Source organism: Lampetra planeri, chromosome 2, assembly GCF_965212315.1.
Source record: "Lampetra planeri chromosome 2, kcLamPlan1.2.h2, whole genome shotgun sequence".
Taxonomy (NCBI): Eukaryota; Metazoa; Chordata; class Hyperoartia; order Petromyzontiformes; family Petromyzontidae; genus Lampetra; species Lampetra planeri.
This window is the reverse complement of record NC_136108.1, coordinates 6,638,168-6,699,115: the sequence shown is the minus strand read 5'-3', so window position 1 is coordinate 6,699,115 and position 60,948 is coordinate 6,638,168. Positions and strand designations below refer to the sequence as shown.

At 43.2% G+C, this 60,948-nt stretch overlaps 2 protein-coding genes across 4 annotated transcripts in view; both read left to right on the top strand.

Moving 5' to 3' along the window:
* The first annotated feature begins 1,758 nt into the window (after positions 1 to 1,758).
* LOC144725983 (uncharacterized) lies at positions 1,759 to 50,696 on the top strand. The gene is made up of 54 exons (XM_078604681.1): positions 1,759 to 2,099; positions 5,304 to 5,516; positions 7,836 to 7,852; positions 9,048 to 9,080; positions 9,452 to 9,484; positions 9,603 to 9,656; positions 13,581 to 13,682; positions 14,161 to 14,241; positions 14,431 to 14,475; positions 14,584 to 14,637; positions 14,918 to 14,971; positions 15,091 to 15,144; positions 15,393 to 15,446; positions 15,572 to 15,625; positions 15,741 to 15,785; positions 15,933 to 15,986; positions 16,103 to 16,147; positions 17,853 to 17,906; positions 24,043 to 24,141; positions 24,470 to 24,514; positions 25,020 to 25,118; positions 25,279 to 25,332; positions 25,609 to 25,716; positions 26,990 to 27,043; positions 28,990 to 29,088; positions 29,857 to 29,910; positions 30,362 to 30,460; positions 31,689 to 31,742; positions 31,866 to 31,919; positions 32,395 to 32,448; positions 32,804 to 32,857; positions 33,638 to 33,682; positions 33,823 to 33,921; positions 34,371 to 34,478; positions 35,358 to 35,411; positions 35,754 to 35,807; positions 36,526 to 36,579; positions 36,939 to 36,992; positions 38,440 to 38,547; positions 38,922 to 38,975; positions 39,561 to 39,614; positions 40,492 to 40,653; positions 41,638 to 41,745; positions 42,089 to 42,196; positions 42,322 to 42,375; positions 43,730 to 43,837; positions 44,643 to 44,696; positions 44,843 to 44,950; positions 45,500 to 45,553; positions 45,844 to 45,951; positions 46,492 to 46,780; positions 47,670 to 47,857; positions 48,414 to 48,656; positions 49,143 to 50,696. The coding sequence occupies exons 1-54, from the start codon at positions 2,012 to 2,014 to the stop codon at positions 49,287 to 49,289; spliced, it is 4,476 nt and encodes a 1,491-aa protein (XP_078460807.1). The 5' UTR covers positions 1,759 to 2,011; the 3' UTR covers positions 49,290 to 50,696.
* Positions 50,697 to 54,993: 4,297 nt separating this feature from the next.
* The window catches only part of CASD1 (CAS1 domain sialic acid O acetyltransferase 1), a 14,637-nt gene continuing 8,682 nt past the window's right edge, over positions 54,994 to 60,948 (top strand). For 2 of the 3 annotated variants that reach the window (XM_078604678.1, XM_078604680.1), the window contains exons 1-5: positions 54,994 to 55,176; positions 57,458 to 57,554; positions 58,562 to 58,682; positions 59,299 to 59,343; positions 60,913 to 60,948. The exon at positions 60,913 to 60,948 is cut by the window's right edge and continues 27 nt beyond it. In XM_078604678.1, coding sequence (XP_078460804.1) covers positions 55,032 to 55,176; positions 57,458 to 57,554; positions 58,562 to 58,682; positions 59,299 to 59,343; positions 60,913 to 60,948 — 444 coding nt within the window. In that variant the 5' untranslated portion in view covers positions 54,994 to 55,031. Of the gene's footprint in view, positions 55,177 to 57,457; positions 57,555 to 58,559; positions 58,683 to 59,298; positions 59,344 to 60,912 lie in introns of those variants that run through there. The other variant, XM_078604679.1, reaches the window with a different exon arrangement.

Sequence of the window (60,948 nt, the reverse complement as noted above, 5' to 3'; positions counted from 1 at the left end):
GACTGTAAGCGGGAGATCAACACCACCACAATGCTCGTATCAGCAAATCAATCACTGACTTTTGGGTGGCAACATGGGCCTACGGCTAACATGCATTGCACATTATTTGCAGTGCATACACATGTTGAGTACGTATCAAACACGTGTATTACACTATAGATGTTCATACGCGTATGCACAGTCAGGTAAAAGGGTGTCTCCATGCTCAAGCGAGGACCAGGGGTATTGCTTGTCTCCATAAATGGCCATGAGTGGTGGAAATTCCACATTTCCATCGTGGGAGCCTTATGACAACCAATGTCGACTTCTGACAATGTAATACTCTTTTGTTTAACCTCAGAAGGATGATTTCTGAATGCTATATATTTTTTTATTTACAACATTCCTTTAAAAAAAACAGTTTTTGCTCCCATCGACTAGTAGACAAATCCCTGATTTGTGGACGTTTTAATGATCTACGTGGCAAGTCAAATATCCCACATTCTACACGTTAACCGTGATGGAGTTTCAGAGGTCCGCCACACTTTGATGGAGGTCCACAGCATGTGGCTCCCACATGAACAGCAGCACAGGGTTAACTCCATTTCCCACAGCCACACGAGTGCCCTCTCTTGCTTGACTGTCTTACAATGGCCAGGGAAACATGTGGTTTTGGGTGGAATCTGCCATTTGTCCCAGACGCTGAATAACCAGTGTTTCGTGGGTGTTGCGCTGTGTTTGGGGAAATGTAGTCTTACCACAAGAACTGGGCACATGCGAAAGCAGGCATGTCGTGAAAATATATCAGACATCTGTTAAAGGTTTAGCTGAGACTTGTGGTATTTCCTCTTGTGTCTCTCTTAAAGGCACATATTGAGCAGAAGCCTTATAGCGGTGGAAATACTATCATGAACATTTAGAAATATAAACTTTATCTTTTGTGTTATGAATGTTGCTTGCCCTCGACAGTATGCATACGAGTATCATACACGCTGGATACGTATTTTATTTCGAGCTGCTTATAAAATTACTTATATATCTCATTGTTTGGATATAGTATGTGAGAAATGAAGGGACGCATAAACCAGCTGTACAAACAAGGAGAGGCGAGCCATCTGCAAACATTTCGATGAACACTGTGCATGTATACGTGCTGGGCCAACCCCATCTTCCTCAAGGGAAAATCATATTCTCCGTTGTGGACTGCAGAAAAGCCACAATTGAAACTTTAAATATGTCGATGTTGTTTAAAAGCTAAAACGCATAATTACTCCACCTCCACCAGCGCTATACAAACTTCATGCTTTTAATATGGCTTAAGTAAATCAGAATTTATTTGGAAGATCAGATTCTTGTTGCTGCTATCTTCAGGAACATTACTACCTATATCTACGTTGTTACAAGTTAGCGGTGCATTCGAAGGGTGTACCGCGGTTGGTGTTGCATAGGTCAGAATATGTCGCGGGCATTGCGTCGAAACTCATCCCGTACCTGTGCTCGGCAGGGAGCATTGGGGCCCCGTGGTTGATCATCAAAAAAGAGCTCTCTGCGTTCTCGACGCTAGAGGTACACCCCCCCGCCCCCTACTGCGCACGCTTCGTGCACTCTCTCAGACGAGGCAGCATGAATCAATTTTCTTTAAAAAGAATTCTCCGGGCCGGGGTAGTGGGTGGGTGGGTGGGGAGGGGAACGCTGCTCTTGGTGGAGGGGAGGGGAAATAACGGGTGGGGAAGGCGGGACGGAAGGGAGCAGAGGGCCCAGGAGCGAGTGGCCGGTGGATGGCTCGAGTTTCAGCCTCGCAGGGGGGGTGGGATGGTCAAATGCCATTTACTCACCGCCCATATAGACGGACGGCCCCATCGTTTAGCCACATAAAGGCTGTACCTGGCCCTTAGGAGGCGGTAGTTGAGTTTCTGCTGGGGCCTGGTACTTGGGGGAGACGAAAAGAAACGGTTTTGCTCGCTGCATGTCCGGAGTGTAAAACAAGGATTTCACCAGTTAGACACAAAGTCTACATGTCTAATATTTAGACATGTTCAGCTTTGTGCACTCAAGGACTCTCTTGCTGCTTGTGGCAACGCAGGCGATAATAACGGTGGTCAGAAGTCAAGATGATTATGGTAAGGATCATGTTTTTGTGTGCGTGTGTGTGTCTGTGTTGCATGTTGTCACACCCGACGTTGGGGATTGTTGTAAAATGCTTTGAACGCTTCTGGGCGTTGGGGCACGATGCCTGCGGTTCGTGCGAACGAATGTAGCACTCTTGTTTGTATTGTAAGGATGTTCTGGTGTCACGTATGGGTAACGTGCTTCTGCAGGAAAGCAGCTGAAAAACAGACCCGACAGCTTCATTGCAAATAGTACGAGTGATGCATTTGCATCAAACTTTTAAAGAGGTGGGGGCGGAATGCGTAAGCATATCTTGCTCGAGAATCGACAAGTGCAAAAAAAAACCCCAGTTATTTTCTGCGCCACTGGCCTGGGAATGCATTCTACTTACGCGTCGACCGTTTGCGGAAAGAAAAATGCACTGGAATGTGAGATGGGCAGCTCCTTCCGACCGCTGAGTTCAGTCGGAGGGAGTTGTGGATGCGTGCCTCTTTCCTCGCTCGCTCCCTCCCTCTCCACAGCGGGTCTGCGTGGGCACGCCTCCACTTCCCCCCCCCCGCCGTCCCCTAGCAGGAATGCCCCCAGTGATTAAGAATCTGTCACAAGGCTCTGGCAGGCAACGCTGTGCATCCGCTATACAAAGGGCGATAGAGATACACAACTAGCAGCCAGCCAGCTTCTTCACGTCCGTAATTAAGAGTGCCATGCCTGATGAAGGCATGGCTGTGCGTGTGTTTGTTCTTTTGGTTGGGTTTCTGCAAATTGTAGTTCCTGTGCGTACATGGGGTGCAGACTGTAGCCCAAAGTGGCTTGCTTTCAAGATTTAGATAATATGTTTCAGAAAACATGTGTTGGCCTCATGGACAAAAAGCAATTTCCATGTGGGATAATATCTGCGAACTGTTCACATAATTCTTTGTAGACGTATATTTTGGTCTTCAAGAAAAGTGGTGTGGTCACATTCTTTAATGTCCCAACAAGTTTAGTTTCCATGACTCCTCTGCCAGTATACTTTTGTTTGCAGGAACTCTCCGCAGTTTTAGCAGCTTTTGATCTTGTTCATTGAAGGCCTGTTTTAGAGTTGTGGCACGTTGTAGTCTGGAGTTCCGAACAACTTTTGAGTACAGCTTTCAGTGGAATTATTTTTGGCACAATATAAGACAGAATGTTTTGCATTTGTTTCGTATGAATAATTATTTTTCATCATTAAATAAGTGTATGTGTTAGGGTTTTCACTGTTTTATACTGCGAACAGTAATGCATCTTTTAAACCCATGCACAAAGGGAACCTGGAACAACTCACGGACAGGCAAATATTAATTTAAAATAAAACGTTTGTGTTTTCCCTTCGTGAGCCGTCTGCCCAACGCATTTAATGGTAACACTTTATTGGTAATACTGGTGCTTTAAATACTGACATCTTGCCAAGCGCACATTGCTGGAAGGATGTTGGTCATCTTGGCACCTTGCTGTGACCTGTGGCAGCGTCAGATCTCTTGGGATTTGCAAGTGCTTGGCACGCTACCTCTTGGAATGTCTTGTCATGTTTTGTTGGCTTGGTGACTACGAGCAAGTTAGAGACTCGAGCAAAAAGCAAGCGTACCGCTCTCTAAACTGGAAAAGCTTAGCTGCCCCGGTTTTCAGAGGATGTCTGCAAGGAGGAATTTATCCTGCAACAAAACATCTTTCGTTAACTATCTTTGTAGAGGCTCAATACAGCATGGGTTGGCAGGGATCATCTGACATTTTTACCGAGGCCAGACGGGGTTCCAGTGGGCCCTTTTATAGAGGGCCGTACCCTCTTTAATGCAACAACATCTGTGTTTTTTATGCAAGCGGAGAACACTCAATGTTAACAGCCGTCTGTAAAACAGAAACACAGCGTGTTTTCTGAGGCGATTCAGAAGGAATGTCTGAAATGGTTTCAACACCTGCGAGGAAATGAATGACTTGCCTCGTTTCTCAAATAATGCGTTTGCAATGTGTCTCATGCCAGAACCTGGCATCATTATACCATGCGCACTTACAGTGCATCATAAGTACACTCCTCTGCAGATTTCACCTTCATACTACAACATTTTGTAGATGGATGGAAATTGTGTCTTGCAGGGCTGGTTGAGTGTTTAGAGCCAAAATAACATGTTCATATCCTCCGCTATATTTAATCGAATAGCCAATATATGGTAAAAATCATATAAGTGAAATACTAATTTAGTATCAGTGATTTTATGATGCAATACTAAAACCCAGTGGAAATTTATTTACCTTTATGATTACAAGTTGAGTTTGCATGTACCTCATGATTTAAATATCTTTAATTAAAATAATTACGTCTTTAAATTAAAAACTTGACACTTCTTTAACTAAATGTTCTTCTTTGCATATGGATATGCGATCAAACACATTCCGCTGTTAATAGAAAGCAAAATCTTAATGGTTTGCATATTAAATTATAGTAAGACGTTATAATGCTGCACAGTACCTATTGTGCAATGTACTATATGCACACCGTTTAAATTACTCTTCCACGGGAAATTCATTGTGTGCATTTCATGTATTGTTTTGTGATAATAAGGTGTTAGCTTTCTGTATGTCGCATAATTGTAAAAAGCACTTCAATCCACTGCTTGATGAAGACATCCCCATGCCCTGTCCGTCACGAGAGTCGTTTCACCATATTTCACCACGTTGGTCAGTGCAGGCTGCTGAAAGGCGCGATCCAGGACCGGTTCTGACATTTATTGCCGCCACTGATGTTGGCCGTGACCAGGAATCGAACTCGGGTTGCTGAGTACATAGCGCAGCATGCTAACCACTGTGCCACCGCTGCATTATAGCATATTTGACATCATTTAGCAAGTGGATTTCAAGTTTTGCAGTTGTTTCCCTTGCATTTTTAACAATTTATTTTGGACCCAGGTCTCCCTTGGAAAAGTGACTCTGCGTATCATCTGGCCCCCAACATAAAGAATAATGTTTTTAACAAGTTTAATCCCATTTTACAGTGGAACTATATATATTATATTGTGTAGTATTTCTAATTTAGACATGCCCTCTCATATGCTTCTTTATATGGAAAGGTGACAGGTCAAAATAAAACTGTAATAGCTCTCTGAGGCAGGATATTGAATGATAGAGTGCTTTTTATCACAATTGCTGTCGAACCGTTATGTTTTTATTGTTTCATCATTCCCCCTCGCATTCTGCCATTTCAGATGAAGACGTAGGAAGCTGTACACAGGATGGACAAAAGTATAGTGACAAGGACGTCTGGAAGCCTGAGCCGTGTCGTATCTGCGTCTGCGACAATGGGAACATCCTCTGCGATGACATCATCTGCGAGCCGCTGAAGAACTGCCCCAACCCAGAGATCCCCTTCGGGGAGTGCTGCCCCGCCTGCCCGACGTCCGAGTCCAACGGCAACGGCAGTAAGAGGCCCCCCTGCATCACGCTTTCGAAACAAACCCACGCTGATCCAGCAACTGCCACAGTTTTTCGGGCAGCCACTGCCCATACTAAATTCCATCATCAAATAGTTACGGTGCAAAACTAAGATGCCATCTTCTCAGAGTAACCACAACATAGTGCCTTGATCAGGGCTGTGAGATTGGGAGATTTTGTGCACAATTGGCTGGGTTTTTTTAAGGCGTTGTGAGATATGATTAAGAATACCAATTATTCGAAATATGTGCTCTTTTTTAACTCCACTCTGGTAAATGGGGCACTACTGAGCTCTGCTGTCCAGAGGTTTTTATACTGTTTACCGAAAAACATGGAGACTGATCATTCCATCATTATTGCTATCAACCACATCCAATCAAATTTGCACAATCGAGTGAGGTATTCTAATCACTGTACACTAATATTTTCACACGAGTGAAACATTACGTATCGTCATTTCTTTCAGCAAATATGTTCAGTCATTGCTGTATTGTGTTGTGTTACTTTCTATGCGTGTTAGTATGTCACATGCTTAGGGGTTTTTGTAGTTTTTTGTACCTGTAACTATTACATTGACACACGTGTGCAAACTTAATGTTGTGCATGAGTTACAAGCTGTTAGGATGCATGCCTACAACTCAAACTGTTAGAGCTTTGCATGGCCGCTTGCAATGGCTTCATGCCAATCATGACATGATTTTATCTTCGGTCGCCCAAGAACGTTGCGAGATTAGGAATGGCTTCAATACTTATTATTTTTCAAAAGCATTGTTATTTTCACCACAGGTTAGTCTTTTTAATTGTATGTGCAATGAGCGGGTATAAACTCGAGTTCAATAGGAGAGCGGAAGCAATGTTTAAATGCACCACTGGGTGCTGCTGGGCTGCAGCCAGACCTCTTCTCCCAGAAGGCCGCATGGATTTCTTGGCTGGAAAACCCTGAGGCGGAACCCACTGCATACCTGACGTGGAGCCACGCCACATCCCTGTTACCATTTACAGAACACATTCAAGCAGACAGCGTGAATGACGTTGCTGCTGAGCCAAACACGCATTTGCATTTTATGATAATTCGTGTTCAATATCTTTTAACACGAATACAGATTCCATCTGTGTTGCACAAATACACGCCCAACTCTGCTGAAGTCATATTAATTAACTTGAAAATGTTTATGCTGTTCGTGAAATGTTTGGTCAGAAGCGATTGTGTCACGTGGCTGAGAGTAGTGCAGTCCTGTGATGGAAAGTAAAGGCCACAATCTGATTAAACCTGACTCAGGCTAGATGATGGGCCCATTCTCCAGCTCCGAGTCAACCCAATAGCATTCTCTCCACCGGTCTCAAGTTTGAAGACCTCTGACCCTCCGCTCTATATGGCCATGTTAGATTACTTCCAGTTACAATTTTTGGAATCTCACTTACCTAATACGTTCTTCTGTTTATGTCATGTTTATACTATACGTGCATACTTTATATATATTGTACTGCAGTACCGTTGTGTTTTATGCAATGCAGTACATATAACACTATAGCTTAACATTGTATACTGTATAATGTTTGCATATTACCTTCTCCAATGCAAGAGCTTGTGACACACACGTTGGTTAACACAAAGAGCATGCAACAGCACTCGCTTCGTGCTATAGGCCATGCTGGGCAAAGCTATAGGCGTTCTCCCCCTGTGCCTCTTAGCATGCGGACCAGTGCTGGAATGTAAAGGGCCCAGCTTTCGTCGTGAAACTGCTGAAAGAGAACTGCGTATTTTGTAAACCGTGTTAAATACTTAATGTCCTCTCGAGAACCCTTGACAGCAAATTATGGTTCAGCACATGCGCTCATCACCTCTTCGATGGTCTGTTGTGTTCATGTCAATATAAAAATGCTTTAGAATTTTTTTCTTCCAAAGTGCTGAGGTGTGTTTTATCATCCGTGGTTGTCACTGGGCCCGTCACTCTTTATGCCAGCATCAGAGCAGAACAAACAAGGGGTTGACCCAGTGCCATGTCATCTCAGCGCCCTTTAAATTTCCCACTCTCACAGAGGCTCTGCTTCTTTCTTACAAAAATATTTCCCCAAGGGTGGAATCATGCACCCTAAATCCGTTATCGCTTGAGGTGAAACATCTGCTGTAGCAACGCTGCTGCACACTCGGGTCCTAGTCGTGTTCATTAGGCTCTGATGGCAGCAAGGACAGGAGTGACAGCCTTGTGGCCTCATGCAAGGATAGGAGAAATGTCATCGATTGTCCTTGGCCCAGTTGTCACTCTTGGGGGTAACTGACAGCATGTGATGTTTTTGTTTTGCAGGACGTGTTGGAACCAGGGTAAATATGAATGAATTTCCCACTTACATTGTTATTATATTACTGTATTAGCACATTGTACAACTCGATGAACATCATTGTCTTCATGTCTTACGTATATTTACATTGCATTGTGAAACTCTATTTATAATGTATGCCTATCATGTATTTTCAATGTATTGTATTGTAATAGTGGACATAGAGTGATATGTATAATTTACTACGTGACTAAAATTAAGATTAGCATTCACTGCACTGCACAGACCACCACGAATGAAATACCGTGCTCGAAAGAATATATTCTATTACAACCGTTTATTGTACATGTATTACATTAATGTGTATCATCTGTAGCATAAAACAGCACTGCAATACTGCATAGAGATTGTGTGTAGCCCGAACTCAATATGCACACCCCTGCGATGGCCCAGCAGTTTGCAACTAGGGTACTACAACTGTGTTAAAACATTATTACCTAGATTTACATGCCAATACATTGTTTTCAAACCCACAGTTTCATGCAACTAATTTTTTAGTATTAAATGTGATTACTACACTCTAGACATGCCTGGTATTGGCTATGACCTTTTGAAGCTATTGTTAAGATGTTTTTTGCTAAGATCCTCAGTGAGATTGACATCCAATATTTACTCTTGTATCCGTGTAGGTCCATATGTAGAGTCGTGTGCGTTTCCACACCAACATTTGAGGAAAATACATTTGGGAATTAACTATGATATTTGTTTTAATTCCTTCTAATAAACAATGTTTCCTGGACTTAAAAAAACAAGCTTTGTAATACGATAAACAATTAGGATTATTAAAATGTGCGGTCTAACTTGGACATGTTTATTATATATTCGAGTTGTTGCTGCGTACTTTGTGTTTTGTGGTTTAAAAAAAGATGATGATGTGGCTTGGAAGCTAATAAAGCAAATACTTGCTCCACGCATTAACTTATCAACCTTTGGACAACACACACATAATAACCGGCCAATGCACACACACACTTTGCGGGTTAATAAAATATAATTGTCAGAATGCATGATTCCTTTGAAACACCTTGAGACATTCCTATTCGCTGAATTGTTTGTGTGGGTTATTTTTCCTCTTGAAGAATTATTTCTAAAATAAACGTATAAACTGAACATTTATGTTTAAATACAAAATATACAATTCCGGTGATAACAATGCACTTTGACCTCATAACCCACAGGGACAGAAGGGGGAGCCTGGAGACGTACCACAGGTGGGCAGCTTTCTGTTGTCACATTTAACTCGCTGAACGTTGTCCTGTACCATGCTTTTGCTGTAAACACTACACAACAGTCTCACAATAATATCTGCTTTCAGAATAATAATAAAAAAGATAGTTAAATGAGTCATGTGCCCACATTATTTTATTTGATCTGCTTCAATTTATATGGGTTCTGACTTTAACTGGGCAGTAATATCAATGCTACATAAACATTGAATTACGAATAATTTCTTAAAATATTTGTGCATTTGCAATCTGGCACAGCAAGGCACTGAAACAATTATATATGATTGCTGTTACGTGTGAGAAAGCCCAGTTGTCACGTAAACATTAACGAACAACTCTTTTCTCTCGGTTTCTAGACCAATGGCATCAGGGGTCCACCCGGAGCCCAGGTGAGGCAACGCACTTCTGCATTGGTGCGCCGCACACATTTGATATTGTCACAATAGGTGTTCACGCAGAGCGTGGCCGATTTAAACCTTTGCTGTGCCCCCCCCACCCCATGTCTAGGGTCCACCTGGCGAGCAGGGATCCAGGGGTGATCGTGGAGACAAGGGAGAGAAGGTATGCTCTACACTGGCACTTATTCTTATCCCGCGTCATTCTGCATATCCTGCATTTTAACCATTACGCTACACCCCGCACCTCCGATTAGCACGCTTGGCTACATAGGGTACTAAAGAAGTAAAAAATACATACACGAAATCTGTCCACTGGCACTCATTACATTCATGGGTCATGGTAGTTTTTTGCCACTATGTGTTACTGATAAAAATGTACCACAATTGTTGTTGTACAGTGCATGGGATTTTGGTCATGGTGTAACATATGACAGCATGTCACCTTGTACAAATATCGATGATTGCACGGGGTAAAATCAACATTAACGTCAGTAACTCCTTTTATAAAATGTGAGCAAATGGCTGGCCATTACAGTACTGCACACGTGGTGCAGACCTGTATTTGAGGTGCTAAGGCCTGGTAGTGCTATGCCATTGCTACTCCTCGTGAAGATGTGTGTCTGCTCGTCTCTTTATAATCACGCTTGTTCACAAACATTCTATTCATTCTTTTCTGACCACTTTAGGTTTCATCTTACATTGTTCATGTAGAAAAGGCACACTTTTGAAAGTCTTCTCTGTTCACAATATGACATCTAAAATTGATGTCATTCCCTTACTTTCTTTTCAAGAGCAGAGGTGCCATTGCATTCACGTAACTTAGTTGGAGAAACCTAGCATATCAGTTGTAACAATTTGAACATCAAAGTACTTAATCGAGCTTGACTGACTCACAGTTACAGGCGGCACTTTACACTGCGGTGGCCTGAGAAGACTGGAATATTTTGACGAATGAACAACTCCCAGTTTGAAGCCGCTGAACAAGCCGTTATTTATTAAATGTCAGCTTTGGTTATAGTGTGTACCATTTTCATGGCATCCCACAGCAAATACACTTTCCAACCATAGTTTTGTCAGTCAATCTCTCTGCCCTCAACTCCAAAGAAAGGCCATTGCCTAACATATCCGCCTGCTGCCACGGTGGTAATGGTCAGCACGCTGGACTTGCAATCCAGAGGTCCGTCAGTTCCATCTCCCGGCGGGGCAGCTCAAACAATGGACACGTTTAAAAAACAAAGTCCTCCTGCCTCTGTCCACCCAGCAGCATCAGTGGCTATTGCACAGTTTCTAAAGCTGCAGGCTGTGTGTGTGGCGGGGTCAAGTATGGGGTACGCCTACCTCTTTCAAGACATCCAGCCAGGGTGGAAGAGTAGGGCATATACCCGATACGGTGGTTTTATACAAGCTCTTGCTGGTACACAACTGGCAATGTAGTTTTGTTTGTTTAAAATGTATTACAAGGAGAGTTTGTATCGCAAAGTAGCTACTGTAGTTGATTATATTCATCTAGCTTTGGGCCATTGCGATTTGAACGCTTCACTCAAAACCTGAGAGTTCAGAGTTTAAATTCCACTGGAGGATGATCTCAGCCTCTCAGTTTTCTGGGGTTGGTAATATTAGTCAACACTCTGCAGTAAACAGTTCTCCTATGGGGAAACTGGCCCCTGTCATGAGAAAATGGAATTTCCATCACGAGCTAAAGGTCACCGTTGGTGATGAACACCTTTGTCTTTTAGTTGATGATACCCACAGTTAAATCATAAATGTATTACAACCACAATTTACCAAAACAATTTACACATTGCATTCGTGTTGCATAACAGTACTGCTATGCTCAAATCACTGCAGTATTTCATTCTGGTCCACTTTATTTACATGAACACTTTGTCGCGACACCAATATGGTGATTACACTTGGTCTATACAGGGGGCTTAATTTCTTCCTGAATATTTTGCTGGTCGCTGATAGACACGTGGACTAGTAGCTACATCATCGCAAGAGGCATACAAGATGGGGTGTTTTGGGTGCAGATATATTCTCCGGGTCGTTAACCAAGGGAGACCCAGCTAAAATTAATTCCCTGGGTCTATATTAACGCACACTCACTCACTCACTGTACAGCAGCTATATTCAACAACAGCAGAGGCCTAAATAGACTTGTCCACCCCTCCCAACCAAGAATGGAGGCCCTGTTTCCTTCTCCACTCAGTTAAATGCCCTACCTCAGCAGCCAGCCTTAAATACAGTACCTCATGGACTTATAACCCACCTCCCTAATGATTACCTACCTACCACCCACCCAATCAGACATTCATGACCCATGACAAGTCAATCCATTACAATAACACATTTCATATCCAGTACTGCAATAACACTGCAATAAAGTGCTGTTTCTCTGCAGTACTATAGAGTATATTATTTTGGGAGTGCAATATACTATATGATTAGGCCATATAAAACATTTCATGCTTGAAGTCTGCAAAGCCACTCTAATAATTATTTACATATTTTAAAAGTTAATGTTGAGATAGCTGCCATTGTTTTTACATCCAAATATATCTTCCCTCCCATACATTAATCCCACACAGCAATGAGTTGTTGTTGTTGTTTTCGCAAAGGAGATATGACATCCTCTGCTATTGCCTTTTACTTATGAACATTTCAGTAACATAGTATTCCTCGTCTTTTTGCATCCAACTGACCCCATCCCTTGACCTTAGGGCATCTTGCATTCCATGTTGTAGTGAGCGCTCAAACAGCTGTGCATATTGCCTATTCTAATACAATCTGAAGTGAAAAAAAACACATTCGGGTATTTTTTTCTAAATACAGCAAGGAACCTGGGCTATACACTTAGTCCTGTACTATATTTAATTGTTACTCTTAGATATTCAAGTTTCTATGTTTCCACATAATCTAGTCGTAAGCTTGGGCTCTCAATACAGATTCCTGTGTTATTGTTTTCTGTATATAGCTGTGACCATTTAGCCATGAGGTGACTCTTCCTGAAATTTTAAATGGTCAAATATACTTTAATCCTGCTGCTAATTTACATTTTCTTCATGAAATGTTTACTCACATCTAAACCCATTCTCATCAAGGTTTAAGTCAATAAATGGAGTGAATGTTACGTCAGTCTGCTGACTTTCTTGGACAAAGCCATGTTCTATTTAGCTGTGTAATATAAAGGCCTAGATACATGATACTATGCTCTTTTGGTACAATCAACGGGGAAATTGGATTACGCAGTATTGCACCCCACGAATTCCAAGCAATAAAATTGAGGGCACTATGCCACAGCGTGCAATGCATTCGAGTGCAATTCTGCCACAAAGGATGGTGTGAGTCACGAACATTAGAAACATACACACATATACAAACAATAATACTCACACACTAACACAAAGACACACATTCACCCACAAACACACCTTCCATACATATACACACACATATGCACTCAACAAACATGAACACATTCCGATACGTTCAATCTCACACGTGCATATGCATATAAAGATGCGTACACATGTGCACACACACAAATACTCATAATCTATGTGGCCACATGATTAAAACGCATTGACTGATTGGATGAATGCAGTCTTGTCTGATTGCAAATATTATAACACGGATGAAACATCATGTAACAACATCACAACTGATTGCGTGGTGCAATAATCACGAGCTGGTGTGTCAACGGCGATGCAATCATGAGCCCTCATTAGCGTCGCATCCCGTGAGCTGCACTGATATCGCACGGTGTATCTAGGCTTTTAAGTGTGTCAGTGGGATTTAAATGTATAGTTCTTATCGCTATATTGGAAGGTTCAGTCAATGTATCGCCTCATATAAATTATTTGTTGTTGTTTTTCAAAACCGAGAAACATGTACAGGAATTTGAAAACACCCTTGGCATAAAATGGCACTTTAATGAAATATTCTCATGTAGTATCCACTTCAGCAATACCAAATGTAATAATGGGCCTTTTAACGAAGCAGGTGCATTGGCTTGCTGCGTTTGTCTCTCGTTGCTTGCTCATATCATCGTCACCTGACCGGCTGTTGCTGACCCCTTGTTTGACAGGGAGGCCAAGGCCCTCGTGGAAGGGATGGCGAGCCTGGCACTCCTGGAAACCCTGGCATGTCCGGACCCCCAGGCCCTCCTGGGCCTCCTGGCCTTGGTGGAGTAAGTATCAGACATTTTCCCTTTGACCATTCCTACAACTCCACGAATTAGTCACTCTTCCTGCCGCCTGAGATTGTTGCCATGTCTGTGTCTGAGTTGAACGAGCAGTGAACTTCAATGGAACATTTTCATTATATCAGGGCGGGGGGGGGGTAAATATTTATAATGAACCGATTACGCTGATTTATTTTTACTTTAAAACGAAAGGGTAAATTATTTGTACAAATATGCAGTATATACAGTAATATAATTATTCTCAAATTATTTTTGCAAACAAGAATAACGTACATGTAATTGGAGTAGTTTTCTTTTCTCTAGAACAACTTTTTGTGTTTAGTTTGTTGTCCTTCCCCTGCACCTCCAATTAGCGCATTTGGCTACGTACGGTGCAAAATAAGTTCAACGTACATACACATACGTACAGAGGTGTTGATGTGTGACCACAAATATGTAATTTTGTTTAACTGCCGCCCAACAGAACTTTGCTGCCCAAATGGCCGGAGGCTTTGATGAGAAGTCTGGAGGTGGTGCTCAAATGGGAGCTCTTCAAGGACCAATGGTACGGGAGCATTCGTCATATGAAACAAGAGACAAGACATTGTTATATCCAAAGCAATTACTTTGACCAAGTTGACAAAAAACACATTCTACATATGCCCAACATATCCTTTTTCTCTATTGTACTTTAACTTTCAGGCTGTGAAGACACAATATAATTGGTTCTGTTCATGTGATTTTGTTCTTGTAGGGACCTATGGGACCAAGGGGACCTCCAGGGCCTTCAGGCTCACCTGTAAGTTTCAATATTGCACCCTTCAGCCCATAAACTTGCCATCGTTATACGTATTTCCCGTCAATTTGTTCCGACATGCCACTAAGTGTCATTGTGTGCTTTCTTCAGGGCCCACAAGGATTCCAGGGCTCCCCTGGAGAGCCCGGCGAGCCTGGACCTTCTGTAAGTATTTCTGCGCCGTTCCATTGAAGCCTCAATCCATGCGAAGTTACATAAGTGAATTCAATCATTTGAACCCTGCTGTGTTCATGAAGAAAGACTTATCCAGATTTATACATTTCTGTAAATACAACCAATTGCATTGTTTTGTTCACAAAAAACGAAATGAAGACATACCATATATATTGTATTTACGTGTTTGCAAGTAGCAAGCACTGAAATTAATGTTTGAATAACAAATGCAGAATACTGACTCTAAGCTTTGTTTGCCATGTCTTTTTAGGGAGGGCTTGGCCCACGAGGACCCCCAGGCCCAGCTGGAAAGCCCGGCGATGATGTCAGTAAAAAGCTCTTTCTGCTCGGTTGAATGCACTTTTTTACATGAAGGCAACACGTTTACAAGAAACACATTTCACAATATCTTAAAGTTATGACACTGTGCGTCTTCACTTCCAGGGCGAGGCTGGCAAGTCAGGAAAACCAGGTGAACGTGGGCCCGCAGGACCGCAGGTGAGGATCAATGATGCCACCTCTTCGCTTCACTAACATCTTTAGAAATGTTCTGCAATGTTATTTTATGTTGCATGCCCACACATAAATGCACATAACCACATAAGGTAACGTAATGCACGCTTCATATAATTAAGCGTGAAGCGTGTTTAAGGGATGCGCTATCTTGTAATAGGTCTTGTTTCAAAGTGTCAAAAAAACCAGAGTTCTCAACTGGATGTTCACATGTTCTCATTTTATTACTTTAGGGTGCTCGTGGTTTCCCAGGAACCCCTGGCCTTCCAGGCATTAAGGGACACCGGGTGAGTGTTTTTAAAATTGTATCCTTTATCATAAATATATATTTTTGCTGGCACTGTACATACGTACGTAACGAGAAAGTTACGTTATTGCATTGCATGTTTTAACGCGTCACTTGTCATTGCAGGGTTACCCTGGCCTAGATGGTTCTAAGGGTGACGCTGGGGCTGCTGGTGCCAAGGTATGTAATTGAAACCTCGAAGATTGAATAAAATCTAAAAAAGACAAAAATGTGTTTTATACAATAACATTGCATTTGCACTTCAACGACACAACGTGTATGCGTCTGGTTGCAGGGTGAATCTGGTGCTTCCGGTGAGAACGGAGCCCCTGGGCCCTTGGTATGTACCCGTACTCTCCGTATATTTTTTTCTCCATACCACCAAGTAATTACGTATAATGACTTGAATGCATCATCGCACCCACATGTGTGGCTCGCTAAGAAGTGGCCAACTCTTGCTTGCGTTTTGTGTTGTTGCGTCTGCTAGGGTCCACGTGGCCTGCCTGGTGAGAGAGGTCGCCCTGGTGCCTCTGGTCCTGCTGTGAGTAAAACCCCCTCCACTTGCTGACCTCCAAACAATGCACCACACGCCACCGGCACCGTCCTCCCGAGGCGTGTGGGTCGTGTGCACTGACCTCTGTGTGTGATCCCTCACAGGGAGCACGTGGCTCCGATGGCCTCCCTGGTCCTGCTGGCCCTCCCGTGAGTACAATGTTCATTTCACATTTATAGAGAACACGTTCAACACGTAGCAGGCTTTCGCGACCAATATTATTCATAATAAACGGTTTTTAGGGGTAGAACGCGTTGTTTATAAATGTGTCGTAACCCTCCACCAGATGCTTTATTGGACAGACGGGACGTAACATCGGCGTAAGACTAAAAGAACACCAAAGAAATATTCAATGATCTCAAACACAACTGTCGGCAGTGGCAGATCATGCTTGCCAACAAGGACACTCAATTGATTTTGATAACGTTGAAGTGTTGTGTTAAACCAATTATTACTGGCAAAGACTAATTAGAGAATCCATTGAAATTGAGAGAAATAGAAATAACTTCAATCGCTCTGACAGCTACAGGCTTATTGCGGCCTGGAAGCGTATTATTAAATAATGCATATTACAATTCCTTATAGGGGAAACACATACTAATTAACTGATCACTAACGTAGTATATAATTACAATAGCACACATTACAATTAATTACTAATCTACAACTTATTACTAATCATAATAATTAACTTATTACTAATCTATTATATAATTACAATACCCCCCCCTCCACCTCAAATCACTGCACCTGAATTAGTTAAATGATGACGCTGCTCTATTTAAGACCGAGAGCAAGTGAGGGCTTCACCATTCTGGCAAATTGCCCGATGATGCTAGATGTAATTACCAGCGAAACGTCGTACTAAAAAATTGTAAATGTTGTGGATTCACTCTTGGGCTAAAGCAGTGAACTATTTGTCTTTTGTCAACGTGACATTTTGTTGCTGATTGACCGTGTCGGGTGGTGGAGGGTTACGACACATTTATAAATAACGCAATCTAGCCCAAACAAATTAATTATCAATTCATATAACACCTTTTACGCTTACATATCCCCTTGCTTTGAAGTAGAACAAAAAAAGTATATTTAACGTGAGTGCATTTGGTGATGTAACCTAAGTATAAAAAATATATGTGAAACCTCTTTCAGGTGAATTTTATAATTGTTGCGTTTTAATAAAAAAAAGTTTGTTAATACATCGACATGCAATTGACTCTTACGGTAAAAAAATTTGCACTTTATGAAGATGTTAAATATCGCTGAAATTGCGAATGCATGCTTGCATGAGGAAATATTCCAGCTCACCTTTTCATGTTGATTAATCGTTTATTAGTTCTTCACATGAAGGCACTGTGGCGATGTGAACTTAGCAGCTATGGCAGTATAGGTCCTTCTGTAGGCAAGATGTTGCTGGAGGCACATTTTCTCAAAATCCCACACTGTCAGTTATGATACTGTAAAGGATGTGTTCAGCTTTTTATTTTCTCTACGAGGAAAGTTAACTGGAAATTGACTCTTTGTTTCAAATCATGTTGATCCAAATATGTACAATTTTTTTTGGTATAAAATGACCCTCACAACAAACCACGAACGATATGCATACATGGAAATCCAACACAATTAGGAAAAGGGCAGATGTAATGCAACACGCCCCAAAGTTAGGTTGTAACATAAAAAAGCATGGCTGACGTGCATGGAAGCTGTGTAATTTAAACTTACTGCGCATGTCGGGGACTGACCTGCATGACAAGGGTTGGGAGAGGCGGGGTGGTACGGGGTGGGAGGCAGGCTTACTATAAAATGTGCTGTTTTTTTTGTTCATGCTGAGTGCACACTCTCTCTCTCCTGCAGGGCCCCACTGGTCCATCTGGCTCCCCTGGTTTTCCTGGAGCCCCAGGTGCTAAGGTGAGCTAAATTCCTTGCGAGTATCTCGTGCGCTCCTGCGAAACAGCCAGGAGGTTTGTCTGTCTGCCTGCCTGTCTGTCTGTTCACTTTAGCCTTGGGGTACGTTATGATGAAATTGTCACATGTACACATGAATAAACTCCCCCCCCCCCCCCTTGTAACAAACACGTACACAGTGCACATGACCCTACGTCTGCTGGAGACAATCAGTCTGTCAACATCTCAGAACACTGCAGTCGGTGCTGTCAATCAATGGAAAACACGTCCCTTTAAATAAAGAAACAGGAAAAAGGTCAACATCTGTTATTGATGCTTCAGAAAGAAGAAGAAGAAAATAAAACTGTAGCCGCACAATGTTTCTCTCTCGCACGTTTGTGACTAATTATATATATGCACTAGTATTACTCGAGAAAATTGTCCCATAACAGTGCGATCCAATTGACCGATAATGATTTCATTAAATATAATCTCTCCGGGCAGTCTCCCTCTTAAACATATCGCGAAATATACGTACGAATCTAGCACATGTGGTGATGTGGTCATGTGAAAAGCTGTACATAAATTACTGTAGATTGCTTGAATATTTATACAGTGTGTAAAATACAGACATTTGTTATGTAGCCTTGATTGATGCGTTTTTTAAAGCTTGTTCCATGATCTAAAGTAGTAAACCGTAATAGGGTAATTACATATTACACAAAGGCCCAACATTCCGAATACTGTAGTTTTCATTTAAAAAAATGAAAAATAGCTACTCTGCGACAGTGATTTATGCCAGCCATAGGATCCCTTTCGGTCGACAGACGAACGTGGGGTGGAAAAGTGCAAAGCTTCCACGCCCACCTCAATCAATGCATCGAGCTGTCTCGCCAGCACCTGTGCCCGAAGCTACGACCACGTGGAAAACATTCGCAGACAAAGCTTTATGTTCTTTCACTTCACAAAGGGAGTCAATTGTGCTGGGGTGGATCGTTCAGTGGAGAAGCAGAGAGAATGCATGCACCAGGCAAGGAATGCACCCTTTTTCAGGAGGCCTCTAACTAAGTGAGAAGGGGGGCAGCACAATGCAGACAGCAGACATTTTTGGCAAAGCCTGGCATCGTCGACTTCACTCTGTCGTGCTACAGATGGAATTTGCTACAAAGTTATGCAAGCCAAAGCGAAACAAAATAGTCGTTACAAAATTACACTTGACTCGGTTTTGTTCAAAGATAAAAACAAGGTGAGTGCAATCTACGAACATTAGGAGTAAATCTGTGGCTTGCCATGGGGACATGGCTTTTGAGCTTTATCATTGTGAAGTGAGTAGAGAGGGATGGAGACAGAATCAGAATATTTATGCTGGAGGAATCCGATGAGCTATAAAGCTCTTTTTCACAGATGTCCAAACTGGAGACACTGTAACATTTTTACGTAATTATAATTAAATCATTAATTCATTATCATTGCATGGAACAGGCCTAGATGTCATACTGGAACTTGATGGGTTGGGTTTGTTTGAATGCTGAGGGTTGTTTTCCTCCTACATGTGAAAATGTACTGGGCAGTTGGATGCCATGGCATGGGAAATCATCTGAACAGAGCCAAACAAATAGAAATACATAATGTGGGTGGTAATGCATTTACGATAGTCATGTAAAAAGTGTACTCCAACTCTGACTACATCATCCAGCATAAATAAAAGCGTATAATTTAGTTTCAAGGCAGAGAGCCAGTGAAAGATGTTACTGCTTTAAAAAAACACATGAAGCTAATAATATTACGTTTGCCTCTGAGAAGTAAAACGTAAGTGTTAGTGGCATTAGATGCCGTTTACTGCGTACTTTTTAGTCCGTAAAAGTACATTGACAATATACTCCGGATTATTCGGTGCTCTGAAAAGTAAGAAGCACCCCAAACTTGTGCCCGATGTCAACAAAGCTAAAACAAATCGAGTCACACACACAGATCTTGCAGATCATAAAATGCACCCCCAACTTTTGCAGTGGGGAAAAAAATGCATCTTATAATCAATGCTCTATGATACTTCTTGTTGGCAATACGAATACCTCCCGGTGTACGCGTCACATAGCACGAAAGCTGCAGGAGTCCGAGATAAAGAACAGACAGTGCCACTTTGGTGCTGTCAATCGGGGTGCAATATTCAACTGCAGATTTCTTTCCCCATCGTTTCTTGGCAATGCCATGACTTCTTTACCCCCTTGCGGGAATTACTTCACCTCCAATGATGACTTCCAACACAGCACTCAGTAATTGCGTAACTTTGTTTAAGTTGCATCCAATCAGATTACGTTAATTAACCGAGCTTGAGGTGATGAGTTGCGTGATGTGTTTCCACGACTGAAATTCTTTCTTTGGTTCATGTAAATAGTTAAATGAAAATGTGTGGCAACACTGATACCAATAAGCAATTCTCAACAGTGTTCCCTTACTTCAGATGAAGTGCATATTAATGGGACATTACATCCTCTACTTTGCTGCCATTTCGTACACTAGTGTTACAAAGGTTGATGCAAATGTTATTTTATGGAATAACGTGTATTCTTATTAGCTTCCTACTTCTCCAAAATAATGTAGTTGTCATGATTGCATACATTTCGCTGGTGCTCGACAAGCCTTGAGGGCACTGACCACAACATGCAAAGTGTAACTGGACTGCGCCACTAGCAGATTTGCAAAATATGCGACCCATTTAGAGTTTATGTTACGTTGAAATTGTACTCATCGCAAGGTTCCCCAACTGAACATTAACCATAACGAGGTTCCCAGACCTCGCAATACCTTGGATGCGATAGTCGATTATTTGCATTTCAGGTTTCAGAGTGAGTGCTGCCAGAGATGCACGAGCTCCAGTTTGTTCATATATTTAAGTGACATGAAATACATTTTTCCTATGACATTTACAATTTCTATCAAGCATTACGATAAAACAATGAACACAAAGTCGCAACATTGTATCGCCAAAGACATACACATTATCCTAAAGTAAATTTAGTACACTGCAGTTTTGGTGTCGGAGAGGTATGTGATAGATCACCATGGCAACACTACATCATAACGTTAGGGACCAAATGGATTCCCACAGCGAGACTGGCTAAAACGAGAAATGTGGTGAATCATCATGGCAACCCTGCATCGTCATGTTACAAAGTTTCAAGTTGAATCACCATGGCAATGCTGCAGCATGTTAGAGGACATGACGAATCACCATAGCAACACTGTATCATGATGTTAGAGAGGGACATAATGTGTCCCAGTAGCAACACTCCACCATAATGTTAAACAGCGTTGTGATGGATCACCATAGCAACTCTGTATGATGGTGTTGGACACATACGTGATGAGTTACCATGGCATTGCTGCATCACAAGGAACTACTCTGAATTGTTCCCGATCTCCAATAATCACCACTAACATTTCTGAATCGATTTCTCGGCCATTAATTGCCCGTTTCCAAAAACTATTTTTTTTCACATTTTCATCATTTAATTGGAAGAGCAATGGAAATACCACTGAGCTGAAAACACTTGATATATGTTAAATGTATCCAATTGTCACAATCCATATACACCTTCCTTTATCCCTGGAAACACATGTAAGTAAAGCTGTCTGGAGTTACACAAGTTGTGGTGCCCAAACCATTATGTCTGGCACGACTGTGTTAATGTGTTAATGTCATGTCTGGCATAACAACTCCATAAAGCCCATTGCGGGTATTTGCTCTCTCCACCTAATCTCAACGTCGTTAATCGTCCATGCACTCCAATTGTTTTATCAATAATATTCCGTTAACCACTGCGAACACATTGACAGTGTTAAAGTGAAAATCATTTAGACAAGTCGTGGCCAGGATAATGCATGTGTTACGCTGGCTGGCGTCAGAACGTGGATGTTGAGCATTAAATGCAAGTCCAGTGCCTGTGAGGAAAAAATTGCATCGTGCATATCAGCACCTTTCAACCCACTCAGAATAGCATTACACCTGCAGCACAATCATTTTTGTTATTTCCGACAACTCAACTTACAGGCAGTAACAGGCTATAACAGAGAAGATGGATGTTCTAATAAAAGCTTACCTGGGCTGGATGCCCACTGAAAGCACTGTGTTTTACATTACAACGTTCAGGTGATTATTGGAGTGTAGGGGAAGCTCAGCGAACGATATAAAGAGAGTGTTTATGTCTAACATCTGTCAGGGTTTATTTTCTGCAGTGGCATGTGCAACACATGTAGGGCTCACCTTCACAATACTACTATTATTATTGCAGGGCTCACCTGCATATTATTAATCAATATAACGGCTCATCTTCATATTATTTCAGGCTGACTTTACGTTATAATCACAGGGTTTACCTTCAATGTAACCAATATTACTATTGATCTGCATGTAACCTGGCTAAAACCATTGAGAATAATTTATTGTTACAGAACTCATCTTTACTTGAGCTTGATTATAATTACTAGTCTCTACCTTTATTATGTCAAGGGTGATCTTTACAATGTTTTATGTTGTTGTCGATGCTATAGCACTGTTTCTAAAACTTTAGAAATTTAAATGGGAATATTTTTAGTTTCATGCCATGAGATCAATAATTACTTTGAAAGAGCCACAGCGAAATGTGGCATCACTGGGGATGATAAACATTTAGCGAGATAAAACATATTATATTACGACATACTTCTTAGGTAAGGTCACTTCATAATTTACTTTGATTGGCGATTTAAAGTTGTTGTTGTTGTCATCTCAGGTGGTACCAACAAGTGACATATTTTTGGTCCTGGCCCATGGACTAAGAGCAGTGTGCCACCGCATCTGCTTTGAAAAATACTTTAAATGACAGTTTTCAGTGTGTTCACAGAAGCGGTGGTGCACTTTCCCACAAAGCTCTGGAAAGAGCTTGGAGTATGACAGTCAAACGCAATAGTTTTAATTACCAGAATTAAGAGGTAGCCAAAGCAACTGCAAAACCAAATGTAGTATGTTTTTTTTGCGCAGTCATTAGTGGACCAGGTTGAGACCATCAATTTACTTCTAGACTTGAGAACTCAGTTTAGTCATGGGTGGCTGCCCATAATCAAACTGGGTTTCATGCTATATACTAGTACTTCAACATACATACGTACATTGTATTTATACGAAGGCAAAACAACATATGTAATAGGAGTGATATTTAAAGCACGGTGCTGAAATACACCAAAATCACTTTGTTTCAACACAATTACCCAAACTAGTGCATTTCACGACCGTACAAAAATACAATTTCTTGGGTAAAGTATCCATCACCTATGTTTGTAACTTCGTGCGATAAAACTGTATTGTTTCATGTTTTTCAAGTGTAATTTAACATCTGTTGATGCTCTTAAAAATTAATGTGCCAGTGTCTTTTTGTATCGACAATGTTCTGTGCACGATACAGATATTTACATCAATGGCATGTTTTTCATATCTTTTCATGAAAACAATAATTCCTACACATTGTATTCTTTCATCCAGGATTTTATGACTCACACATTATATAGATTCTATTATACAGGTAACAATGCGTCAATCTGATCATTACAACCTACGCTTACCTTCACAATACATGCATAAAATCGTGCAAGAACTGATTCTGGGGCCACTAGAGGCGCTACATTAACCACAATGTTAAAAACAAGAATCCTTGCATCGAATCCTGAACAGAATCATGACCATTCATAATATTGCAATCGGGTAACTCATTTACATGCTTCATTACTGTATTATCTGGGAACATTCACTGGTGAATCGTACTTTCACTGTTTCAAGAGCGTGCAAATACAGAGAGAAATTATCAATACTCCACATTATCCCCCTTGCATGATAGGTTCCCAAATTGTATTGATAGGTTTGTGCATTTTCCATGCTTTCAACTTCACCACATTTCAAATAATACAGCTTTAAACACATTTCACGATGTCAATATTAGCAACACAAACGCTGCAGCTTGTACAAGCAACAACATACAAAAAAAGACACGTGCTTTATCTCTGGGCCACACCTCAGTTCAAAATACAAATCCTCATTTGTGTTGACAGCTGGCGGGCAGTGCCAGGACTCTTGCTGTCTGTGTGTGGGTGGTGGTGACGCAAATCTCTTCTTGTCTGTCCCTGGCAGGGTGAAGCTGGCCCCACCGGAGCACGTGGGCCAGAAGGTGCCCAGGGCTCTCGCGGTGAGCCCGGTGCTGCTGGGGCTTCTGGGCCGTCCGGCTCCCCCGTGAGTTCCTTCGCGAGATCGCAGGCGGCTCCCACCCGCAACGCGATTTTTGCGTTCAGCGGCCTCGAGTCTCATTGCCAGACAGACCCGGGCACTTTACACAGTTGCAATTTCCTGTGCAAACAGTAACTTACGATCATTTTTACACTATTATAACTTTTTTGACATTCGTGAACGATATTTTTTTTTTGCGTATACAATAAAGAACATCAGAACACCGTGTACTACGAATTTCCATTTTTTTGCAGCCATTGTTGTTGATGGCCGCTGCAGAGGGACATTTCTCACCCACTGCTGTGCTTGTGTCATTGTGATGTTTGTTTGACAGGGTAACCCTGGCACTGATGGACTTCCTGGAGCCAAAGGATCATCTGTAAGTATTATGCTTCTTTGCTTGTTGTTTGTTGACATATATGGAATGCTATAATTATTGTGGGGGGGTGGGGGGAGCTTCCGAAATAACTATTCTACTATGTAACTCAGATGTTATATAAAGTTACATGTCAGTTTATACGACACATAGTTTAATTCAGCGCCTGTTGTGTGTGTATTTTTGTGTTTGTGCATGTATTGTGTGTTGTGGCATGTGTGCTTATGTTGTGGTACGTGCATGTATTGTGATGCGCGTGCTGTAGTGTGTGTACACATTTGATGGTTGTGATGCATTTGTGTTACGAATAACACCTGGGCGTAGCCGGTGACCCACCAGCTCAAAACCCTCTGCCACTCAATGTAACCTCAAAGGTCAACTAGTCTGGCTAAGGTGCCATGGTAGTGGAATGACCACCATACCTAGTGGCAGACGATATCAGTTGTTGTCTCTGTATGTGCCTGTGTGTAATTCCTGCTTTTGTCGTGGATGCCTCCTTCCTGTGCAGGGTTCGCCAGGTATTGCTGGTGCCCCCGGATTCCCAGGCCCCCGTGGAGCTCCAGGGCCCCAGGGTGCGACTGGCCCTCTTGGCCCCAAGGGACAGCAGGTCAGTCCCCCAATCCGAGCAGCTCTAGATTTATTAGCAGCTCATCTGTTGGAAATGACCACAGCACTGCTGTTAATCACTTATAAAAAATTTGTACGGACAATAAAATATTGAAATTGCATTTGATGTTGCTATAATAGAAATGTTTTTTTATTTCCAGGGTGACCCAGGTGTTCATGGATTCAAGGGAGAGCCTGGCCCCAAGGGCGAGCCTGTGAGCATCACACCTCTTGTTTGAAAACAAACGTGGAACTTTGCTCACACACTCCGTCATGCCGCACAATTCCCTGCTGACGTTGTTGCTGCTGTACTTTATGCTCGTGTGAAGGGATGTAAGTAGAGGCGGGTAGGTGGGTGGGTGGGTGGTGGTGGGTAGAGTGGGTAGCTGTGTGCTTGTAGCAAAGCGAGTGATCTATCTGTACTCTTAGTTCTTTCGGTAAAGTCACGAAAGCTTCAAATCTAGAATGATCTATCTGTGCTGTGCCACTAGGGCCCTGCCGGTCTTCAAGGTCCACCCGGCCCAGCTGGAGAGGAAGGCAAGCGCGGTGCTCGTGGAGAACCCGGAGCAGCTGGCCCCGGTGGCCCACCTGGCGAGAGAGTGAGCTCCCCCTGTCTCCCTGCCGATGCACAAGCGCCCTTCGATTCATCTGGAACATCACGCGATACATTTTTAAAATACATCACGAAATGATACACCTGGGACAGATTTGTCCAACTGTGAGGGCCGTATTCAAAGTTCGTTCTTCTTTCACCTCTCAAATCACTCCTGCATTTCCACGCAAGGACTCACTCTCAGTAACCTTTGTACTATGGTGTCTCTAAAGGCTGCATCCTCGGCCCTCTGCTGTATTCAATACATCTCCCTCCCACTTGGTAAAATCATCTCCAGTTTTAATATCGACCTTCACTTCTCTGAAAATGACATTTCTCCGTTGACTCCATGAACCCAAAATCACTCTTAATACTCAAATCCACTCTTGATGCGGTCCCATATTGGATTGGTTCTAACTTCCTCCAGGTAAAGGTTGCCAAATCTGAAGTACTCCTTATCAGCAGAAAGTCACAGTAAAGACTCCAGTTTGAGCATGTATCTCAAACTTTAACATTACACTCAAAAAAGAGTGTGCAAAACCTTGGCGTTGTCATTGGTCCCAAAGTCTCTATGAGCATGAGTCAACTCTTAAGGATTGTATACCTCCATCTTACCAACACCACATCGCAACTCAATGCATCGCAACTCAGCGTTTGCAACTCTATGCGCCGCCCCCAAAATACACTATATCCAAGCTCCAGATGATCCACAATGCCCCTGCCATGCTCCTGTCCTGCACCTGTGAATACGACCACATCACCCCAAAATTTAAATTCTTACACAAGTTCCAAATTCAACTTTGGATACATTTCAAGACTGCACTTATTGTCTTCCAAGATCCTGCACAGTCCCATCCCTTCCTACCTCTTCCTCCCCTCTCATCTCACTGTACTCCCCTGCACACAACCAAGGCCTTCTATCAACCCCTAGTCGATCTATAATCTTTAACTCCTTCCCGCAGTCATCTGTGGTGGTGTCGACACCCTGGTCCCGTTAATGTCCAGGCTCAATCCCTTGTTTTTTTCCTCTGCCTATACATAATTGTCTTTCTCTCTATAAAACATATGTGCCCACTGTTCTGTACTGCATTTTGAGATAAAGGTACATTTATTTATTTGCTGACTACATCGAAATTGTATTTTATCATAGATTTTAAATGTACACGAAAAAATCCACCACGTATCATTTCGTTCAAGCCATGCTGGGTTGTCTTTGTAATGGTGTACACAGGAAAAACTATGATGTGTTGTTGCTCAAGCGGTGTTTTGCCTGTTCACAGGGCGGCCCTGGAAACCGTGGTTTCCCAGGACAGGATGGCCTTCCCGGTCCCAAGGTGAGCTCGCTTGGGTATTTTTGTGTAATCGCTGCGTTGGAAAGTTGTCCTCAAGCATCAATAAAAAGCTCACAACCACCCTAAACGATAACACTGTCCTAATAGGGAAAAATATGTATAGCAGGAGATGTGTTAGGTAATGGCCCTTCTTCATAGTATGGCCTTTCTTGGCATAATGGCACATGACCAATACACCTCAGCACAAGCATTGCACTTTGAGTCGAACGTTTAGCTAAATAAGATGTGCAGCATAACATAAAACAATATTGTGGAGGCTGCATGGACAGGAACATTGAACTAATTATTTATGTGTACTCATGCAAAACCGTCTTTGAAATTAAAATAACACAGTGGACTCCGTTGGCAGTGGTGTACTAGCACAAATCACAATCTCTCTCATTAGCAATGACTTAGCACCATATACAGTCGACTAACATGCTGCAAAAGCCTACCCTGCATTACGGCACACGTACCATGTTTTGGCTGACATACATGAAATGGCTACAATGGTGCAAATCCAAGATGCTATGTTTATCTGGGGTAGTGAGCACTGGATGAGTTAAAGACATTGATTGTGGTTCATAAATCAACACAAAAAAGCTACCATGCTCATTATAAAAGCATCAGCAGCAGCTGTGTTCTATCCACTGCTGGATGAAGGCCTCCCCACATCGTTGTCATCCCTCATGCAGTGGTGACGCTCTCATCCTTGGTCTCTCGTTTGGCTGTCATTGCCATACCACCATCAGTTCTGTAACTCTAGCGATGTGTACCAGCCAAACCCACTTACTTTTCTTTTAAATCAATGTCTCCGATAATTGTATGTTGTCTGTCACTCACACAGTCTCATTCTCAGCATGAATCTCCCTATGCTGCATTGCGTATTTTTTAAATCTTTTGTTAAATTTCCTTTGTAAGTGTCGGATTCATAATTATCATAGCAATTAATATTCACCAGTTGAAAACTTGCATAGTTAAATATTTGTTATCAAATTAAAATGTTCAAAAGGACTCCAACCCACTCTCACTCACCCCTATTTAGGCATTTAGTATTATTGCCTTCGATATACATGTATGGTTGTGTTTTGTTCCCAAAGCGCATATAAAACCAAATAATGAACAATTTACAGACCAACCAACCATATAAGCAAAATATATTCAGAAAACAATATTTCTACCATTGGCCACATACTATCAACCAGATATTAGAAAAGGCAATTTTATTTTTTTAAATGTGCCTGGGGTTTCTAGACTATAATAAAGCATTTAGTTTGGTGGAAACTGGTGCAGTCATTCAACCTCTCAGAAACCCAGGCCTTAATGAAACATCTATAGATATAATATAGCAAAGATATTAATGAAGGTGGAACAATTTGTAATTTACATTAAGAGTAGTGTGTTGTAATTGTAACAGTTATCTTTAAATGGCCCACAATAATTACTTGTTCATTTTTATTTTAAAGGTGGATTAGCTCAAGTATCTCTTCAAAAAGAGACTGTACTTTATAAAAAAGGCTTTTGTGAGTCACTGGTCATTTACGTAAATTATTCCTCAAAAATGTTCCATCCATAAACATTGGTGCTTTTGATGGTAACTGAAGTCTGAATACTATTGTGTTTCTATTTTCCATTAAATATATAGATGTTAACAGATTTACAGCGCAGTAAATAACCCTTCATTCAGGCTGGTGCATTCAACTGCTCAAGCTGACCTCATCATGACCCCGCAGGCTAATGGATGCAGGACTCCATAGCAACTTGGCATAATTTTTTGCTCACTTGAATACCGAGCCTAACATTTTGGAAAAGCGGCACTTTTTGTTGTTTGTTTACCAATTGGCACTGGGCTACTCGCTTTGTCTTGGGGGGTTGCGCCGGGTTTTCCTTTTGTCGTCATCGTCGTTGGGCTGGATTTGTGACGGCCATTTTCTTGCGTCACACCTCAGGGTGCCCCTGGTGAGCGTGGTCCCCCTGGCGCAGCTGGTCCCAAGGGCTCCAACGGTGATCCTGGTCGCCCTGGTGAAGCTGGCCTCCCTGGAGCTCGCGTAAGTGTCCCACAGAGTCACCCAAACCCAGTTTGTTTTGTTTAACCAGGTGAAAATTAAAGAGACTTTGCACAGCCCCATTTTCAAGAGTGACCTTGTGTCACCGGAATGATCTAGGCAGAATAATGCAATAAATGATAGCGACTCCATCACACTGACCGTATAAATGTTAGCCAGGGATGAGATGAATCATAAATGTGCCACTTCTAAATGTTCACGGATACAAATCAAAAACAGTACTGACAGAAACTATGATGGTGTACCACCGTACAATCTGGAATTTGTGAATACACCGGTCTTATGCTCACCAGCTGAGACTGTCGAAACATCAACATGTTTAATATGCTACTTTTTCTCGTCCGCCCTATTGACAAAAAGTAAAAAAAACTTTATTTACAACCATTTTAGTGAGGACATTTCTAACTTCCTCTGTAATGCCCCATCATTGTGGACCGCAGCTTTGGCTGGATACACCTCTGATAAAGAGCTTCATAGCTCAATGGATTCTTCCAGCTTCAGTTACATCCATATGTACAGATATAAAATTTGCATTTCTACTGATTGGTTTTAAATTTTCACTGCATTTAATAGCAGCATTTCTTCTACAATGTTACTTACACAGTCTGGCTGCTCTCTATTGTACATGTTACATCAGAAGTACTTCTCAATGTATGCCATTTTTTGGGAATATTGTTTAGCAAGAATGTCAAAGTTTTGTCTTGCTGTGCGTATGTTGACAGATAATTATCACACACGTTTGTCTTGCAGGGTCTTACTGGCAGCCCTGGAAGCCCTGGGTCTGAAGGAAAGCCTGGTCCTCAGGTCAGTACAATGCAATGCACCCATGTCTCATTTCAGAAACGTATCGTTTGTCATGAAGCGTAGACTCTTGATATATTTTTAGAATTCATAAATGATTCGCATTAAACTTTACTCATGAGCGTGCGTTACTCCTCTACTGGTTGAATTTGCACATCAATATCCATCCGGAGATCTGGAGGGCAGTAAAGGGAGGATAATGGTCTGGGGAGGCTTACGCTCATCAAGCCCCAAAGTACCAAAATTGGGCCAAAATAATGAAACCCATTTCAGGCCTCGCTTGTCCGATGCCTCCCAACTTGCGTAGTAACGTGCACCTGCTTATCTCAATTTGTTGACCAAAGGTTTTGCTAGAGCACCAGTGTGGATGCAATGCAAATGGCTGGGAGCGTTATAGACAGTGATGCTCACCGAGACGTTTCTTGACGTGAGATGTGTGACTTGCCTTGCCCAGGGTCCCCCTGGTGAAGATGGGCGGCCTGGGCCCCCAGGTCCCCAGGGAGCTCGTGGACAACCCGGCGTCATGGGCTTCCCTGGACCCAAGGGTGCATCTGTAAGCACTCCTCCTCCTTGAGATCTTTCCTGTTCACGTGTTCACTTGGCCTCGGAGATGTTTAAATACAGTAATCTATTTAAAATAAAAAAATATATATATAATGAATATATAATTTCATTTGTTCAAGCAAGCATGAGAATTACAACTTCGCTAGAGTGGATCTTAATTTTAGAACTTTCGTGACTGCAGGAATTATTATTTGTTTCTTGCGGTTAAGTCACGTCTAAAGATAAAATAATAAATTAAATTAAATAATATAATACGACGTTTCGATTGCAACACAATCAATCATCATCAGGTATAATGAAATAGCGACATAAAATCTAACCAGAAAACTATAGACAGACAAATTAGCAGACAGATATCACCAAGATACATAGCGAGAGCAACACAGGTAACACTTCGCTAGAGTGGCCCTATATTGGGATGTTTGGCCATTTACATTCGTTAGTGTTTGGCACGTGAAAGGAAATTGGCAAGAAACCACGTTACAAGCTCCGTACAGACAACTGCCATCTCCTGGCCTTGTTATTTCACAACCCATTCCTACAATGCCTGGTATTCCCAGGTATTCTCACAACCAAGCGTATACCTGCAAAGCTTCCATGTTTTAACAAGTTCAGTTACAATTCAAGACAAGTTGGTGATGTAGTATAGTTTATATACTGTGTGAGCTAAACTAAATGGAAACACATAAATTACACCTCTGCTTTATTTAACCAAAATGTTGTTATCCAGGAAACAGACAATGGTATCTCGAGGTTTTCTATGAGCATAAATGCAACAGATCCTTTAACGAGCAGTACATTGCCCATGTGCTGATACCATAACAAGTTTAAATATTTGGCCATCCTATATTTGCATGTGTGTGTGAAGTTAATGCCACATTGTTTTCATCGTGAAAATACACACAAGCAAAACAATATCGACTAGAACTATCCAGCACATGAATCCACAGCCTATCGTTGGGCCCTTTTTAAGTGACATTATTTGTATGGTATGGGATTTTTAAAGTGCTGAATACATTCGGATATGATTTATTTACCATGAGCTTAAGAATACATAAACCTAGCCAGTTCTTAACCTGTTATAATTCGACACCTCCGATTAGCTACGTACAGTGCTAAATAATTTCAACAAACAATACATAATTGCATGGCATGTCAGGTACACTTTCGAGTGTTGTTTTTCCACAGTATGTAACATGCCTGCTGTCTTTGTGCAGGGAGAGCCTGGCAAGCCTGGCGAGAAGGGCATCCCTGGAGCCGCTGGCCTGAGGGTAAGCAGCAATGGCAGAGCCTTCACAAGGCGTCTCAATATTCACTTTCAGGATTTTGTTTGTTGTTCTTGTCTTTGTTGCAATGGAGATGTAACCTTCAACTTCCGCCTACCTATATGCTAGGGTCTGCCTGGCAAAGATGGAGAGACTGGCCCATCCGGACCACCTGGCCCAGCCGTGAGTACACTTGCAGTGCTTGACACGATAATAATTATTCACACCAGCAAGGAAAATGTTATACCTTCTTTAATAGAAAAAAAAAACTATGTTAAAAGGTCATCATAGTTAATATGCTTAATGCAACCACACCTTACCATCGCTTCCTGCTGCTAAAGGTGTCTAGAAATACGTTGAAAATGTAAATATTATTATTTGAATCATCGATCACGCATAGACAATGATGTATAGTTTTGGTAGCAAAAACACTGAAGCATACACAGAAATACAGCACAAGCATTGTTCTTATCTGCTCTCAAAATGTGTCTATTGTACAATGCTGGACCAATAGAGCACCTGCTGTAAGTATGAATGGTTACACTCTGCAGTATAGTGAGCATGCATTACAGAACGAAGGCCTTGATTTTGTGGAATCAGTCGGCGTCTCGTTCCCAGTATGTGGGGTAATGGTGTCCTCGTTGTTCACGACTTGCAGGGCGCTGTTGGCGAGAGAGGAGAGCAAGGTCCCCCAGGTCCCTCTGGCTTCCAGGTAAAACATATTTTTTTAAATGTTCTTAATTTACATTTTACACGCATGGCACATTACAATAATAAACATACAGTCCGGTGATACAGTTCGTACGCGTTCTTATTCACACATCTCAGGATTGGCCGTAACAATTCTACTCTTAATCAAAACATACCTTATGTACCCACATTTTGTTCAACGCCATTTTGTGACCAATGAACCTACGTGCAAACCTGTGCGCTCTTATTCAATGCGCATCGGGTTGCTGCCGAGGGAAAATGCACACGCATGCACGGGTTTCCATTTCTAATGTGAGTTGTTTTGTCATGTTTAGTTGCAGGGAAATGAAACTAATAATCTCTGTCTCACTGTGTAGGGTCTGCCTGGGCCTCCCGGTCCCCCTGGTGAGGGTGGCAAGCCTGGTGACCAGGTACGGTTTCTTCAACCAACATCATTCTTTAGGCCGGGGAAGTCAAACATACCGCTCATGGGCCAGACGAAGATTTCTATTATGCATGGCCACGGGGGTAATTTCATGGGTCCCCATGGGAGTATTTCATGGGTCCCAAGAGACAGTTGTGTACCAGTGGGTATGTGTACCGACTTTCGGTTTGCCCTACAGCATGGAAGTGTTGTGCTGTGATCCACATTTCGGTGTCACCCAAGCTGGGTACAGACTTGTTCCTGTGTGAGCCAGGATGAGCGCTGCCATTCTTGTAGTGTGACGATGGCGGGTAGTGGATGTGTTGTGGTGTGACCTGCGGTGGGTATGGACATGTTGTGGTAGACTCGGGGTGGGTGTTCATGTCCACTAGTCAGGCTGCACATTGTGCTATTGCTCTGGTTTCTATTTGACTTGAGGAGGCCACCTGCCAACTTTCAGGGTTGGCTGACGTGGCTAAGAGTCACATTATATTAACATCCTTTCATACAAATGTATGGTATATGGAATACATTTATTTTTGTTATGAATTACCATAACATTTGGATATTATAGGCTGACATTTTTTCAAGGCATGTAAATGGGTGAATATTATGTTTAAACGTTGAAGAACTATTTTTATCCCATGGAAAACGAAAAGGCTGTGGAATATTTACTACACGCCTATCAAATATATATTTGTAGGTGTATTGCTCCAACGTTCTTCAAATGTTGTTCTTTAACGTTATATTAATGCTTCGTGCCATCTGTGTTTTTGTCTCTCCACAGGGTGTTCCCGGAGAGGCTGGGCAGCCTGGACAGGCCGGCCCCAGAGTAAGTCCTCGCCCCTCATGTGCGCAACGCCACGCGAGGCTTTGCTCATGACATTGCCAGTGATGGTTGTCTTCATCCTAAGATGTGTGCGTGTGAAATAGTAGCTGATGTGAGCTCTGCGTGGCGGCTTCACTTCACAGGGAGAGCGTGGCTTCCCTGGTGAGCGTGGCGCTTCTGGGCCTCAGGGACTCCAGGGAAGCCGTGGACTTCCTGGCACTCCTGGCTCTGATGGCCCCAAGGTGGGCACAGCAAACACACACGCACAGCGGCAGCGTGGCGAGTGTGACTCCGTCCACAGCAGCACAGCTCAGACTCCCATTGGGTTGTAATTGCTCGATGAGCTCACATATCGAAACATTACACGTTCATCTCATAAGTGGTAAAAAAAAATTACCTGCAGAATAAAACAAAACAAATAGACAACAAAAACACAGCAAAGTAAGCAACAATCAGTTAAATAACAGTGTGCTACTTCTCCACAGGCTTGCAAAGTTACTAGATGAAAGCCTTTGTCTGAAATGTTACATTATTATACATGCTTAATTTGTGAGGCAGTGCTTGTTAACAATCGGAGCCAGTGAATTACCTTCAGCTGGTGCCTCCACGTCACCGCCAAACCAGCCCCCGAAGTTTGTATTCGGAAGTTTTGACCCGTGGGTTGCTGTTGCGTTCTGTTGTGATTCCACAGGGCGCCACCGGTCCTTCAGGCCCATCTGGGGCTCAGGGACCACCTGGCCTGCAGGGCATGCCTGGGGAGCGCGGCACAGCTGGTGCTTCTGGTCCCAAGGGAGACAGAGTGAGACTGCCAGCGCCTACACTCGATGGCTCTGCCACTGACGACTAACCCGAGAGATGAACAAACACATTATTCTGGTCTTAGGCCAAGTTTCTTAGCTAACGTGTTAATTGAGCATGACCATGTGCTTCTGGATCTATTTCTATTATGGTAGGCGTCACGAACATCTTATTTTGCATCTCCGTGCCATGATTGCAACTCCGATTAGCACGGTTGGCGACGTACGGTGCAAAAGAAGTTCAACATACATACATTGATCAACACTACGTAATGCAAATATACACATTATTTTAGATGAAGATGATTTTAATATAGACAGCAGTGTATGGCATGTATAACATAGGTTGTGTGTACGTATTCTGCATATAGGCCCCCAAAATACTATGTACGTATACGCTGATGAAAAGAAAACGGCACTTTTTGTGATGGCACACACTGGGATATGATCTGTCTTTGCTGTATACACCTGCCAACCGTCCCATGCCTCGTTTCTGTGTGCCAGTGGTTACGGTTTCATATCTCCATCATGCGCCACCATTGCTCACGTTCCAGTAAACATGCAGCGTTGTTCCATGCTTACTGGGATGCAGCTGTTACAGCTCAGGGTACATTCTATATAACTGAGAGTGTGCACCAGTTAATTTTGCATGTATGATGCGTTTGCCTGGGTGTTACGATTCACTGCATAAATGCATTCTGGATAAGTTATAGATTTAAAATGTTTGTCCATGTGTCATAACGTATTTGCAATGTATCTGTCAAACGACACTCTAGATGCCCTTGCGATGGAGACGTTCCATCTCAAGGGATTATCCAAGATGACATTTATTTTTAAATAGGACCACATTACTAACAACCTGTGTGACCTTTGCCTCACAGGGTGATGCCGGAGAGAAAGGACCGGAAGGTGCTCCTGGGAAGGATGGTTCACGAGTAAGTCATTATTTAAAACTGGAAACGTGTTTAAAAATCATGATTACTCTGTTTACGTTACATGTGTGGAATCACGGTGTAATGTTTAGTCTAGTGTTATAATAATGTAAAATAATGCACTATATATTAATGAGGTTTTTAAGTGTATAGTATTATACCCTAGCAATAATTGTATGATAGTGATCATAAACAGCAAATTATGTATCGCAAGCAAGATTTTCACTTACGACATGGGACACGTTTACAGAGGCGCTGTCACGCTGTAAGGTTTCCGTGTGCAGTGCTGCCTGGCTCAATCCGTGCTTCAGGTCTGACTCTAACGCTTCTCCGTTTCACTTGCAGGGCTTGACTGGTCCCATCGGTCCTCCCGGCCCATCAGGCAGTGCTGGTGACAAGGTAAAGAATAATTTTCCTTCATGCACACGCTTTTTGATTTTTGGGCCAACTCCTTTCACAGCTCAAAACAAATGTTATTTAAATCTTGACCTTGTGTTTAAATTAATCTACAAACTTAACTTCAAATACCTTTTTCACGAACCAATTTGTAGCAAGGTGTTATCGTCTGAAGCACCTAAGTAATTGTTGTTGTTTCTGTATTTGATGTTCCATACATTTATCTGCCATACCCTTTACCATCGAGCTGCACAATTGCAATGTGCATCATCTCTGTAGTCCCTGTGTTTGTTATGTAGAGGTAACATGTCCATAAATCATTAAATTAGCATAAAATGATTAATAAATACACAAAACATCCCGCTTTCTCACACTGCATCCGCCTGAGTGCATTGTGTGGACAGTGGAGCCTCCTGGTGGTCAGTGTTCACCCAACATCATCAACAACCTTCCATACACCATCGTCCATCTAAACATCGTCCACCAATGATTGTCCATCTATCATCCACCCAACATCATTGACTAATGATTGTCCACCTAACATAATCCTTCAATGATTGTCCATATGAAATCATCCATCAATGACTTTCCGTCCAACATCCGTCAAAAAATTGTTCACTGGTGATTGTCCATCTCACGCCATTCATCAATGATTGTCCACTTAATGTCGTCCACTGATGAGTGTGTCCATCTAATGTTGCCCTCTGCTGTTGTGTTTCAGGGTGAAGCTGGTCCTCCTGGGCCTAGTGGCCCTGCTGGCACCCGTGGGTCTCCTGTACGTGAGCTTGTTGCCCTCCGCCCCGCTCCTTTCACACACTGCTCTTGTCGTTGTTAATCGTCGCAGTTAACCGTCGATAGGTTTGCGTCGTTGCAAAGCAGATTAAAGCGGTAGACTCTGAAGATTTCAAATCAGTTTGCATGCACAGGTTGAGAAAAGAATGTAACTTGTGTAACATTTAAAAAAATAACTCCCTCTTCGCAGCATAACTTCGTTGGCGTGTATTGGTGATGCAAGATTAATGGCCAACCAGGATTGTTCGAGCATGATCGGTCAAGGAGCGGCGGCCAGGTGTCTGCTGTGAGGAGTGTGTCTCTGGGTGGGAACTCAGGTGTGTGTTGTTGTGTGTGCTCCAGGGCGAGCGTGGAGAGACCGGTCCTCCCGGCCCTGCTGGATTCGCTGGCCCTCCTGTAAGTGTCGTCTCCTGTTACGCGCACACTCCTGCCCGCTTACGCCACTGCCCAGTAAACCACGCTCAGCCATCTACAGCCACTATGTGCTGCTTGTATAGCACCACTGGATCATTATTATTAACCTAACAGCAGTGGTACGGGTGCTCTGCACCTCGCACAATATTGCTCATTTGAATATATGTAGGATATAAGCAGAGGAAATAAAAAATAGTTAAATATCAATTAAACAAACCAGGATATTTACACGTACTTTATCCTCTGGACATATGCAGTATGTAATGTTGTTATGGCTGGGATGATTCGTCGATTAAGTCAATCAAACGACTTAAAATAATAATAATCGACTAATTTATTTTCGTGGTCGATATTTAAGGCCCCTTTAAAAATGGCAGCCACCCCAACCTGTCTCCCGAAGGCAGGAAACCCTCGACAAACCACGCCCCACGTGACGTGTATGCTTATGCTGATGAAATCACCAAGCACCGCCCATTACCTCTCATGCAATGGTTCACATGGGTACAGTGGCAAGACTTTGGCCCAACTCTGATTGCGTAATCCGATTAGCCGAGTTATCAATATCGCCATGCAACCAAAACATATGATCATTTATCACTTGCTCACTTACAGACCTGCCTACTGAACACGAGCTCACTTGCCCACTCGCTAGATCATTCACTGGCTCACCCATCACTGGCTCACTCGTGCACTAACTCATATATCACTCACTGGTTCATTCATTTGTCAACATACCCACCCGTCCGCCCACTCTACCACACGCCCACCCACTCAAGCGCCCTCCCACCCACTCACTCAAGCCATCCACACACCCAAATCGGCCCACACACCCACCGACCCACAAACTCACTAACCCACCCACACACTCGTCCACCCACTGACCTGCTCATTCACTCACCCACCCACTAACAGTTCAGTAGACTTACAAATGTATTGTTCAGTCATATTTTGAAGTATCATCTTCATTATCCAAATGCAGCATGCAACATGATACATTAGTTATTATCAAGATGTATTAAACATATTTATGAGTGTGCATATTTTAATAGTATGCTCTTAAGGCATCCTACTATCCCTTGTACACACGCATATTTATGCCAATTAAAAAAAAATAATTTGATGTATACTGTGGCTGTGTTTAAGGTTCAGGTATGGACATGGCTGGGTGGAAATTTGGAATTATGTCTTGGATTCTTGATTCCTGGTCTTCTATGAGGGCCCCCACATGTAGTCACAAGAGAGGACACTTATCCGCTCTTCCCTCTCCACAGCAACAGCAGCAGAGCCTCAGTGCGCCTCCCCATTCCCACACGTAGACTCTCCTCCTGTGCCATCGCCACGACCCCAGGAGCCAGGAGTGAGAGCTCTTCCTGCTGCCGGTGTGTGTCTGCACTGAGACCTCTCTCCCCCGGCTGCTGTCTTCCTCTAGGGTTCAGATGGACAACCCGGTGCCAAAGGAGAGCAGGGAGAGTCGGGTCAAAAGGGAGATGCCGGTGCCCCTGGTCCTCAGGGTCCTGCGGGCTCCCCCGGTCCCCAGGTAACCTCATCCTTGCCAGTGCCGCCACCCCTCGAATCACAACTAAGCAGCGCAGAGATGCACACACGAGTTCACTGTTTTATTGTTTGAATAACTTGTACTTGACACAATAGACTCCCATTAGGCTCGTAATAATTTGCTTAATTCCAATCAGTCTAACTGGTAATTATTAAAATGGGTGAATTAAAGATATATAGACGTGGCCTTAACGCCTTTCAATGTTGACATGTTGACATGGGTAAAGTATTGTAATACAAACAGCTTGAAATTAAGAGTGCCACCGATCCCATTCCGTTATAAATGGCCGTGTGTTTATCTTACCTGCCGATTCAAGTGATGGTTAATCACTAGGTCTTGTGTTGCTGTTGTTTCAGGGTCCCAATGGCGTTCCTGGTCCCAAAGGTGCACGTGGCGCACAAGGTCCATCTGTAAGTGCCACTGAAGGATGTGATCTGCAATGTGCATGAGACACTCACCTGACAGGCTACATGTTTCTGACATGCTGTGTGTGTGGAATGTGAGCGTTCTCTTGTCTACACGTGTATGTATGTTTCCTCCATATACTATGGTTTGGTCATGCAATTAGTTAAACATCTCAAAAGCAGGACCTTTCTGAACAACTCATTCAAAGACTTTGTGACCGTCTCTGAACTATTAGGTTCAGGTTGTTTTAAGTGTGTAAACAAAGTCAGTTATTTATTTGCAGAGTGCATATTTCTGACAATTATCTTCCAGCCAATACAGCAAAAGCAACATCATTGCAGTTGGCATTAGCTAACTCAAGCGTACCATAATTGATATAAACCAATGAATATATTTAGTGTGTGCACTCACACCGGTGAAGTTCACGAAGAAAATAGTTAAGCAATTCAGACCGTCATCTTGGCTACATCCGACCGAGGTCATTATTTACTCGCAGATGCACGCGTGCACCAGTTGCACACGAGTACGTTTTGGTTTGCTTTTCCTCGGTGTTTATTAATGAATGTAATTTCTCCGTTCCATCCCCCAAGGGTGCTACTGGATTCCCTGGAGCTGCTGGCAGAGTAGGCCCACCCGGCCCTAACGTGAGTACGACTCTTCGGCAAAATACTTGGCGATGAGGAGCGTGGGTAGCAAAGTTTGCAGTGAAAATCCACAGAGTACAATCATAGTTTTTTTTTAAATAGCGCCCTTTACACTGGGGTGTCTCAGATCGCTTCGCAAGTGATGCACGACTTACATCACATCTAACCTTAAACAGTTGGAACAGTACTATCAGTGGCAACTGTCTCTGTGAAGCACATATTCCACTCGGCACCGGGCCTGCAAGCGGGCATTAGTCTACCAGTAGGAGGCGATAATTTCTGCAATGTGTAATCTCAATTGAGTAATTTGCATGCACCCACCACCTTATTTGTGGCCAAAATGTTGATGTCATTAGCTCAAGAGAGAGTAAGATATGGCAATTGAGAATTATGAAATAGAAAAATAAGGGACTTCATATTGCCACTACCAATGCACAACCGGACTAACATTGTAATGATTAATGTAAGGATTAGCAGTTACAAATGTGTTCTATGTTTATTCACTATTCATGTTTTAAATATATCTCAACCCAATGGCAGATCCAAGAAAGGGGTGGATGGGGTGGATTCCCCCCGCCCCCTCCCACCACCTTGAGACCCCCCAAAAATTGGTATTGATATTTGCCAGAGGAAATAGTGTAGGTTAAATGTTTTCTATATTAACGTAGGGCACTATTAACAAAAAAGCTTTAAATATCAGGACAGCTCTCCCATTGGGAGGTTTTAGATCCGCCACTGTTTGAACTGCACGTGATAATGCGTTGTTGTATAACCGACCTTTGTTCTGAATACATAGCACGAGGCGAGCACCCTGCGCGGTTGTCCCATCTCTCTGCTCCGTGGGTGACTGTGCCCTGTGTTCGTGCACTGTGCTCAGGGCAACCCTGGTCCCCCTGGCCCACCTGGCCCAGGAGGCAAAGACGGACCCAAGGGAATCCGTGGAGACTCTGGCCCTGCTGGCCGCCCTGGCGAGCCTGGACTGCAGGGAGCCTCTGGGCCTCCTGGCGAGAAGGGCGAGCCCGGCGAGGATGGGCCCTCTGTAAGTGCCCAGAATGCAGAATCGCAAGAATCAGAATATTCCTTTACGCTGGAGGAATCCGATGAGTTATGAAGCTCTTATTGACAGATGTCCAATGCAGACCCTACGCGCACGCTTGTGTCCGTACGTACCTCACGTGCAGCCTGTGTACCTGCCTCCAGCACAAGCATATTTGTCTATACACTCTAGCAGCTGTATTCTGTACAGGTTTGCTGTGCGTTTATTGTTCTGGTCTGTCAAGGCTACAGACATGGTGCCAAAGTCATAACTTTTAATTGATTACCTTAGGTAAAGGCTGTAGTGTATATTTTTCTAGGTTAAACAGTACCATTAATTTTACACTTTAAACAAATATCCCTGACACTGATTGTTTATGTGATGCTCGTCACCAAGCCAGCAGAGCTGAAAAATAACAAAACGATGTCCTGTGCAGTGGGGTGAATCCTGCTTGCTATGTGGCAAGGGTTACATTAAACTACGAAAGGATGATGTCATGATGTACATACACAGCTCTTTTGTCATTTCACTGTTTGGATGATAACCTCCCCATGGCGTGTGGTTCACGGGGGTTATTTGAACACACTTTACCACACTGATCAGTGTGGGTTGGTGAAGATCGGAAACATAGATTAGGGAGTTTGGGAAGTACAGTACAACAATTTGATGTTGTACTATACTTGTACTAATGCCCACCACATAGCCCAGCAGTGGTCCGCAGCATGGTGTTTACCCAACCAAGCACTTAACCGGGCTCATCCCTGCTTAGTTTCCGTGATCTGATGAGATTGGGGCATTCTGGATGATTTGGTCAGAGGCACAATGGAAGCACATTGGTAAGGGGTACGGGACGTTCTTTACTGTGTGACGTATGCTTTGGAGATACATGACTTTTATTATTTTATTATTTCCATTCTTCGTGACTTTACCGAAAGAACCAAGAAGATACATGACTTGTGATGTGATGTTGTTGTTGTTGCCGTGCAGGGCCCTGAAGGTCCCCCAGGCCCCATGGGTCTCGCAGGCCAGCGTGGTATTGTTGGTTTGCCCGGCCAGCGTGGTGAGAGGGGCTTCTCCGGCCTCCCTGGCCCATCTGTGAGTATCACCACCCCTCCATTGCCAACACCAGCATGTCACAAGCACACCGAACATACACACACAATTCTCATTCTGAACATGTCAGACATGATACTACACATTATATATTAGAATTATGGATACCACTTACATCCATTAGCTACAAAAGTTGATTATATTCAAGGATAATGACTGATTTTTTTTGGGGCCTAGGTGATACAAAAAAGCCTATTACAACTTTTACTCCACTGTTTACCGCGTAATTGTGCGATGTCGTAGCCATGTTCATGCGACTTAACCTTACATATTGACATGGAGAACATCTCACCTGTGGCCCCTTGTGTCTGCTTCTCTTCACTAGGGCGAGCCTGGTAAGCAAGGGTCCCCTGGGCCATCTGGAGAACGAGGGCCCCCTGGCCCTAATGGCCCACCTGGCCTGTCTGGCCCCCCTGGCGAGCAGGGACGTGATGTAAGTGATGGCTGACGAACGTGACACTGTCGCACACAAGTTCAAGGGCTTGGTTTTTGTTTTGTCCATGCGTAATAGCGAACTGCCTATATCTCTTGATGTTTATATGTTTTATGTTCTCGTAGGGCAATCCTGGCTCTGATGGTCCTCCCGGCCGTGATGGGTCTTCTGGACAGAAGGTGAGCACAAAGCAACTTGGTTTGTATAGGGACAGAACTAAAGCATATTGTCACCTTAACTCTAATTGTGTAACATTATCTTTACAATGATACGTATGCTGTGGTTCAGTTCTATTTAGTAGCAAACAGGAGTATTATTATTCCAGGAAACTGGTACCAGACTTTGTCTGCTTTCTATTAGCTTTGGCACAGGACAAATTGAGTTATTGAAGATGTCGTATTTGCATTCAGCACACCTCAAACCCTCCTGGTACAAACATACTGAAGCCTAAGATTAAAAACACGACAACAAAAAATACCTCCAAAAGTGGGACCTCAATGAATTTGATCTTCTTTAAGATTTTAAAATCTGATAACATATTTGGCTTTGACGCCTCTCAAAATCTCCAAATAGGGTGGCCGTGTGGCTCAGAGGTCAGAGCGCTGAGCTGGTACCGCTGGAATCCTGGGTACAATCTCAACCCTGTCAGTCATGTGACTGCACCAAAACGTCTATTACATTTGGATGTTTACTTAATTTGGCCAAATTCAAGCTCCGATACTTATTAGTGCCATATTTCAGCTTTCTGGCCCTGTTAGAACATTGTAAAAATGTACAGTGTTTACGATCTCATGAACGGCTATATATTAGATGAACCTAATAATGCTTTACGGTTTTGCACAAAGTTAATAAATAATTACGTTAACAACTTGATGTATGTTGGCACAACAAAGGGGAAATTGACATGACTTTGTAAGAATAATTGCAAGACAAAGTAGCATAGGCTACAGTGAAACTTTGTGATGAGTGTAATCATTATATTGAGGATTCTACATATTATTTGGATACATATTTAGTAAAATATGGTTTATCAAACCAAAATTATGACATTAATGACAAAAACTTTCTTTGAACGCATATGAAGCTTAACAATTGGCATGACTGACATTTAAGAAAGTCTAGTGAGGCATTGAGTGAAGCCATTGTTATTCAAGTGATTTCCTATTTGCCATGTCTCCTGTGAGGCATTTCCTGTAGTTAATTTCCATTGGTTGTCATAATCATGGATTGTTTCTTATAAGCAATGAAACATATTTTGGATAGTCTTCATCCAGCAGTGGATTGATAGTGACTGATAATGATGTGACAAAAAGAATGCGACTGTTCAAACAAAAAGTTGTATGTCGATTTTACACAAGCCATTGGCGTTATTCATATTTTACAGATAGATAGAAACAAGCTCATGTTAGTGACTGAGATGTTTGCATGTATTATGTCCACGTGGAAGAGGCGAAAGGGTCTTTCGCTCGGGGATACCGCTCCAGCGTGTCAGGCGTGGTGAGCGCTAACGCGAGGCCGTGTGTCACCATGCAGGGTGAGCGTGGAGAGAATGGCTCGCCAGGACAGCCAGGTGCGCCCGGTGCCCCAGGAGCCCCCGGACCAGTTGGGCCTACCGGCAAGAACGGCGAGAGGGGAGAGTCGGTGAGCATGGCCACTGTGTAGGCCTCAGTACTTAGACGGATTGTGTGTGTAACCATGGTAGCCGTTACTACTGGCGATCCTGTGTACACGAGTGGACTCATGCGTTGTGCAACGTTACAAACATTTGGCGAGTCTATAAAATTGTTTGGGCAAAAATTTCGTACGATTTTAAAGCCAGTGAAATACAATTTTTATTTATGAAAGTGTCTAAATGCAACTGCATCGCAAGAATATACGCACAACAGTGAAACATGTTCGGCATGGGAAAAGGGTATTTATATAGTTTACATACAGTTTGAAAAATGAGAAATTCAGTCATATGCGGAACAGAATATACAAGTTTTTAGTCTGGGCTTGAAGGGACAGTGCATGAAGGGGAGTAGAGATGAGAGGTGAGAGGTAGGCAGGGATCAATCTATGGATGATCATTAAGATGGTGAGTGTAAACTTGTAGTTGATCTGGGACTAGAATGGGAGCCAGCAGAGGGATTGAAGTATTGGGGTGATGTGATCATCTGGTGTTTGTAAGGGATTTGAGGAGGCCATAGAGTTGAGACCTGCAGAGTTATTTCTATTGAACTTTAGCTATGCCACTCGAAGCTATGCTACACAAGAAAATCAATACAATCTTCATTAATTGTGTAATATAAATTTGCAATATTGTTGTACTTATATGAAAGGTTTATCATATCATTATATATATGTTAATTTATTCGTGATATGCCACATCAGTGGCAATGTATATGGACGTATTTTGTAGAGGATTAAACGATTGTGGCCCTTGTGTGATGTGTGCTTCTTCTAGGGTCCTCAAGGCCCAATAGGTCCCCCTGGCCCAGCTGGGGCTCGTGGTCTGCCTGTAAGTGTTTCCTTCGCTTGTGCCGGCACTTAAACATATTCATCCACACACATATTTACACGTGACACATATTTGTCGTCGTGAATGGAGTAACCTTGAATTATTATTACACTGTAGACTTGATTGCACTGTCGTTTGGTTGACAGGGCCCACAAGGTCCTCGTGGTGACAAGGGTGAGAACGGCGAGCACGGTGAGAGGGGCATGAAGGGACACAGAGGCTTCACCGGTCTCCAGGGTCTGCCTGGTCCCCCGGTAAGTCGTTATGCACATGAAATTAAATACACTGTCATTAAGTTAAAAAAATGGCAAATACAAACTGGCAAATTACTGTGTGTGTGTGTGGACAGCGACACTGATCCTGCATCAAAAATGAACATTAGCCATGCAGTGTCAACATTTGCATGAATCCCGTGTCATGAAAGTGACCCTAAACTTTAAGAACATTTAATGAAAGGATGTTGACCCGAGATATCTACCAACGTATTTTTTTAAATGCTTCCACATATATTTGTAGCAAAACGTTATTGTGATGCATATGTAACTGCTGTTTTACATTGTGACAATGTTATCACTAGTATCCATGCAGTTAAAAGACAGTCGTTTGTGTAAGTTGTTACTGTTATTACAGTATAGATGACTGCAATGGAGTTCTTGTGAGCACACATTGCTTTTCATTAGCCACAAAATATGTGTACACAACGAGAAGATATTTGTAATATTGACTTTGTACAGTTTAGTTTTGGTTATGTATTTGCTGAGGACTGGCTTGGTATTGATGTGCCATCATCGTGTCTCCCACAGGGTTCATCTGGTGACCAAGGTGCTGCTGGTTCCCTGGGCCCTGCTGGTCCTCGGGTGAGTCCATGTCCTGTGCTCGAGTATATTGTTCCAGACACTGAATGTAAATAGTCAGTGGTGCTTTATTGACTCTGAAATCCATTCACTTTTAATGCCATTTACTAAATGTTAATTTGTTGTTATCCTGTGCATACATCTTTCGGTAGCCTCAGTTTTTACATTCGATATTTTGTTTCCGACACTTGCTTACCTTGTTGTGTTACAGTAGCACTGCTATAGGAAGGTGGAGTTGACAATATGAATTGGTAAAATGAGCAGCCAGGTAAAGTCTCTTGTTCTGTTCACAGGGTACTCCTGGCCCCACTGGGCCTCCAGGCAAGGATGGCTCTAATGGTCTCCCCGGCCCCATCGGTCCCCCTGGCCCACGCGGTCGCACTGGTGAAACCGGCCCTGCTGTAAGTCAGAGTTTTGTGGTGTTTTTATATGTCTGCTTTCACACTCAATGAAAGCATTTTGAAGAGCTAAAGCGTCATTTTTTGTTCGTCTTTTCTACCTGCTATTTAAAGAAGCAGACAGCTCAGTCGTTAACATATTTGCCACTGATGCAAATTACACCCGTTTAAATCTACCAACGACATGCTACTACAGCTGAGCGTTACTGAAGTGGCTATCGGACATAAAGGTGATAAAATAAAATAAAAAAAGTCCATGCTGATTGGGCGATTTAATGACATGTACTTGCTAAACATTGAATATGATCTCAGCTGCTGAAGTCAGAATTACAATTCTTCCACAAAAAAGGCTGCACGTTCGTGTGCATGAGATCATAATACATGCAAGAAGTGTAAGGCTTGAATTATTACAACAAAAGCCACGGTGTTATGTGGTTGAATTAAGTATACATGTTCCATGTGAACTTGCACGAAATACCCTCTGTTGAACACTTTACATCTTCTTTGTAGTAATATTATGATTGAACTGGCTTTGTGCTCTAGGGTCCATCTGGTCCCGCCGGCCTCCCAGGTCCTCCTGGTCCACCTGGCCCTGGGATGGATATGTCTGGCATGTCCATGATGGGATCCCAGGAGAAGGCTCCGGATCCAATGCGATTCTACCGTGGCGATCAGGCCTCAGCTGATCTGAGGCAGCACGACGCTGAAGTTGATGCCACTCTCAAGTCGCTCACCAACCAGATTGACAGCATCCGCAGCCCCGAGGGCTCTCGCAAGAACCCAGCACGCACTTGCCGGGACCTGAAGCTCTGCCACCCCGAGTGGAAGAGTGGTGAGTGGGTCTACTCGTTGCAACACTCACAGTTTGCATTGAATATTCCACGTTCGTCGGAAAAAAAGGTAGAAGACAAAAGTCTTAAAAGTGGATCATTTCTATTCACGGGGTGACTTAAGTTCAGAGAGAGAGGAAAGCAACATTTTTTTTTAGATACAGACTTTCTACAATAATTACCGCAGGGAGAGATTACTTTTACTGTACTGCCCAGTACATTGTTGGCACCCTTTACCTTTGCATTGGAAGTCATCCGTTCGCACTTTAGGCCTGTGGGCCTTTGCTCAGTAGCCATGGCCTTAAAACATATCTATTTACATATGTAAATAAATGGATTACCATTAACTTGGAGTACAACAGTTTGAATGTGATCAGGGCAACTGTACCTGATGTTGTCTTAATTACCATTGAAACAAAAAATCCCACTCCTCTATGATTACTCTAATCTCTCCCTCTTATCTGAGAAAATATTACCACTGTTTATATATGTGGACATTTCTTATTTTCTTCTCAACACAGTTAATCATTATTTCTGCAAATTCTGTCTCCAATTGACACGATTTGAATCACCAGACAGAGTATGTATGTTAAACGTAGTAGTAGTCAAATCCAGATATCCTGTTCATATTCAGAGATTCCAAGCACCCCCTGCGATAAAACCTTCACAGTCAATGCTATGGCTGGTGGAATCGGCTGAAGCATTGTTGTCCTTCTGACTAGTATAGTTGGCTAAAGAAGTTCAACATAAATACATACAATCAAAGCTTCTGGAACCTAGGTTAGCTAAGAAATCATCTTCTCGCATCTCAACATTGTGAACATTTTATTTTACGCTAATGTTCCTACAAAATAAAAATTGACGTCTAATGTTCCGTGTATTCTTTTCCAGGTGACTACTTCATCGATCCCAACCAGGGCTGCACTCTGGATGCCATCAAGGTGTTCTGTAACATGGAGTCGGGCGAGACCTGCGTCTATGCCAGCCCACAGAACGTTCCACGCAAGAGCTGGTGGACCAACAAGAGCAAGGACCGCAAGCACATCTGGTTCGGAGAGACCATGAACAGCGGTTCACAAGTACGTCCATGCCTATGAAATGGTCTCGCTCAAACATCGATGCGTAATCCCTCACAACGTCGGTTTCAGAGCATGGTTTGCCTTCCGTAAACATTTCAGGCACAATGTATGAATGGTAAAATAAATAATTAGGTTATTTTCATTATGTGACTGTAAAAAGTCATAATGGAGGCAACATAAATCATTACAGATTGTCTTTCTCGGTAATTTATAGCGTTAGAACTCGGTGTGGCATTTTATATGAAAAGCTTTCCCAGGACTAAAATAACACAATTAGCAATCAGAATGTGATCTACACCTGGAATATATACAACTTGCTCACGTACCTGATTGACATTTTATTTCTACAATATATAAACATTCCTATATTATAACTGTATATAGACCAATCACGCTGCTGTAGTTTGGTCTAGATATTTGTTTAGGAATAAAAATGCGGGAAATGCTCAAACAATACTCAGCATTTGCAACATAAACTAACGATATGGTCCGCGGGACTTTGGTGTGCACAGTGGAGGTTGTTTACTAACCTTGGCGTTTGTTCTCATCTGCACAGTTCAACTACGGCGATGACAGCCTGCCACCAAACACAGCGGCCATCCAGATGACCTTCCTGCGCCTGCTGTCCACCGAGGCTTCTCAGAACATCACGTACCACTGCAAAAACAGCATTGCCTACATGGACGAACAGGCCGGCAATCTTAAGAAGGCGCTTCTGCTCCAGGGCTCCAACGACATCGAGATCCGCGCCGAGGGCAATTCTCGCTTTACCTACAATGTGCTGGAGGATGGATGCACGGTAAGGGGCCCTTCATCATAAACGCTTGTGGCACCTGCTGTTAATCTGTGTTATAAAGTACAGGATTTTATTTTAGACATTCCCACATTATGCCTTCAGTTATATAAAGAGATATGGATCACAAATAGGGTCACCCTTAAAGCATCTTAATCGGTAAAAGATGATAGTCACATAAAGGAACAAGGACACGTGATTATGAACATGAATATCTGAAAGTAGCAAGTGAAAAACAAGAATGATATATTTTTAAAACAAAATATTGCCAGCCTTTGAAAGGGTAACAACAGGCAGAAAAAGCAAGTAATGGAATAAAAGACCATGGATGAAATACATGTGATGACATTACAAATCAGAGCATGTCCAATGATGATCATCACAACGATGATGGGCATCTGTAATGAGATAGTACTTCTGTCACATTTGCTCATTGAACTCTGGTTTCTCAAATTTAAACAAATGCTTTAATGCTGATTTTTTTCTCTACAGAAACACACAGGGGACTGGGGCCAAACAGTCTTGGAATACAGAACACAGAAGACATCCCGCCTGCCTATCGTCGATATCGCTCCTCTGGATATCGGTGGTGTGGATCAGGAGTTCGGCGTGGACATCGGCCCAGTCTGCTTCTTGTAAAATGGACCTTGACCATCTTCCCGTCATCTCAAGGACCCTTGCACTGACAGGCTGACCATACCAACACTGCTCTGGTCCATCCACACGCTTATCTTTTGGATCTCATGGCCAAAAATAAATAAAGACAACATCTAAAGTGAGGAAGGAATCCGCCATTGTTATTTATTTGTGTGTAGCTCTTGTAAAATCCCATGGCAGAGGGAGGTGCTGAATATGTGTCATGCTGAGAAGTCCCTTGGATGCATGCCACACCCCGATTAACTGCCAGTGCCATTTGAGTATGTAACAATGGTAACATCCAGAATATTTTTGTGGGAGCCTTGGAACGTGGCCTGTCAAGATCTTGTATTAGATTGGTTCTAAAAAATATAACATCTATGGACCACCTGTATTTTGATTTTTTTAATATGTAATTTTTGATAATACTAAAAGCATCAACCTTGGCCTGTTTTTGTATGTGATAAGGAAGTTGCAACACCTAATTGTTCCCAATTTTAAGCTACCTCATGTAGACAGTACACCCATCGTAGCATGAAGTACTGGGACAGGTCTGATGTTTCAGCATTCCATCTTGATATTTTTTAAAGAAAAAATATTTCTTTTCATAATGGTGCTACTTTGTATTGGGTTCTCCTATGATAAAATATTCTATTAAGAGTTACAATTTAAACTTGAAGAACCCACTAACCTTTATCTATGGTGCTCATTCATCTGTTCCTTGGTCCCTGTCTGACATGTAGCGTTCCAAACACGTCAGAAGTTGGGAATGTTGTGTGACAAATGGCAGTATTAATGGAGCGTCCGTCCATTCACGTAAAAAGCAGTGATGGCTTTGTGCTCAACATGGATCTGTGGTAACTTTCAGTGAACCAACAGTTTCACTGCACATTAATGTGTTCCAAAAAATAGGCATGTGGATAACAGTGTTTTGCATCAGTTTTATTTTTATTTTATTTTTTAAATTTTTTCACTGATTTTTCTAAAGGTCCTTGGTCTATGCAGTATCCTTCTTTGTAATTAGAGGGGAATGGCAAAGAGGTGGATGTTTTTGGGGGCAACCACAAGGATATGTACTATTTTGTATATGTATAATAGTTCAGATGTCTTGAATTGCATTTTTTCAGTACTGACCCTTAAAAGCATGGTAGGTGTAGCAGCCTTGTCCTCCACTCCATTGAACTAACATCTAGTGTTCTTTCGCCTGTGATGTTGTATCTTCCCCCACCAGCTCCCCCTCTTCCATGGCAATAAAGGTAGAAAGCTTTTCTATAAAAAAGAAAACTCCCATGCGTTTGTTTTTAATTTGTATTTTTTTTAATACGATGTACCATTGTTGAATGTTTAACATTTTTTTGGGATAAATAATGACAAAAAAGGAAAAGTATGGAAATAAACATTTACTAAAAATCCCCTGCTTCCAAACATTATTTGCACCATTTACAAAGAATAAAATCTTGTTTGAAAATAAACACATGCAAACCAAATTATGTTGGTCTCAGTGCAAGCAAAGAAATTACAATGGACATGCAAGCATCATAGCTGTGGTAACAATAAAATACACTAGTTATCTCCAGTGTAGTTACATTCTCAGGTACATCATTCTACGATAAATATGGTAATCACGCTGGAGTGAATTTCTGTTTGGGACTGGAAAACAAGCTATTTCAAGTATTTTATAAATATCTACTGCAGTGAAAAGTCATTACCTTGATCAAGTCAAAGACCTCAGAGTGAAGTATTAACACGTGATGTGACTAAGTGGCTTACACACATTGCAAAGTAAACCCTAGGCTCAACATAGATTACGATAAGATGTGCCTTTTGCATCCCTTCAGTGGCGGTTTCTGAGTACAGAGATAAAACACACCCCAAGCCATAGGGGCCGTCCATAACTGACGTCACGCGATTTTTGACGATTTTTGACCCCCCCCCCTCGTCACACGGCGTCACAAAAAGTCACAACCCCTCCCTCAAATATGACGTCACAAAGCTCTGCCCCCCCCCCCCCCAAAAAAACATGCTTCAAATCGTTTTAAACTATTGTCATTGTAGTGCGTATTTAATGTGGCGCTGCACTCTGATGTTGTAGGAGAAAACATCAAAAAGTCTACAGTATTTAATTAAGGAGAACGTGTCGTCTATACTTATTTAAAGTTGAGTATTTTGATGTGACGTCACGTTTCTCAACCCTCCAACCCCCCTTGTAACACATCATTTATGGACGGCCCCTATGGCCTCTCCAAATCCACTCCGTACTTAAACATTTGACATGATAACCCATGTTATCAACCCCCCACCCTCACTAGCATTTATTTCCAACATACATGTGCGTTTGCCAATGTAATGTACAACAAAAACTCGGGTATCCTCATGTTCTGGTAGAAACATCCGGAAGTGCACACTGGGCTCTGAGGCAGTACATGGATCTCTCTCAGTGAGTGCAGCACACAGGATCATGGGCAACGTTAACCATCGGTGGCCACCGTGTGGATCTCTGGACTAGCCAGTCACGAATATAATTGATATTGCATAAGTGCTTAAGTACAGTTGCATCACTTAACACCTTACAGAATATGAGCATGGCACTGGTGACGAATAATAAAAACAAAAGAGCAATCAATGGTGGTGGAAAACATGGGAGAAAGGGTACATGATGACACGGCGCATGTCCTGTAGGGATGCTTGAGCCACTCAGTCCAAAACACAAACCCCTTTTCCCCTGGCACATCGAAGCCGAGCCAGTACAAGGCCTTCACGGTACAAGTAATTTTTCCAATGGCAATTTGTTGTGCCGAGTCAAAACCAAATTGCGATCGGCTGGAATCGTATCTGAATCGGTGCACTGTGAGTACCCAGCGCCAGTGCATCTGCTACAGGCATCTCGAGTGGACTCTCGACTCATTCATTGTCAGTACACTGAGAACACCTCCACGTCGTCTACATGCGTTCACGACTTTGCGTGTTGATATGAGCGACACGGCTCTGCTTTTGCAGTGGCTAAAAAAACTGATTTCCTGAGCTGCACCGGCCTCATTGTAACAGCCCCATCGTTGCTCAGTTGTTCAGTGGCAAAGAGGTTTCAGTCGCCAGCAAAAGTATTCTCCAGAAATAATTAAAGTCGCTTCTAGGCCACCAAACAACTGCCACAATCATGCCATCCATCTCAGAAAGTCCCCCAGATAGGCCCCATAACTTGCAAAGCACATCCCTGGTTGCCTGCGAAGAATTCCAGGCACCACCAAGACACAGTCCTAACAAGTCACGATAAAGTGGTGGCATCATCACAGGCGGACTTTAGTAGGCCTAGGTAGTCCTTGTGCGTTCTAGAGAACTATTGGCGCTAACAATATTTCCTAGAAAGCCAATGCGAAAATCTGGGCCCTGGAAGACACTACATTCATATCATGGCTTCGACCCATCAAGACCTAAGAAAGGCATTGGCACCACCCTGGCATGGCACAACTCCAATGAACATCAGGAAAAAGTCCCAGTATGGCCTTAGCACAACTCCTACAGATCCTAAAGAAATCCCAGCAATACCACCACGGAACAAAGTAAAAAAAAGCCATGAAAGAAGAGATAGCAGAGGTGAGCGGAAGAGGGAGGATTGCACCAGGCAGCAGATACTAATAGCTCCAGGCAGAGAGGCAAGCACCTCAAGTTATGTTCCTTCTAGTGATGCTTTATATTGTCATACTAATTGGAAAACTCCCGTGAAGGTGGTTTATGCAACTGATCACCAGACGGAAAACCGGGTATAAACCCAGGTATGCTGCTACTTATAAAATAGTAGCTGTGGCATTGCTGCAGAAACTCCAGTAAGTACAAACTCCATGCTCGTCAATGCAGACTGTGGTCCAAAGATCGAATGCGGTTTTATCACAACTGTTGCCATCACATGAAACGTGTGTTTATGAAATACACTGACGGTGCAATGTTTTCAAAACAGGCTTTAAAAAATGGACAAACATGCCCTGTTAGCAAAACACTGGTGCCTGCCAGGTGCTCATTCACACAGTGGAACACAGTGTTCAGCCCTTTGTAATCCAGAGGCTAATTATGATCCATCATCATCAGCCATGATCAATTCTCTGCCGGGTGAAGGCATCCCTGAGTCGTTGCCATCGATCGTGATTCTGAGATGCAACAATTACACCGTAGATCCTGCAACCCCATCTCAGCAGGGGACGTACCGTATCCTCGGACACGTTCATGCCTTGCTGCCTCTCCGTTATTATTCCTGACCATCGACCATTATTCCATGTCACAGCAATATACATGGTGGTCCAGATGTCTTGTGATCTCAATTTAATTCTCTAAAACTTAATAGATATTTTTAAGTAGGGTTTATTTGAAACATGAATATGTTAATAATAACAAAATTGGGGTCGATTCATAGGGGGTGTCACAAAGCATCTGGACCACCCTGTACATGCACATCCCTGTTGTAAATCTACTGCGAGATGATGGCCTTCCCACCCCTGTACGGGTCGTGGCTGTTATTTGGCCAAACGTCACCAAGTTGGTCAGTGAGGTTAAAAGCAAGAAGCGTTTAATAAAAAAGACGTAGAAGTGCATACTTTGCTGTTCTGAGAAAATAGATTTTGGTGCACTGCCCTCTTCTGCTCATCACATAGCCCTGCAAGCCATTAATGATCATTTATGCGAATGTCACCCAACGCAAGCAAGTCGCCGCCATATTCAGCAGGCAGATTAACGAACATGACCCTTTCTTATTTACAATGATGCACACTGATGTCTCGCTTTTTGTCATTAAATGTAGTTTTCACATCAGGGTACGTTGGACTTCTTTCGCACCGTACGTAGCCGAACGAGATGCGGTTGGGGGAAATCACTTGGGTCTTGGGTCATTTAGGGGCCATCCATTTAGTAGGTACGCAAAAATCTGTCAAAACTTGACCCCTCCTCCCCTCTCTGTACACACGCGGAATGTTTACACCCCCCCCCCCACGAATCCTATAGAACGGCCGATATTCAATCCACGCATAAACGATCAAGGATTAATCATCTTAACGTGTTTAAGCAAACAGATAGTCCACCGCCGGATTATCTAACTCATTTGAAGGCCAATGTAGACAAATTATTATCGAGGCTTCACCCCCCCCCGTCCATAAATGACGTCGCGCACCTAGGGGGTGGGGTCAGACATTTGTGACGATGTGTGACGGGGGGAGGGTGAGAAATGTGACGTCACAACAAGTTCTACTTAATTAAATAGACGTTTTAATAAATGTTTTTCCTACATCAGAGTTTATTTGGGGGGGGGGGGGGGTCAGAGCTTTGTGACGTCATATTTGAGGGGGGTGTGACTTTTTGTGACGCCGTGTGACGATGGGGGGGGGGGTCAAAAATCGCGTGACGTCATTTATGGACGGCCCCTTTCTCCTATGCGTACGTAACGTGTCAGTAGACCCCCCCATACGCAAGCGTACGCATTTGGGTTAACCCCCCCCCCCTCCATGCGTACGTACTAACTGGATGGCCCCTTAATATTGCAGAGGGACCTAAAATAAAAAAAATGTTGAACAAAAGTTGGAGCGGCTTTGCTTTTGGGGTGGGTGATGGGCGAGTAGGGGAGTCACGTGGGGTGGGGGGGGGAGAGAGGCGCGCGCGAGCCGGGCAGGGGGAGGGAGTCACGTGGGCAAGAGGGTGGGCGCGCGCGCGCGGGAGAGTCACGTGGTAGTAGCGGTGGTGGTGGTGGCGGCGGTGACGTCACGCGGCATGGCGCCCTCGGCCGCGCGGAGGCCGCATCGGCGCGGCGAAGAGGCGGCGGCGGCGGCTGCCGCGGGTCTGTGGGCGAAGCGAGCGGCGGCGGTGCTCGCCATCGCCCTGGCGCTGTTCCACGGCGCGGACAGGCACCTCACGGGTAGGAGGGGGTTGACCTGGCGGTGGTGGTGGGGGGGGGGGAGACGCGATGCGACTCGACGCAACGGACCGTACGCGCTGTTGATGCGCGCATTTCAACATCTCCACACACGAGGATGATATCGGCACCGTCACGCCAGACGTTGTTCACACATCACCACCGCAGCAATAGCATGGACAATAATAAACAACACTTAGCAGCCAAATGTTCCACCTCACCGACACGCTGCAATGCCCTCACCATCACGCCGTCGATACCACCAATACCATCAATACAACAACACAGCAACGCCAGGCGCTGTTGTGTTAATAGGGGGGAGGGGGGACGTTGTCCGTGGTGTTGACAGGTTGGACTGGCAATACCCGAGGTCGCCAGTGCGATCTCCCGGCACGGCAGTTCACAAGTGTGGGTACAGTACTGTACTTCCACCTGTATTTGTCCAAGACGTATGGCCAGCGTGGCAGAGAGAGCCGCATACGCTCGAGTATTAAGTTTCAGGTTAACTTGTTTAACCAGGTGACAACTCGAGTAACCAGACTCGTCCCATTGGCAAGAGTAGTCACCTGGGCCAGTTGCGGTTCGTTTACGAATTTGCACCCAGGCCTACGACTCGTTCTTGCCAAAGGCATCAGGGGATATTTAACATCCGCTGTGAGAAAGACGACGCGTATTATGATGATTACCCCCCCCCCTCCCCCAGTAATAAACAGGATGGTCTCTGGATTATAACCTGGAACCTCTGCAACAGGCGTCGGAACGCGCAAACGCTGGGCCATGTCACCATCCTTTAAAGGGGGTTATCTCTCTAGATCCCCCTCGAGTGGGGAGGCCCTTTCGCCAGCAGTGGCACGAACAAGCTATTTGCACGGATGAAAACCTCTACTTTTTCTGTCACATGTACGCCAATGCTGAACACAAATGTCAGGCCCAACACGGCGCACGGAGTTGGGCAACGGTCCCATAATCCACCAATCTACCTTAGCACGTCCACACGAGACGATATTATCGCCCTCGTCTCTCCGCAGTCGTTTTCCCTTCCTCCGTGTGCGCTTGCCTTTTTCTGCCACATGGGTTGTTATTTACGAGCAACAGCCGTCACCACTTCTAGCCACGTATTCGGTCCAAGCCCACGTTTCTTAACTGTTAATGTTGAAAGCTTCAAATCAGCATTGGTAATGTTTGTATTTAACTTCTATTTACCGTAGTCCGTGTATCTCGGTGTAATCTCAAAACATGCATTTATCCATACTTCTTTGGACGCTTTTGTTCATTTTCGTCAGTCCATCCCTATATCTCAGCAGGTATTTCCTCCGGAGACATCGGTATGTTGCTTGACATGAGCAAAGATCAGCATTCCAAAAGTGCTTCAATCCGCTCACATCTGCCTTTTATTTTATCAACATAGCAAAAACATCACTTGGCAGCAAGCAGCAGCGTGGTGCAATGTGACACTGAATGCTTCACTGCTAGAAGGCCCTGGGTTCGATTCCCGACTCGGGTGCCTCTGTGTGGAGTTTGTGTGTTGTGCATTGATTTACTCCCATAGCTAAAAAAAACATTTAAAAAATCTCAATTGGGATGACACAGCAACATCATACTGTGAAAATCGAACCCTCTTGAAACAGTTTTGAGACTCAGGCTTTCGTGGGTAAACAAGAATAAGAATAATGATGACATCAGCATTAATAGTCTCATCAACAATAATGCCATTATTGCCAACATCCACAAAAAGAATGTAATGCTAATGCTGTACCATTAACATCAGCAGCTTAATGAACAATATAATCAATTAACTACAATATCATAATCACCATCAATATAACACGATAATCATCACTATCAATACAGTCAATACTATCACAATACTACCACCATCAAAACGCATACTATGAACACAACATTATTACCACAAACACCATCATGAGCACCATTAACACCAACACTATGAACACCACCACGATCGCCACCATCGTCACTGCCTGAACAGCAGCATCAACAACACCACCACCATAACCGTCACCATCACCACCCCATCCATGGTGCCACCCGTCTTAACAACCCCACCCCTGATGCTGGCCGTACCCCTCAGAGTACAGAGGCATGACCCCACAATCGTGGCTCTGCACCAAGACAAGGGCTCCCCGTTCTTCGCACCGCTATCTAATTTCTCTGGAGCTTTATTGTCACTGTGTTTTTTTAGCCCGTTGAAGTTAACCGGGTTTTTTTTCAAAACCTGGACAGCCCACGTTTAGCGGCCCATGACAGAGCTGCTTGTGTGCAGGTGGAGACACGTGTGCAGGGCTGCTCAATGATGGTCGTTTCCTTGGAGATGAAGTCTGGCAGCCACGGGGCTGCATGATGCACACGTATAGGACAAGGTGACGCACTTATCACGCCATGCTTATTGTACTGTGGTGTTCCATAGATTCACGGATGTGTACACTGCCTCTGTGGTAAAGACTGCTCAACTCCGGATGTCTTTTGAATCGCTTCTTAAATGAACATTGGGCAGTGTTTTCATTTGGTAGCTGAGCCAGTGGCGACAATTACATATTCAGCCATTTGTCATATGACAATCAATGTTTATTTCCAACATAGTTCTATACTTGTTATATATAAGCTCATAACATGTATATGTATGAACGTAATTCCTCGTGTTTTTGCATTTGTTACACCTTCAACACGAATTTATACACGTGTAGTGATGTATATTGAGTCACTATGGCATCTAGCGCCAGCTATTGGAAGAAGAGTGGTACTGTGCATGTTAGCGTCTCTGGCACCAGAGTGTGTATGACATAGAAGCGAGCCCGAAGGGGCATGCTGCTGGTGACTGCCAGAGAGAGGGCACTTCAGGACATGACAGTCTGGGTGAACCCGAGAGGGCACGAGACCAGGAGAGGGTAGCAAGGGGGGCCAAGGGGTGGCGAGAGCGACACGTGACATAAGGTTCAGAACCTTCGAGTAGGATCTAGAAGGGGGTGTGGCCTAGGGTGGGGCCAGGCCACGCTCAGGGGCATAAAAGGGAAGTCCCGAGCGCCGATCCAGGCTGTCTTCTGGAATCAACCCGCCGTGCTACGTCTCCTCGATCTTGGGTCGTCACGTTCGGCATCGTGGGTCAGGCAGTACGTTCCTGACCTGACCCGGTTATGTAGTTGCCCGTTCTGGTTTAGTCGCTAGTGGAAGTTAGCTACCACCTATGTCGTTATCCCGTACGTGTATGTAGTTAACCTGTCGGGGTGTTGGAATAAACGTGTTGCCTCCAAGTTCTAGTGTGTGTCTCCATGGATGCCACTACACCTGTAATGCAATTCTGCATATTCGTCATGCTGTATGTTTTACACTTTGTAACATTTTCATATAATTTGTGTCTCGCACCTTGCAGTGAGATATCAGATTGTTTGAGAAGCAAGCAAGTGACTTTTGTGGGCGATTCAAGAGTTAGGCAGCTTTTCTATGCCTTCACAAAGCTGATCAACCCACAGAGGCGAGATGAAGGTAAAAAGGTATGTCTCTTGGTAGTAATATACAATTTGAATAGTCATGCAGTTTAATTGAAAGCAACAATAAAGAACAGTGATATATGAAACTACACTATAATCACACCATAGTAATAATTTTTAACTCGCTTTTTTTACATTCATAATGCAGTAACTGCTTTAACACTTGGAATGCAACCAAAGATGAAAGTTGTATAAAAAAAAAAGCATGGGCTTTGAATGATATTGCGAGACAGAGAGTGACATGGATTAGGGAGCAAATGGAAAATTACATATTGACTTTGAAGGTAAGTAAGTTGGCTTGCGAAGGCCACCTGGAAAAGATGATGGCCGATGGATGAGACTCAGCCTAAGAGCTTAGCCGTGCGGATATGAAGTGATGAGATCAGCTGTTGTGCTGTGAAGCGAGCTATATTGAAGCATTGTCAGGGCTGAGAGATGGTTTGGATTGTGGTGACGTCATTCAGGAGTGGATACAAATAGAAATGCCAACAATACAATTGTTTTTTTTAAAGTACCAAACAAATGTAAAACTTTTTGTGACTAAATATGATTTCCCATTGAAGAATGTTTTTATCAAATCGCATTTTTAAGTCACGTTTTTTTTTTCCATTTTCCACAGCATACAAATATTACATTTGAAGAAAAACTAATAAAACTGAAAGTGGTAAGTTTCTTTTGTTTAAACGTTTCTAACAAGTGATTGGTCAAATTTAAAGTTTGCGTTGATATAAAAGTGTACATATAATAAAACCTCACTTGTCTATATTATATTCTAATCGTGCCACCTTGCAGCCTAGCAGTGCCTCTGCCTTCGACGCATTTTTGTTTTTTGGTACCATTTCTTAATTTGTTTGTTTTTTTGGTAGTAGGATTTTCATTTGCTTGGTAGTGGCTGTATATGGGATTTGGTTGTCATATATAACTAGCCTTTTGCCCGTCCAAGGACAGGTGTATTGTAGTAAATCTGAAAGTTGCAAGTGAAAAGCAGACCGCGACGTGATATTCATTGCATCAATTCGTGTGCAATTTGTAAGGGCGCGGTGACACAGACCTATATCATTTTAAGGTTATAATCCCTTGTTCATCATGACGTCCTTTTTACTTTGATGTCTCAATAGCGTTAAGGAGATTGCATGACGTGAGGGTTCTGCCTTTGTAGTGAGGGTTGTAAGTTGACACCGAGGAGGGGGGAGGAGGCTCCTCGGCCCCCCATGTGGAGTGACGTCATCTGTTAATTATGAATGGGGGGGGGGGGTGTCCATTTGGAGGTCGTCACCTTATACTTATTATTAATGAGGGGGGCTGTTCGATGTGTAGTGACGTCCCCTGCTCATGATTATTCATGTGGGGGGAGGGTGTTCCATGTAGAGTGACTTAACATGCTCATGATTATTAGTGAGGGGGGCTGGTCGACGTGGAGTGACGTCACGAGCATTGCACACAGACATTCTTGGCTCATTATAGTAGGTAATAATAATGGGGGGGGGGGGGGGTGTCCATTTGGAGGACATAACCTGCTCGTGATTATTAATGAAGGGGGGGGGGGGGCTGTTCGATGTGGAGTGACGTCATTTGCGCATGATTGTGGGGGGGGGGGTACTCCATATTGAGTGTCGTCACCCGCTCATGATTATTAATCAGGAGGGGTGGGGGGTGTCCATTTTGAGGACGTAACCTGCTCGTGAATATTAATAAGGGGGGCTGGTTGATATGGAGTGACGTCACGAGTGTTAAGGACAGACATTCATGGGTGATAGTAGGTATTAATGTACAGCGTTATGGGATGCTATTACCATGAATGACACTATATAAGATGAAAACATTATAATCCGATGTTGCCTGTTCTTCCGTGTATGGATCACTTTCATGTTGTACTGTGCTGATGCACCACAGGTTTTCCTTGCAAACTAGCTGGGCAACTGGCTAGACAGCATTTTCCACGTTACAATTAAACATTGAATTCGAATTTCGTGTTATAAATAATCGGTGTAAATGACTCGGTTTGATTTACACTGTAATCATCGCCCTCTCATTGACAAGCTGATGTCAGTTTGCAGGCCAGTTGCTAAGTTATCTTGTGCCCACAGAGATATCTGCTACTGGCGGTGCCCTCTTCAAATATTTGAGTTGAGATATGATGTAAACCTCTCTTGGGATGCCCTGGCATATTGGGCACTAGATATAAATATAATAAAAATGCCAGTATCTAAAGTTTTATTCATTGTTTTTCCAGAACTTTTTTTGGTACCCGGAAATAAACAGCTCCGTC

What these genes read in the sequence shown, in the direction of transcription:
- LOC144725983 (XM_078604681.1), top strand. Translation starts at nt 2,012, where the DNA reads ATGTTCAGCTTTGTGCACTCAAGGACTCTCTTGCTGCTTGTGGCAACG. An exon ending in CAGAAGTCAAGATGATTATG is followed by an intron (nt 2,100 to 5,303) that starts GTAAGGATCATG and finishes CTGCCATTTCAG; the next exon opens with ATGAAGACGTAGGAAGCTGT. An exon ending in CTGGACAGGCCGGCCCCAGA is followed by an intron (nt 33,683 to 33,822) that starts GTAAGTCCTCGC and finishes TTCACTTCACAG; the next exon opens with GGAGAGCGTGGCTTCCCTGG.